At 37.7% G+C, this 72,089-nt stretch overlaps 6 protein-coding genes and 1 pseudogene across 7 annotated transcripts; all 7 read right to left on the bottom strand.

Annotated features, from left to right (window-relative positions):
* Positions 1 to 4,721: 4,721 nt before the first annotated feature.
* Positions 4,722 to 5,693, bottom strand: LOC308350014 (olfactory receptor 52Z1P-like; the record flags this gene model as incomplete). The annotated part of the gene is made up of 1 exon (XM_080815016.1): positions 4,722 to 5,693. One exon carries the CDS (start codon positions 5,691 to 5,693, stop codon positions 4,722 to 4,724), a length of 972 nt encoding a protein of 323 aa, XP_080671142.1.
* An 11,242-nt stretch (positions 5,694 to 16,935) lies between these two features.
* LOC308350861 (olfactory receptor 52A1-like) lies at positions 16,936 to 17,901 on the bottom strand (the record flags this gene model as incomplete). The annotated part of the gene is made up of 1 exon (XM_080816328.1): positions 16,936 to 17,901. One exon carries the CDS (start codon positions 17,899 to 17,901, stop codon positions 16,936 to 16,938), a length of 966 nt encoding a protein of 321 aa, XP_080672454.1.
* A 7,108-nt stretch (positions 17,902 to 25,009) lies between these two features.
* Positions 25,010 to 25,981, bottom strand: LOC308350013 (olfactory receptor 52Z1P-like; the record flags this gene model as incomplete). The annotated part of the gene is made up of 1 exon (XM_080815015.1): positions 25,010 to 25,981. The coding sequence occupies one exon, from the start codon at positions 25,979 to 25,981 to the stop codon at positions 25,010 to 25,012; it is 972 nt and encodes a 323-aa protein (XP_080671141.1).
* A 9,957-nt stretch (positions 25,982 to 35,938) lies between these two features.
* Positions 35,939 to 36,877, bottom strand: LOC308350110 (olfactory receptor 52A1-like; the record flags this gene model as incomplete). Its single annotated transcript, XM_080815114.1, has 1 exon — positions 35,939 to 36,877. The coding sequence occupies one exon, from the start codon at positions 36,875 to 36,877 to the stop codon at positions 35,939 to 35,941; it is 939 nt and encodes a 312-aa protein (XP_080671240.1).
* Positions 36,878 to 44,463: 7,586 nt separating this feature from the next.
* Positions 44,464 to 45,414, bottom strand: LOC308350159 (olfactory receptor 52Z1P-like; the record flags this gene model as incomplete). Its single annotated transcript, XM_080815162.1, has 1 exon — positions 44,464 to 45,414. The coding sequence occupies exon 1, from the start codon at positions 45,310 to 45,312 to the stop codon at positions 44,464 to 44,466; it is 849 nt and encodes a 282-aa protein (XP_080671288.1). The 5' UTR covers positions 45,313 to 45,414.
* Positions 45,415 to 55,756: 10,342 nt separating this feature from the next.
* LOC308350119 (olfactory receptor 52A1-like) lies at positions 55,757 to 56,695 on the bottom strand (the record flags this gene model as incomplete). The annotated part of the gene is made up of 1 exon (XM_080815123.1): positions 55,757 to 56,695. One exon carries the CDS (start codon positions 56,693 to 56,695, stop codon positions 55,757 to 55,759), a length of 939 nt encoding a protein of 312 aa, XP_080671249.1.
* A 7,054-nt stretch (positions 56,696 to 63,749) lies between these two features.
* On the bottom strand, positions 63,750 to 64,722 carry LOC308350016 (olfactory receptor 52Z1P-like; annotated as a pseudogene). Its single transcript has one exon. The product of its transcript is annotated as an olfactory receptor 52Z1P-like (transcript).
* Positions 64,723 to 72,089: the final 7,367 nt, after the last annotated feature.

Genomic DNA, 72,089 nt, shown 5'->3' with positions numbered 1-72,089 from the left:
ATAATAGTGATGGAGACTTTAAAAGAATTGAGAGAAAGTGAGGAGAGAGGAGAGAACTTTACTCCATCTAGAATTTGTTTTGGGGACATGGGTAACTAAGGGTTTCATCTAATTATTCACAAATGTAGAAACCATTTTTTTCAATACATGTATTGATAGATAATCTGGTGTTTCCTCAACCATTTTGAAGGAATATATGTTTTAGTTTAAATTTGTATATAAATATGGATCTATATCTAGACTCTGTATTCTGCCTTTGGTTCTAAATGTCTATTATGTCATATTCATGGTGTTACAATTATTGTTTTTATAATATGTAAGTTCATATCTATCTGGTCAAGTAATTTTTAAAAATTTTCTTACTAATGTCTGTGTTTCTTCTTTTAAATAAGCAGTACAACCCAGCATGTATAAAAATAGAGAAATGATACATATATAAATATTAAAACCATAAAATAAGCCAGACACAAAACATAAATATTATATTATTCCACTTATACAAGTAAGGAAATTTATAAAAATATAAAGTAGATCAGAGGTTACCAGGGGGAGGAAGAATTATTGGTTAAGAGGTGTAGTTTCCCATAGCAATCTGATCTGTCAATCAAAGAAAGACAAATAGCACATATTTTCACCCATATGTGGAATTTAGGAAACAAAACAGATGAATGTGTAGGTAGGGAAAGAAGAAGAAGAAGAAGAGGAGGAAGAAGAAGGAGGAGGAGGAGGAGGAAGAGGAAGAAGAGAAGGGGAGACAAACTATAAGAGACTCAATGATAGAGAACAAACTAAGGATTGATGGAAGGAGGTATGTGTGGGATGCGCTGGATGGGTGATGGGTATTGAGGAGGGCACTTGTAGTGATGAGCATGGGTATTATATGTAAGTGATGAATCACTGAATTCCACTTCTGAAACCAATTTGCAGTGTATGTTAACTAGCATTTAAGTAAAAATTGGGGGAAGAAAAAGAAATTTGAGGGTTCCTCTGTTTTAATAAAAATATATTTCTTCTCTCCAATCCCCCAAAAAGAAAAAGAGGTATAGAGTTTCTATTTTGGATGATGAAAAATTTTGGAATTGATGGTGATAGTTATATAACAATTGTAAATATTATTAATTTCACTGAATTGTATACTTAAAATTATTATTATAACAAATGTTATGGCACATATATTTCACCACAATAAAAAAAGAAAAAAAATCAGTGTATAAGCAATCAAATAGATTAACAGTTAATTGGGATTATGTTGAATTTGCAGATTATTTTAGGGTCAATATTATCACAATGAACAATATGCAATGAACATTTCCTACACTTATTTTAGGCACACTTGTTTACCAGTTCATTTTATTTAATTTTTTTTTTAGTTTTTAAAGATTTCATTTATTTATTTGAGAGAGAGAGAGAGTGGGCAAGAAAGAGAGCATGAGCAAGTGTGGGGCAAAGGGAGAGGGAGAAGCAGACTCCCCACTGAGCAGGGACCCTTGACACAGGGCTCCATCCCAGGACCCTGAGTTCATGTACTGACCTGGAGGCAGACACTTAACCAACTGAGCCACCCAGGCAACCCTTGTTTACCATTTTAATTAACATCATTTTCTATTTAATTTTTCCATTCATTATAGCTGCTATACAACAGTATTGACTTTCCCCCAGCTTTATTGAGGTATAACTGACAATCAAAAATCACTTATATTGGATGTGTGTAACTGATGACCCAATATAGGTGTACATTATGAAATATTCACCGAAACCAACCCAATTAACATATCCATCACTTCATACCAGTACCATTTTCCTAATTTTTTCACTTTTGCCATGAGAATACCCAAGACCTATCCTCTCAGCAAATTTCAAGTACACAATATGGTATAAAAATTTATGGATTTGTATGCTGCTTTTATGGAATTCCATTAACTTCCCTATGCTTTATAAAGTCTAAGAAAATAAGTAAATAAATAAACAAATAAAAATCAATTGATAAAATCTAGAATTTGTCTTTTTTCTTTCTCCAATTCTTATACTTCTTTAACTTGTATTAGCTAAAACCCCAATTATAATATGATATTCTGTAATAGTCTTTACATTGGGTATACTAGTCTATTTAGCCTCTTCATGCTTTGGGATACATTTTTTTGATGCCGTATTCTTTATGTCACAGAGTTTCACCATGGCTGAAACTACTTAGGGCAGAGCAAAAACCATAGGAAGGAAGATTTATTCTTCTGACTCTGTAGTCTCCAAATCTATGTCTGGAGAAAGGTATTGCTCAGCTACCCAAATGACATATTCTTTAATTCTCTAGGTCTCAGAGTCTGATATTAAATTACCCAGCCTCTTCCTATTATGAAAGACTGTTCTCACCTTAACAACCTTTTAGAGTCCTGTTTGTTTAATTGCATCTGCAAGAGTATGTCAGTTTTCTCTAAGCTCCTCCAGAGCTCTCCATCTCTACCTTGTGTGCTATTCCATCTTTCTTAGTCATTGTTACCCAGCTGATGATTTAGTGGTCAGGAGACAGTAGGATATGGAGCATCATCTTCAAAATTTCCAGGGCAATGGCTCAGGAAGCGTGCCTCCAGCAGGTAAGCACAGACAGAGGTCTCCTAACTCCTTCAGCATCTACACATCCCTGAGCCCTCAGCCTGAAAGTTTCTTAAAATTAAGGCTGTCGGGGCACCTGGGTGCCTCAGTGGGTTAAGCCTCTGCCTTCAGATCAGGTCATGATTTCAGAGTCCTGGGATTGAGCCCTGCATTGGCCCTCGGCTCGGCAGGGAGCCTGCTTCCCCCACTCCCCTCTGCCTGCCTGCTTGTGATCTATCTCTCTGTCAAAATAAATAAATAAAATCTTTGAAATAAAAAAAAAATTAAGGCTGTCAATTCAATCATTATTTATCTTATCGTATTTCATAATTCTGGGTGGGAAATTTGCATATTCTTAGTTTCCTACTGCTGAAATCACGCATTAAAAATTCTCCTTCTTTAAAGCTCACTTAAACCACTCATTTAAGTAAATATTTTGTGAGCATATTGTCATCTATTTACTCTCCACCTCCCCATCATTCCTTGGAGAATCTACACTTGAACCAGAATCCTATTGGCTGCAACTTTTTATCAACCTTTTCTGTGACTTCCATATCTAGGATAATGACCTGTTCCAACCATTTTCTACAAATTATTATTAGCAGGGTTAGGTTCAGTTTGGTGGATTGGATTCCTTAGTGTCTTTGTTCATAGAAATTACCATCATCATCAAAATAAAATCTATATTTATTAAATGCCAAGTACATCATCTGTCATATTTCATTTAATTATGAATCCAATAAAGAAGGTACTAAAATAATTCCATTTTACCACTCAAAAACCAATAGTTACATATCAGGGCAATTTTATAAAGTTAGTGTGGGGTTGGCAAACAAGGATTTCTAATAACAAAGTATTTTTTTTAATTCCTAAAATAGACTTCCTTGCTGAAATTCAAGTGAATATAACATATATTTCAATCCAGCTTAATTATTCAGGATTCCAAAGGTCAAGGAAACAGCCTTTCATTTCTCACATTGACACTATACATACATAAATGTGTGTATACACAAACATATACTATATATACATAATAGAAAAACAAAGAAAAAGACTAATGCAGAGAAGTTTGTAAATGTTCAAGAAAATGTTTCCAACTTCATTTTTTGTTTTCTTCAATTGTAAATAAGATCAGATTTCACATGTCTGACCAGATTTTCCCCCCAATATATTCTTCTGTGTGGGATCATGATAGGCCTTGAGGAATGAGAGATTGTAAAAATACTTACTTTTTTCAGATAAAAATATCTTCTTGAATGAAGAAATGAAGACAGTCTGGAGACAAATTATAGAAAATTACATTTGGTGTGATAAAAGCTTTTTTATGTAAGATTACCTGTAAACATCTTATTTAATCTTTTACTTCCTTTTAATTTTGGCCTGAGTATGGAATTTTTAATCTTTTATTTCCTACTTCAGTGAAGTCTTTATTGATACCAAGATGTTTTGTTCATGATTTGGGCCCCAAATCCCTGAAATATAGGGAAGAAAGTGTTAAGCTTTTAGGTGTCTTCATTGTCTCGGATGGGTTCATTTAATTTATTACTTGTTTTAATTCAATATTATCTGTTCATACAATAAAGCTATACTCTGTCTATTCCATTGAGTAGACTTTATATAAATGAATCATAAAATAACTCATTAAAGAATTCACATTTTAATTTAAGAAAAAAGTTGCAGATAAGTTTAGTTTAGTGGCTTTGTGTTACTGGCCCAAGTGTTTCTTGATTGCAGGAGTGTTTCATATTTCAGCAAAATTTCAACAGTCTCTACAAAAGCTAGGCAAATCATCATTTTCACTCCCCAGCTCTACCCAAGAAAGTTCCATTTAGGTTGAACCCTAAAATATATTCCTCTTTACTCGGAGTTCTCTTATGTTTGCTTAAGAAGAAGCTACAATGCAAGATAATAGCATGTCTAGGAGAATTCAGAATATCTTTTCTTTTTTTTTCAAAGTCTTTAAGTACGTTAGGGAAATGCATTGGTAACTTTGGCATTTACTGTCCTTTTTATGTGTGTTGAGGATTATTTATAGACTTTCTTTATTCCCATTAGTCATTCAAATTGTATGTATGTATGGGGTGAGTGTGTGTGTTTTATTGAGAAATATCCAGCATCAGGCGTTAATCTTCATTTTAACAACATGTGGTGATGCGGGAGTAAAGGAGAATTACTCGGTCTTGAATCTGTTTGGTCTTGACCCCATAAATGATGGGGTTTAGCATAGGGGGCACCACCACATAGAGGTTGGCTACTAGGATGTGGACATGATGAGGGATGGTTGCCCCCCCAAAACGATGGGCAAAAAATGAAAAGAATGCTGGGGCATAGAACATAAGGATGACACAGATGTGGGAAGCACATGTGTTGAGGGCCTTGAATCTGGCAGCCCAGGAAGGTATCTGAAACACTGTGCAAAGGATCCTGGTGTAAGACATAATGATGAACACAATGTCCAGTCCTGTAGACAGCAGGGCCACAGTCAGCCCATAGATGATGTTGACCCTGATATTGTCACATGCCAATCTGGCAATGCCCATGTGCTCACAGTAGGAATGGGGAATGATGTTTCTCCCACAATACCTAAGTCTGTGTACCAGGAAGGTGAATGGAAGGCAGATCATGAAGCTCCTGACCATAGCTGCTATGCCAATCTTCCCAATGACTGAAGAGGTTAAGATTGTGGTGTATCTCAGGGGGTGACAGATGGCCACATAGCGGTCAAATGCCATGGCCAGGAGAATAGCAGATTCTACCGCAAAGATGAAATGTATGAAGAACATCTGGGACACACAACAACCAAAGGATATATCCATGGACTGGAACCAGAAGATGGCCAGCATCTTTGGGGCTGTGGCTGTGGAGAGCAGCACATCTGCCGAGGCCAGCATGGAAAGGAAGATATACATGGGCTCATGGAGACTGCGCTCAGTCACAATCACGGAGATCAGGAACACGTTGCCTATGACAGCCAAAACGTACATGGAACAGATAGGGATGGAGATCCAGGTGTGAAAATCTTCCAGTCCTGGGATTCCAATCAGGACATACCACATATCCTGGGGACCGGTGTAGTTATAAGAGGAGGGAAGCATCTGTGGCAGCATATTCCAGACCTAGTACCTTTAATAAAAGCCACAGGGCTGAGTCATGATTGAGGAACACCCCATTAGGCGGAATGATGTCTGACCAGATTTTTTCCCCCAATAAATTCTTCTCTGTGGGAGTAGAGCAAGATGTATTAACTAGCCTACAATTGAAATGTGACTCTTTCAATGGAAGAATTAAAATATATCTTAAGAAAAATAACATTTAATAAGTGCTTACTATGTCTAATGGAACATTCCAAATAAAGTTCATTAAATCTTCACAACAGACTGTTGAAAAGACCTTTATAATAATCCTTGATATGGGTACTATTATTATTCTGATAGATAAAAAAAATCCCACAGACTTTCAGCTTCTTGACCTAAGTCCCATGGATTCAAAACCAGACAACATAAATTTTAAAGCTTTGATCTCAGCCACCATCCAATACTGCCTATAGAAATAACACTAGATACAAAAACATGTCATCAAAATTTTCACTAATGATATCTCTGAGTAAAATAGATACATGTGAAGTTGCTCTCACTTTTTCAGAGAGAAGGAGGGACTAAGGTTTTACCAAAATAAATTCCCAGCATTATAACCCATAGGCCCTCTTCTTCATTGATTGACCACTGAACTGATTCTAAGGCCTTAGCCAGGCATTGAGGATCTACAGGTAATTCACTGATTCTGGTCTCCAAATCAACATGTTTCTTAAAATTAAAGGATGAAGAGTAAAATCCTAAACTGCATACAAATATTAATGTTTCACATTATGAGATATATGGGAAGGAGGGTAATTTACTGATTATTCTTTTTTTGTCATTCCAAAAGTTGTGGATAAAAGCAGGAGAAATCTCGAGTGAAAAGCAGGCTTGGAGATGTAACATTGGAGTGGGATGTGTGTATGAGGGTTGTACACACATAAGCAGGCACATGTAATCAGGGATAGAGACATGGATGCAAACAAGTGGATGACAAGTGGCTTCCATCCTCCCCAATCCCCATTCTCAAGTAAAAGCTAGCTGACAGCATTTGCTGAAGAGGAATATGGACTTAAGGGATGTTTGCCTTTTATCCTTTGGTTTCACTGGAGTCAGATCATTGCACACTATCATTTTTCATATATACTTTTATTTTTCACTAAGTGGGCAATATTCTGGCACTTCATGTCATAGGATTGAAATGTGTGGACATTTCTTTTTTTCTTTTTTTATTGAAATATAATTTATATATAATATTCCATTAGGTTCACTCTATCACATACCATGATTGGACAAGTCTATATGCTTTGTTCTACTGTCCATAAGGTTACTTCTCATAGGTCACCATGCAATGCCATTGCAATACCACTACTATATTCCCTATGTTTGCCTTTTATTCCTGTGACTTATTAATTCCACAACTGGAAGCTTCTATCTCCCCCTACTCTTCACCCATTGTATCCATCTCTGTCCCCCTGCCCCTCTGGCAGCCACTAGTTTGTTCTCAGTAGTCCATTGGACCTTGTGTTTTGATAGAGTTTAGAATATATAATACATAAATGGTGACCCCATTAACCGTTTCCTTAAGGTGATATGGGATTCTTTGCAAATGCTGTAAGAAAATGTTGAGATGCTTAAGTGTCTCTATCTCCTTTGATTACATATACCAATTGTTTAACCATTTCATATAGAGCTAAAATTAATCCTTGAAAATTTCTTTCAAATAGGGTTGTGGGGTTTAGAGGGTGAGAGAAAAGATTAATGTGGGAGTTTGCCTAGCCCAGACCTATGCCAGAGCCATGTATGTGAGTCAAGTGCAGTTATGGGGACAGGATATGCAGTAAGCAGGCTTTCATAAGGACATCAGAGATGGGGGAGAGGAGAGTCTAAGTGTTGAAAGAAACAGAAATAGAGGTTGAAGAGAAACAAAACAAATTTTGCAGATGTTCTTCTGATCTTTTGGGACACCAATGATCTGGTTTATCTTATTTGGTTTTGTTTGGGCAAAGCATTATCACCTGCAGCTACCTAACTTATAGCTCTGGGGCGCCCTGAAACTTTTCTTCATAATATTCCTATTGGCCTATTCTGACTGAATCATAAATGCATGCATGGAGGCAGTGTGTGGCGAGTAGGGACAGTGTAACTCTGGGCTTATAGATTAGATTTAAATACTGGGTGAGACTAATTTTCACTGCATTATCATTAAAAATATCTTAATTCAAAGCTTAGTCTTCATATATAAAATACCTAAAATAAACATCAACTAAAAAGTGAGTAAATTCTGAGCGTAGCATTTAATGATGGTTGTTACACAAATCAGATACATTTTTATCCCAGCCACGGATGAAATTAGGGCACTTCCAAAATGGCCATCATTAAGATAAAAATCATTGTTTCTGTGAACTAAGTTCACGTTTTTGGACAACAGGCTTATGCTCCACTGGACAAGGATGGGACTGGTTTAGAGTAACCACATAGGCCAAGACATACCATCTCACACTAGACACACGACACCCACTGTAACTTTCACCTCTAATCCGTCATGTTAGTTTTATAAGGTGTAGGCAGTTCAGCACAGGGAATGTAATGGGCTTAGAAACAGAGTTTTGTTCTTGCTTGAGCGCTAGTGTAACATCATTGTTATCTGGGGAGCCTCAGCTTCTTACTCTGTGCTAAGCTCAGCGCCTGCTATATGGTGACTATCCAGTGAACTCTTTGGAAAAAAGGCATGCATGGGTTTGTGTATAGACACATATACATGGTTTTTAACTATTAGGCTTATTTATCTCCTGAGCCCAATCCTATTACTGGACCTTACTACAAATTTGGTACATGTATGCCCAACATTCAGAGCCACATATCAAAGATAAACAACCAGTACATAAGCATATTCAGAAAAAAATATATACTTGTGCTCTTTGCAGACAATCCATTTAGGAAGATAGCCCAAGAGTCACTACTACAATTGACCAGGCAGTCCAGTCACAGCCACACAGTACCTCAGGGATCAGGCATGAGAGAAACACAAGATGATCAAGTTCTAGGAATCCTGAGCAGCTTCTGTGGTTTCCTAAGATTTCTTCCCCTTCCCTTCCCTTCCCTTTCCTCTCCTTCCCTTTCCTTTCATTTCTTTTTTTCTGATTTTTTTTAAAATGTCCTAGCTAAGCAAAAATCAGCTTCTTACCTGTACTTTCTAGGATCCTGAAGATATTTAACTAGTAGAGTGGAAAAAAAAAAAAAAAAAAGGAAAAGCCAGACAATGTTTACAACACAGTGAGGAAATGGGGAGCTGAGTATTTATACCTCCTCTGGGCATCTCTCAGGCTCAAGATTGTCATACCCAGAGGATTGAACTCCACTCCCTCCTGGAAGGAGAGGGCCCAGGCTGGCCTCAGAGAGAACCGCCCCAACCCCATCCTTTCCATGTACCCCGTGTGCAGGTTGTCCTCTGCATAGCACACTCGCACACCCAGGTTAACACACACTTGCCATTAAATGTGCCCTTCTCCTTCGTGTGGCAGAGACTCCTGCTAGTGCTGTCACAGCCTGTTTCCACAGAGCCATCTGCAAATGGAGGTGGTCAAGGCCACATGTGGAAGCATTGTATGCTTTTTAGAAGGCTGTTAATACTGAATTCTGGCCTCTTATTTACCTGACATTTTAAGACTCCTTGGCTTTCTCTCTCTTCCATGGGTCACATGGTAGAATTAGCATCAGAAAGGTCAAGAAATGTCATTAGCTACTATAGAGATTTTTATTTGGATTTTTTAATTTAAATTCATTTTAGACAAATATAGTACATCAGTAGTTTCAGAGCTAATGTTCCTTAATGTCCGTCACCCAGTTTATTTGGATTTTTATGTAGCTTTTTATGTTCTCTGCCGGACTTTTCTTTTTTTTTTTTCTATTTCTTTTTCTTTTTAAACTATCTCGGTCTTTATGACTCTTCTCTAAATGCATTGGGATTATCTGGGTTTTTTGACCAAGTTATAATTATAAACTTAGTTCCAGTTTTGTTTTATTGTTTGGTTTTGCTCATTACTTTTCAGAGAATGCTTTCATACATGTATGTATAAAACCTTTTTGTCTTTTCTCTATCACTGATCTTTACACTACTCTTTTCTCTCTTGGTTATTAAGCTTTCTGAATTCCTATTCCAATATTTGGACATAATATTTCTGAGAAGCTGACTGTAATCATACCCTTTTCCATGGGTGCATGCCTCTGCTATCATTCAAAGGCAAGCCCATGTCTCCGCCCCTTGAACCTGGGATGACAGTTGTTTTGACCAATTAAGTGGCCAGAATGATGGTGGTGTTTTCAGGTTACTGACCCAAAGTTAGTAAGTCTGGGAACTTCAACCTTGTTTCTTGTTCAAAGCCTGTCACCTGTGTTAGGAGTAGGACCACGCTGGGGTTAAACCAATAACATGAAGAGGCTATCCCCATGGGGAGAGTATGACTATGTACATGAGCACAAAGGCACCAGGTATGGGAAAGCAATCTGTGGACCTTACAACTCAGTGGAGTTCCAAGCCAAATGCTGCCCCCGAGTGACCACAGCCTATTCCTCAAGGAAACGGAACCATACAGTCAAGCCCAGCCTGGATTGTTGACCCACAGAATTGTGCGAGAGGATAGATCATTGTTACTTGAGGTAATGTGTTTTGAGGTGGTTTGTTATACAGCAGAAAAGAATAAAAATGTAGTATATTTCTGAAATGATTTTGCATTTTTCTTTCTATCCTGACTTCAAACAGTTCTTAAATTGTATGATCTACTTCTTGTCTATTTCATTTCTGTCTTTATTTTCTTATTTTATGCCCATATCTACAAATTATTCCTAAAGATAGATAGGTGAGAGATAATCTACTTTCTCTATGACATATGTGTGTGTGATTGTGTTTATGTGTTTTTAGGTAGGGGAGATGAAAGGTTTATCAGCAGAAACATTTTTATTTTAATTATGTATCTTCTATAAATACTCTTCATTGGAAAAGTCTCATGGTTTCCTGGAATGTTAAACACAGGTCATTATAAAAGGGTCAGGAATTCTAGTAAAGTAAGGTGGTTTACAAGTTTATTGTCTACATTAACTGACATCCATTTCTTTAAAAAAAATTATATGTTTATTTATTTATTTCAGAAACAGTGGGAAGAGTACATGAGCAGGAGAGAGGCTAAAGAAGAAGGAAGGAGAATCTTCAAGAATTCTCCCTGCTGAGTACAGAGCCTAGCTCAGGGCTCCATCTCAACCCTGAGTTCAGGACCTCAGCCAAAATCAAGATTCACATGCTTAAAGGACTATACCACCCAGGCACTCCTGATACCCATTTCTGTCATTGTTTGTCCCGCCACAAAATCAACAATTTCCTAAGACTGTTTTCAAGCCTGTTTCCCTGGACCACAATTCTTCCTTTAATTTCCCCTCTTGAGGAATGTCTGACTCAAAGTTCTCACTCTTTTACACCAGGGGGTGGACTCTCTTTTTTGGCATGTGTCTTGGGGGGCTAGTATTTTCAGTGTTTCACTAACAGTAAGCTACTGCTCCCCAACCTTCTTTCCCTAGACAGTCTTTTTCTGATTGGGCTTCTGTTTGATTTTGCTTATTTCCCTACACATGAAAACATGGCTTGTTACATTTGTTCTTCTTCTTGCTCCTCATGAGTTGAGGGAAGGAAAGAAGTCTGTGGCCATATTTACATGAAAGTGACTACCATTATCATCAGGAGCCCAGTAGTTTCCCTCAACATTGTGAAGGGACTTTATGCTATCTTCCAGATTCCCACATTGCTGTGGTAATTAGCAGTGCCATTCTGTTTCTAGACATTCAGGTATTGGCTGTTTGTGACTGCCTTTTTTTTTTCTTAAAGATTATTTATGTATTTATTTATTTGAGAGAGAGAGAGAGAGAGAGAGAGAGAGAGAGACTGAGCAAACAGAGGGAGAGGGAGAAGCAGATTCCCCACTGAGCAGAGATCCAGAAGTAGGGCTTGATCCCAGGTCTCCAAGATCACAACCTGAGCCAAAGGTCGATCCTTAAAGGACTGAGCCACCAAGGTGCCCCTGTTTTTTACTGCCTTATTCATTTTCCTTTCAAAGCTACCTAGTGTGTTCTCTTGGCTCCCATGTTATATTAAAATTCAATGAGTGAGTGTCAGATTTTGTTAAACAACTGAACCAGTATTGGTGCGTTATTAGTAACCAAAGTCCACAGTTTACATTAGGGATCACTCTTACTGTCTTCGGTTCTATGCTTCTGACAAGTACATATTTCCTCCCCACTATCCAAAAGTAGAGCATTCTTATAAAACCTTTCCTGAGCCATAACGGCACCAAACAGGAAACATTCACCATGAATTTACATGGAAAATTTGTTGAGCATTCCTAGACCTCAAAATAACTGCTCTTAGAGTTTTCTGGTATTTAGGACATATCTTGCTAACAGTTGCTCAAAATCAATCAGGATAAATCACAGATGCTCACTGACACTACGTGAAACTACAGGGTTTTGATACAATGATGTGGAGTGTTCTTCCTGGGAGAGGAGCTTGGTGGGGTTGCTTTCGCTGCCTCTGTTAATGGCTCGATGCAAAACACACACTGAAAGCTAGTTTTGATTTTCACCTCTTTTCTAAAAGTGGAAATACTCTTCAGATTTGTTTCAGGTGCTGAAAATAGGTACTAATGCAGGTCTTTCATGAGAGCTAAATGGCATAATGTTAACTTTCAAAAACTAGGACTTACCCGTATATAATGTCATGTACCCACCATTACAGTATCACACAGAAGAATTTTGTGAGCTTAAAAATTCACTGTTCTCCCTCCATTCATGTCTCCCTCCCTCTTCGGAACGCTTGACTGTAATGATATTTATGCTATTTCTGTAGTTTTGTCTTTTTTGGAATGTTATGCTCTTGTAGTCATATAACTATTTAACCTTTCCAGGATGGCTTCTTTCATGTAGAAATATACATTGAAGGTTTTTCCATGTCTTTTCATAGCTTGATAGTTTTCCTTTTTTTTTTTAAATCAAGGAATAAATAACATTACATTTTATGGCAATACCAGAGTTTCTTTATCCATTCATCTTACATTCTTCCAATTATGGCAATTAGAAAGAAACCTGATATAAAGATTCATATTTATGTTTTGATGTGGACATATGCCTTCAACTCATTGGGTCAAATATCTGGGAGTGCAAGACCACATGGTAAGAGTATGTTTAGTACTATGAGAAACTCCAAGACTCTTCCAGAAAGGCTGTAATTTGCATTTTCACCAACAATGACTGTGAGCCCCTGTGACTCCTTGTCCTCACCAGCATTTGGTGTTGTCAGTGTTTTTAGGTTTTAGCCATTCTCATTGGTGTTAGTGGTACCTCAATGTTGTTTTACTTAGAAATCTTCATGGCAAATTATATTGAGCACCTTTTCGTGTGCTTAATGTTACTTGCATGTCTTTTTGGTGCAAATACCTTTTCAGATCTTTTGCCCAAGTTTTAACTGACTTCTTTATTTCTTTGTGGTTGAGTTTTAAAAATTCTTTGTATATTTGGTGAAATATTTCTGTTACAAATGTTTTCTGCCTGCCCATGGCTTACACTTCACTTTCTTAAATTACTATGCAATTATACTTTTTTTCTCTTTTCTTTGTGATTATGCTCAATTTGGACATTTTGTCGTTTTTTTCCTTGGAAAAATCTTGAATAATTTTCTAATAAATTCCTAATCCTAATACATCCCACTTATCATTTTAAATTCCCCGATTTTCTAGAACACCTACTAGTGATGTGTTGGTGTTCTTGGATGAACCCTATATTCCTTTTCCTCCAAGTCCCCATATTTAACACTTGTTCTTTTGTTCTGCTTTCTTAAATCTAGCTTCTGAGAGTTCTGTTGGTTTTTCTTTAATCTCTCATATTGTTGTTTAATTTGCAAATAAACCTTTGTGTTGTCTGTGTATTTCTTATTAATAGTATTCTGTTCTTCTATCAAGGATCTAGTATCATGGATTATTTCACTAGGAGTATTAACTAGGGGTTGATTTTTCTTTTTAAGTCATAGTCACTGAACTGAATAAACTCTGCTCCACCTGATTCTATTTTTTTCATTAATTTTGGTATGTGATTTTGTATTGGTGAATTTAATCTCACCTTTGGTATATATTTGGCTGTCCATTCATATGTCATGGTGAGGGACCACAAATTTAGTAGGGATATCCATGCACATGGTGGGATGTGACCTAGTCAGTGACATTATAAGTCCTGAAGTAGGAGGCTAGCCAAGTCAGTGAGTAAATACTCAAATAGCAGTACCTCTTAATATTTGCTTTGAGACATTTTTACAGAGAATCATCCTAAAATCACCTGATAATGAAATATCAGTATGGCTGGTGTTTTAGAAGATGAATGTTGACAAGTTTTCTATGGGCTTCAATATTCAATAGGTATTATTTTAGACAATCCCTCTCTCTTATATGACCCCTCATTCCCAGCATCCTTTGTACCCAGTGCTGCTTTCTCTGGATCATTATTGATTCTGTCACCACAGAGACCAATCATTTGGCTGGAACTGAAAATGGATACTTTCCAGATGCTTCAGTTCAGAAACCTTACACACACCTTCACCTTTTCCACCATTTTTAGTGCACCCCAGCTCTAATACCTGATAGGAAATTCCTGTGTTTTTCTGGAATTGCGATGCACAGACCATTTTCTCCTCATAGGTATCCTCTTCAGTGGGAACCTAGGTCTCAGAGTTATCTATCCTAGTTGCGTTTTGGGTATGGTTTAATGTTCCATATTTATTCAATTTGTCTACACATACACTGCCACTATTTCACAATATCTCTGTGTGTGCACCATGGTTTTAGTAACTTCAGAATGCAGCAGAAATGAAAACATTCTCCATCAAGGAAATTAATCGGTTTTAACACTTTTCCTATGTTTCAGACACTATAAGACACTTAAGGTAAAAGCCAGATATAATTACATGTCAAACACTGAATGAAAGATTAAGACTAAGCAGAAAGGCAGAAATGGGAAGTTATTCTCTCTTTAATGATACTAAAATAAGGAGCTAAGGTCTTGAGGATAAATACTTGAAGTGTTACACACATTTTAAATTGTCCTCTGAAAATTACAGAAGAGGCCAAGACGATCTAATTCAGCAGGATCCTTCTAGGAAATGCAGGACTGGAATACACACTGCTAGGCTCCTGCTGTTCTCTGGGGTATGTGGTTGCCTTCAGTGTGGCTGCCAGAATCTCCCTCTTCCTTACTGCTCTTGTTCTCTCATCTTCACCTGTGGAGAAGAACAGCTTGGTCAGCAATAAAAAATGTATATACTGCTATATTAAACCAGTAAGGTCTTCAGAAAGAGACCTAGAAAACTGGTGGATATGAAATGGACTTATAGTTACATGTAGAATTAAGATTTATTCATGGAAGTTTATGTCCATGATCATCTTTACATGTTTTTCTTTAAATTTTAATTAATTAATTAATTAATTAATTTGACACAGAGAGAGACAGAAAGAAAGGGAACACAAGCAGGGGGAGAAGGAGAGGGAGAAGCAGGCTTCCCGCTGAGCAAGGAGCCCCATGTAGGACTCGATCCCAGGACACTGGGATCATGACCTGAGCGGAAGGCAGCCACTTAACTACTGAGCCACCCAGGTACCCCCATCTTTACATGTTTAACAGAAGTGTTATTACCAATGAAATTTTGAATTCATACATGTTAATTTCCAATTCTATCCTCCTTATAGGAAGAGGCTATAAGAAGTCAGTTAGTTCTTCCAACTGCCCATGCTTCATTCACAACAGAGAAAACACTACTGTATAGTTTTTTTATTCTATACCTAATCTCTAACATCATCTACCTGGCATGATATGTTGTTACTTGCTAGTGATTCATTTGTCCTTCATTAAGAGTCAGACTCCCTACAGAGAAAGAAAAATGACAAATGATTCTACTCATTAAGAAACAAAACAAAAGAATAAAGGGGAAGGGTACCCTGGTGATTCAGTTGGTTAAGTCTTAGACTCTTGGTTTTAGCTCAAGTCATGATCTCAAAGTCCTGAGATGGAGAACCACATTGGGCTCTGTGCTCAGTGGACTCTGCTTGAGATTCTCTCCCTATCATTCCACTGCCCCTCTACCTGGCATCCTGCTCCCGTGCTCTCTCTCAAATAAATAAATAAATAAATAAAATCTTTATTTAAAAAAAAAAAGATGAAGAAGAACGTGGTGATGAAGAGTAAGGAGTATAGGTCTCCTGATGAATGCAGGGTGATGCATGGAGGTGTTGAATCACTACATTGCACACCTGAAACTAACACAAATATAACGGAAGTTATATTAAAAAAATAAAAGAGAATCAGGCTCTCTAATTAAAAGGACAAAACAAAGATAATAAAATGACTACAGACTGCTGCATTTAGTTGAATTTCACTGCCTCGCTCTTTGCTAAACTACATTCCATTGGTACTTCTACTGCTTCTCTGTCCTTCTCTCTCTCTCTCTCTCTCTTTCTCTTTCTCCCAAAAATATAAAACCATAATTTCTATAAATTCAAAAAATGTAAAGACTCTCTCAAATTTCCCATTATGTATCTGTTCTTTGCTATAGCATTTATAATACTGTAGTTCTTTTTATAGTGCTTGATGAATGAATGAGAAATTGGTGAGGGTACAGAAAAAGTAGTGATCTATAACATGGAACATTGGATTTCTCATGATTTTTTATGTCTTAATGTCCTAAATGGCACAAGAAATGTTGAAAATTAAAGACAATGTCTCATCATATATATAGTCAGGGTTTTTTTTTTTTTAATTTGTTTGCATAAAAATAAAAAAAAACTTCCTCTCATTTTTTAGAGATAATTAGGATGATCCAGAAACAATAGAATCGATAACTTGTTATCAGTGAGTACCTGGACAATCTAACCAATGAATCTTGGGTACATTTAAATTCATTGAGAGACAGATATTTGTTAACCCTTCTGGAGAAGGATACTTAAATGAGAAAGTTTAATCAGGCACTAAAAATTAAGAAAAAAGGAAATAACGCAGGTTCACTATTTGGCTCTTTCTACATTTCTCATTCTCATTAACCAACAGGTTCTAAATCCCATGACTTATAGGAGTCATGGGCTATGATGTGACAACCATTTAAAATGAAGGAAAATTTCACAAGAGAATTAAATAGAAAACGCAAGCATCAAAATTAGCATCCACTTTTGTTGTTTTATTTAGTTTTGAGAGATTGTTATGATCGCATAAAGGAGAAGGCTGTAGGTGAACACAAAATCTTTACTACATGAATGCGGATCTGCTTGGTCTTGGCACCATAGACAAGTGGATTGAGAAAAGGGGGGACCAGCAAGTAGAGACTAGAAAAGAGGATATGGATATAAGGGGGAATATGAGCACCGAACCTATGTGTGAAGAAGGAGAAGAAGGCAAGGAGGTAGAACTGGAGGAAGACACAGATGTGGGCGATGCAGGTATTGAATGCTTTCCACCGAGCCTCCTTCTGCGGCAAACAAAAAACTGTGAAAAAGATCTGTATGTAGGACAAAGTGATGAATATCATGTCAAATCCTGCAACAGCAAATGCCACAAACAAGCCATAGATTTTGTTGACCTGCACATTTTCTGCAGCCAGTTTCACAATGGCCATATGTTCACAGTAGGAATGGGAGATGATGGTTGTGTGGTAAAACTGAAACCGACATTTTATCAGTACTAATGATGGGGTTGCTAGAATGGCAGCCCTAAGTGTTACCACAGCCCCTATTTGGGTGACCAGCTGGTGGGTGAAGATGGCAGTATATCTTAGTGGATAGCAGATGGCCACATAACGGTCCAGAGCCATGGCCAGGAGGATGCCTGACTCGATGCACTGAAATGTGTGGATGAATCCCATTTGAAGCAAGCAAGAATCAAAATAAATCTCTGGTATATGTAGCCAGAAAATGCCAAGCATCTTGGGCACAATGCTTGTGCCAAGTACAATATCCGTGACTCCTAGCATGCCTAAGAAAAGATACATGGGTTCATGGAGGCTACGCTCTGAAATGATGATGACCAGAAGCACAGAATTTCCAATCAAAGCAAAGAGATACATAGCACAGAAAGGAATCCCGATCCAGCACTGCACAGACTCTAGGCCTGGGATCCCTATTAGGGTCAACACAGAAGGCATGAAGACTGTAATGTTGGAGTTGGGCATAATGTCTTTGGGTCTCCAGAACCAAATGAAAGAAGTATTTCAGTCAGTGGTACACTTCCTCTCTACTCCATTTTTATCGAAAATCATCATAGTGAGTCTCTCTGATTCTGGCCGAAGTCTAAGGTCATATCATCCATTTTACCTATGTTGTTGATGGAAAAAAGACTGGCCCTTTGATGCACATCACTGTTTTGAGGGAGGACATCCCCAAGCACTAGTCCACAAGAAGAGATTAGGTGTATGGCAGGTCAAATGCATTAGAACCACCTGATCATCTGAATAAGGAAATCAACTGCTGACCTTTCTACATGTCCTTCTGGACCTGTGGACAAAATAATGATGTTTGTTTATTTTGTATGCAAATTGTACATTAATCAGATTTTCATAAATCTCTCCTTATCCCAAATTGCAGGTAATCCTTAGGTAAACCCACCGTCTCTGAGTCAGGAACTGTTAGTCTGTACCAGCAAATAGTCGAACTCTATCCAGCATATTGTTACCAAAGGCTCGTATGAAAGAGAAGAGAGATAGAAACAACTCCACCCAAGAGCATAATATACTTAGGTATCTATATTTGTCTATACATTATATATCTATGTATGAATGGATGTCCTTTCAAAAGAATGTGAGGTAGAGCTTGAGAAAAGATTCAAATCCATGTAATTTTTACAATCTGGATCAAAGTTACATATTATTTTTTTAGAGATAACATTTTTTCAATTTATTTTTTAAATTCCAATATACTAGGCATAGTGATAACTTTTTTCAATTTTTTAAAAATTCCAGTATAATAGGCATAGTGTTGTATTAGTTTCAGTTGTCCAATATAGTGATTCAACAATTCCATACATTACTCAAGGTTCTTCAGAGTAAATATATCTTTTTTTTTCTATTATGTTATGTTATGTTAGTCACCATGCCGTACGTCATTAGTTTTTGATGTAGTGTTCCATGATTCATTGTTTGTGTATAACACCCAGTGCTCCATGCAATATGTGCCCTCCTTAATAACCATCACCAGGCTAACCCTTTGTCCCACTCCCTCATCTCTAAAAGCCTCAGTTTGTTTCTTAGAGTCCATGGTCTCCTATGGTTTTTCTCCTCCTCCAGTCCCCCACCCCACTTCATTTTTCCCATCCTTCTCCTAATGTTCCATGTTATTTTTTACATTACTAATAAAACTGTATTTTATTTTGTCTCGATTACTAACATGGAATTCACTAAAATGAGTTGTATACTTAAAACAGCAGAAATTCTGTAATACCCATTTCAGAATAACTAGAGGCAAGAAGTATCCAGGAGGCAAGGAAATCCCGAGCAACAATGTAGAGGCAAGGGAACTCATCCTTGCTTACTAAAGGACATAGGTAAATGGGTAATGTAGCAAGAATAGGCGTTAGTTTCTAGGGTTTAATGTTTTTTTAATTTATCGATAGCAAAATATGGGTACATTTAGGCCTATTTATTCTCAATAATACACACATCACGTGAATACTTTGATCATTTTGGAGCTCAAGCATCAAAAATAAATAGAAAGTAAAAGGGTGAAAAGATAGGTTCCTCAAAAGGAACTCCAACCTAGAAGCGGAAAGAAGACAGAGGGCAGACCTGGGGATACCAGAAATGATTCAGGAGAGGGCTGTGGAGCAACTAATGATAATTTGACCACAATTCACTGATGACTGAATTTTCAAAAGACTTAGTCCCTATATGAGAGTTCTTCTCTGATAAAAATCATTGCTGTGAAAAATTACATAATCATGATATTCTCAAGTTGTACAATAGAAAAATATTTGCTGTCCTTTAAAAAAAAAAACAAAACAGGGTTCACCTATGTCATTCTTTCCTCGACTCTCCAAAACTGCTGTTTTATGTCAGCAAGCTCATGATCACCTAACCATCTACTGAATAGGAATCCTTTAGTAACAATCCCATTGTCTGACGTATTCAGGAGAAAGAAGGTGCCAAGGGAGCATTACCTGATAGGTCCAGATGGTGGGAAGGCTGGTGGGAGAGGATATATATTTGTTGCTTGGGCCATATCCAATATATGATCATCTCCGTGATAATATTTACTGCAGTTCTCTGTCCCTGCAAAACAAATTTGATCCTATCCTCTAAGGCTTCCTGAGGTCATGTTGGTGGATTCATCCTCCAACAAAACTCACAGCAAGATCTGTATCATGTTGTGGCAGCAACATGAATTTATTGAGCTTGAATTGCAGAAGAAAGCTGTTGACGACTAACTAAAATATTCCCCAGAGAATGTGGAGAAGGAGGAGGTCTGAATATGACCTTAGAGATTACCTCACCACTAGGCCAGTCCAGGAGGCTCTCAGCAGCTTAGAATGATATCCTTTTGGGTCCATCCACAGTTAGTGTCTCTGAATTCATTTCTATAACCTGCAGAATCTCACTGCTCTTGTCTCTTCATTTCCCCACAGTGTAAATGTAGAGAAATTAATACACACAAATTGTATTTTTATGTCTTCAGTTCTTTTTCTGCCATCCTCATTTGGAAAAACTTCTAAAGAACACTTGGATGTGGGCATGTTCCTATGCCATGAATTCTATAAATATCCTTAGGACCCTTTGTTCACTAACGCACTACTGGAAAGAAAAGTCTGTATACATAATAGCTCCTTCTCACATATTTACTCTCATTCTCCTACAGTCTCATCCTCAGATTTTTTGTTCTATTGAAGCTATTTTTGTAAATTTAGTAATATTTTCCAAATGACCAGTTATGATATATATTTCCAAATCCTGCTATATTAATTTTAGAAATATTTGTTCCAGCACTGTTAAAAATGTGGATGGTATTTTGATAGGGGTAACATTGATTCTGTAGATTGCTTTAGATAGCATTTTAACAATATTTATTCTTCTAAATCATGAGCAAGGATTATTTTTCCATTTCTTTGTCTTCCTCAATTTCTTTCACAATTATTCTGTAGTTTTTAAAGTATAGATCCTTTACCCCTTTGGTTAGGTTTATTCCTAGGTATCTTATGGTTTGGGTGCAATTGTAAATGGGGTTAATTCCTTCATTTCTCCTTCTTCTGTCTCATTGTTAGTGTATAAAATGTTAGTGTATAAAATTGTTAGTGTATAAAATGAAACTGATTTCTGTGCATTGATTTCATATCTTGCCATATTGTTGAATTGTTGAATTCCTGTATGAGTTCTAGCAATTTTGGGGTGGAGTCTTTTGGGTTTTTCATATAACGTATCCTGTCATCTGAGAAGAGTGAGAGTTGGACTTCTTTACCAATTTGATTTTTTTTTTTAATTTCTTTCCATTGTCTGATTGCTGAGGCAAGGTTTCTAGAACTATGTTGAAGAATAGTGGTGAGAGTTGGCAACCCTGTCTTGTTCCTGGCTTTAGGGGAAAAGATCTCAGTTTTTGTCCATTGAGAATGATGTTTGCTGTGGGATTTTCATACACAGCTTTTATGATATTGGGGTATGTTCCCTTTATTGATATAGATGGAACTGGAGGATATTGTGATGAGCAAAATAACGCAGTTAGAGAAAGGCAAGTATCATATGGTTTCACTCTATGTGGAATATAAGAAACAGCAGAGACAATAATAGGGGAAAGGAGGGAAATCTGAATGGGAAGTCGTCAGAAAGGGAAAGAACCAGGAGACTCTTAATCATAGGAAATAAACTGAGGGTTGATAGAGGGGAGTAGGATGGGAGGCTGGAGTAGTCCAGTGCTGGACATTGAGGAAGGCACGTGATGTGATGAGCACTGCTTGTTATACACAACTGATAAATTATTGAATCCTACACCTGACTTATGATGTGTGACAGGTTGTCTAATTGAATCTAAATAAAATAAATACATAAATAAATACATAAATACATAAATTTTGCCATGCAGAACCCTGAACCAGTTACTGACCATCTGGTGATATTTCTCTCATTCCTCCCTTTTATACCCTTTTTCCTCTTTTCTACCAGTCTTCTCAAGAATGCAAATATTTTATGCCTCATAGATGTGGAGGAATCATGTCATCTGCTCTTGAGGCAAGTATAAAGAAGACATATATGCTTTTAAGTTTTTAGAAATATAGGGAGAAGAATTCAAAAGTCTTTTATCATTAGAACAAATGATGAATTCAAGAACTGCTTGTACACATGGTACCTTTCTCCTTGACATGATTTGTCTGGTTTCTAGACTTTCTCTTATGCTGCTATCATAAGAGATTGAGGCAATACAGATGCTGGCAAATCTAGAAAGAATCCTTTCAGTAGGATGGAGGAGGCATTCACAATGGATTTCAGGGAGAAGAAGAGATAGAGATAAAAGGGCAGAGGACCTTAGATGTTCTTTGTAGAATCTTGTTTGTGAAGGAGACAGATACAATGGTATTGATTCATGTTGAATAGAATTGATTCAGAGGTCAGATTGGCACATGTTATCTAATCATTAGCTCAGTCTTGAGTCACCAAGGAACAGTTTAAACTAGCTTATTATTTTTTCCTCTCCTTTTCTTCTCTTCTACTGATTTTATTTAAATTTTGTTGTCTTCCAATCTAGTATCCTGAGTCCCTTTCACCCTTAAACTATACATTATTACTGGGAATAGTATCTTCTCAAAATAACTGGGGTATCAATTTTATTATGCCAACTCCAATAACAATATTTTCAGCAAATATCCTGATTCTGCTCCTGATTTGGCATGTCATATTCCAAATTTCAGTCCATGTTGAACACACTTTGAAAGACTGTCCTGACCTTTCCTTGGCCTGTAGAATAGATAAGCAACTTTTTTCCACTTTATTGTGAAACCAGGAAATACTTTCACAAATAGATCAATACCTATATGTTTAACTTTTTTTTTTTCCCCAGAATTTTGTAGGGCTTTGGAGGATAGGTTAATAAATCATCTTTAAAAGATCATCCTTCAAATTTTTTCTCAAAAAAAATCATATGTACTCATTATGAAGCATACACCAATCTGGCAATCCACAATTTTAGTAGTAAATTGATTAAGTACTAATTGATTTAGTAGTAAAATCAATTACCTCAATTTCCTGTCCTTCTTTTATTTTAAGAAAGCTACAGTCATGAATTGACTCATATTACCATATCACTGATAAATTCTATGGAATATAGTGTTAAGAAATTAATGTCTACCTATGAGGTGAATTGATTCTCAAAAACAATATCCATTGGGGAGGGTGTGTGCTATAGTGAGTGCTGTGAAATGTGTAAGCCTGATGATTCACAGACCTGTAACCCTGGGGAAAATAATACATTATATGTTAATAAAAATAATTTTAAAAATGGTAAAAACAAACAAAAAAGCAGTATCAAGGTCATTCAATAGAGAAAGCATAGTCTTCTCTACAAATAATGCTGAAACAACTGGACATCCTGGCTAGGTTCAGTTTGTTGCATTAGATTCTTTATTGTCTCTGGTCGTGAAAATCACCATCATCAAAATAAAATTTTTAATTTAATGCCAAATGCATCTTATAGCATATGTCATTTAAAAAACAAGCCAGGGATGCCTGGGTGGCTCAGTTGGTTGAGCCGCTGCTTTGAGCTCAGGTCATGATCCCGGGGTCCTGGGATCGAGTCCCGCATCGGGTTCCTTGCTCTTCGGGGAGCCTGCTTCTCTCGCTGCCTCTGCCTGCCTCTCTGCCTGCTTGTGTGTACTCTCTCTCTCTCTCTGGCAAATAAATAAAATCTTAAAAATAAAAACAAACAAAAAACAAGCCAATACATAAGGTACTAAAGTAATTCCATTTACCAGTCAAGAACCAATAGTTACACAACAAGATAGCTTTATACAGTTAGTGTAGGACAAGCAAATAAGGATTTCTAGTATCACAGGGTTTATTTTTAACTCCTAAAATAGATTAACTTGCTGAAATCCAAGTGACTATATCATATATTTAAGCCAAGGTACTTATTCAGGATTCCAGGGATCTAGGAAACAGCCTTTCATTTCAATTTCACTACACACCCACACACACACACACACACACACACACACACATACATTACCTTATATGTACATTAATGTGTTTATACACACATACATGATATATACATAATAGAAAACAAGGTAAAGAGACTAACCCTGGAAAGTTTGCAAATGTTCGAAGTACAGCTTCCAAGTTCATTTTTTGCTTTCTTCAAATGTAAATAAGGTCAGATTTCACATTCTCATAGCATGTGCTAGCCTTTGAGGAAGGAGAGATTGTAAAAGTATTTTCTTGAAATTGAGAAATAAATCTGAAGACAAGCTTATGAAAACTATATTTGGTGTGACTACAGATTTTTTATGTAAGATTATGTGTTGGCATCCTACGTAATCTTTTCCTGTCTCTATCTATGGCCTGGGTATGGCATTTTTAATCTTTTTCTTCTTTCCTCAGTGAAGTCTCTGTTAAAGGGATGCTTCATTGATGATTTGGGCCAGAGGTTGCCAATATGTAAGGAAGAAAGGATTAACTTTGAAGGTGTCTGTGTTGTCTCAGATGGGTCAATATAATTTATTATTTGTTTCAATTCAGTATTATCTGTTCATGAAATAAACCTATACTCTGTGCCTATTTCATTGAGTAGACTTTCAGCGAATATGAAAATATCTCATCTTAGAACTCACATTTTAATTTAAGAAAAAAGTGAAGATAATTAGAGTTGATTAGCTTCATGCTACTAGCATGAGTGTTTCCTGGTTGCAGTGGGAGAGTTTCATACGTCAGCAAATTTCAACGGTCTCTACAAAAGCGAGGCAACTCCCCATTTTCACTTCCCAGCTCTACCCAAGAAAGCTCCGTTTGGGTTGAATCCTAAAATGTATTCCTCTTTACACAGGGTTCTCTTATGACTGCTTAAGAAGAAATTACAATGCAAAATAATAGCTTGTCTAGGAGAATTCAGAATATCATTATTTTTTCAAAGTCTTTAAGTGCTTTAGGGAAATGCATTGGTAACTTCGGCATTTACTGTCCTTTTTTATGTATATTGAGGATTATTTATGGACGTTCTTTATTCCCATTAGTCATTCAAATTGTATGTGTGTATGGGGTGAGTGTGTGTGTTTCATTGAGAAATATCCAGCATCAGGCATTAATCTTCATTTTAACAACATGTGGTGATGCGGGAGTAAAGGAGAATTACTCGGTCTTGAATCTGTTTGGTCTTGACCCCGTAAATGATGGGGTTTAGCATAGGGGGCACCACCACATAGAGGTTGGCTACTAGGATGTGGACATGATGAGGGATGGTTGCCCCCCCAAAACGATGGGCAAAAAATGAAAAGAATGCTGGGGCATAGAACATAAGGATGACACAGATGTGGGAAGCACATGTGTTGAGGGCCTTGAATCTGGCAGCCCAGGAAGGTATCTGAAACACTGTGCAAAGGATCCTGGTGTAAGACATAATGATGAACACAATGTCCAGTCCTGTAGACAGCAGGGCCACAGTCAGCCCATAGATGATGTTGACCCTGATATTGTCACATGCCAATCTGGCAATGCCCATGTGCTCACAGTAGGAATGGGGAATGATGTTTCTCCCACAATACCTAAGTCTGTGTACCAGGAAGGTGAATGGAAGGCAGATCATGAAGCTCCTGACCATAGCTGCTATGCCAATCTTCCCAATGACTGAAGAGGTTAAGATTGTGGTGTATCTCAGGGGGTGACAGATGGCCACATAGCGGTCAAATGCCATGGCCAGGAGAATAGCAGATTCTGCCACAAAGATGAAATGTATGAAGAACATCTGGGACACACAACAACCAAAGGATATATCCATGGACTGGAACCAGAAGATGGCCAGCATCTTTGGGGCTGTGGCTGTGGAGAGCAGCACATCTGCCGAGGCCAGCATGGAAAGGAAAATGTACATGGGCTCATGGAGACTGCGCTCAGTCACAATCACGAAGATCAAGAACACGTTGCCTACGACAGACAAAAAGTACATGGAACAGATAGGGATGGAGATCCAGGTGTGAAAATCTTCCAGTCCTGGGATTCCAATCAGGACATACCACATATCCTGGGGACCGGTGTGATTATAAGAGGAGGGAGGCATCTGTGGCAGCATATTCCGACCTAGTACCTTGATCAAGTCAGGATTGAGGAACACTCCATTAGGCTGAATGATGTCTGATTAGATTTTTCCCCAAATATATTTTTCTCTGTGAAAAGACAGTGAGATGTATTATCTAGCCTAAAATTATACTCTCTTTCCATGGAAAAATTAAAATATACCTGTTTAAAAAAGATATTATTTATTTATTCGATGGAAGACACGGTGAGAGAGGGAACACAAGCAGGGGGAGTGTGAGAGGGAGAAGTAGGCTTCCTGCTGAGCAGAGAGCCTGATGTGGAGCTGGATCCCAGGACCCTGGGATTATGACCTGAGCCAAAGGCAGATGCTTAACGACTGAGCCACCCAGGCACCCCTAAAATAGATCTTGAAAAAAATAGTTAGTATTTAATAAGTGCTTACTATATCTAATGGTACACTCCAAATACAGCTCATTAAAAACTTCAAAATAGACTATTGGAAAGACCTTTACAATAATTTTTGATATGGATACTACTATTATTCCTACAGATGAAAAAATCCCACAGACATTTAGCTTCTTGACCTAGGTCTCAGTGGATTCAGAATCAGACAGGCATAAATTTGAAAGCTCTGATCTCAGCCACCATCTAATACTGCCTATAGAAATAACACTAGGTATAAAAACATGTCATCAAAAGTTTCACTGATGTTATCCCTGAGTAAAATAGATATATGTGAAAATGATCTCATTACTTATGAGAGGAGGAAAGAATGAGGTTTTCCCAAAATAGATTCCAGGCATTATAACACATTAGCCCTCTTCTTCATTGATTGACCTCTGAACTGATGCTAAGGCCTAAGCCAGGCATTTAGGATCTACGGGTGAATTCACTGATTCTGGTCTGCAAATCAACATGTTTCTTAAAATTAAAGGATGAACAGTAAGAATCTAAACTACATACAATGTCAAATTGAGTTAGATTCTTAAATGGATATGCCCTGCATGTGATGAGGAAAAATATTCTCTCCCTTTTGGGTCACTGATTAAAAATTAAACAACACAGGTGTGCCTGGGTGACTCAGTGGGTCAAAGCCTCTGCCTTCAGCTCAGTCATAATCCCAGGGTCCTGGGATTGAGCCCTGCATCAGGCTCTCTGCTCAGCAGGGAGCCTACTTCCTAGTCTCTCTCTGCCTGCCTCTCTGCCTACTTGTGATCTCTGTCTGTCAAATAAATAAATAAAATCTTTATTAAAAAATTAAACAACATATTTATTATTTCAAAATACCTCCACAGCAGCAAATATTAAAGTTTCACATTTTGAGATAGAGGTCTCCAGTCCTTCAATAAATGGGAGGGAGGGTAATTTACTGGTTACCCTTTTTCTGTCATCCCAAAAGAATGTGGGTAAAAGCAGGAGAGATCTTGGGTGAAAAGCAGGCTCAGAGAAATAACATTGGAGTGGGATGTGTGTATGAGGGTTGTACACACATAAGCAGGCACATGTAAACAGGAATAGAGACATGGATGCAAACAAGTGGATGACAAGTGGCTTCCATCCTCCCCTAATCCCTATTCTCAAGTAAAAGCTAGCTGACAGCATTTGATGAAGAGGAACAAGGACCTAAGGGATGTTTGCCTTTTATCCTTTGGTCTCACTGGAGTCAGATAATTGCACACTATTATTTTACCGTGTATACTTTTATTTTTCATTAAGTGGTCAATATTCTGGCACTTCATGTCATAGGATTGAAATGTGTGAATGCCATTTCTTTTTTTTTAATTGAAGTATAATTTATATACAATATTCCATTAGTTTTACTCTACCACATACCATGATTGGACAAGTCTATATGCTTTATTCTACTGGCCATAAGGATATTTCTCATAGGTCACCATGCAATGCCTTTGCAAGACCACTACTATATTCCCTATGCTTGCCTTTTATTCCTGTGACTTATTAATTCCACAACTGGGAGCTTCTATCTCCCAGTACCCTTTACCCATTGTACCCATCTCTGCCCCCTGCCCCTCTGGCAGCCACTAGTTTGTTCTCAGTAGGGCATTAGACCTTGTGTTTTGATAGAGTTTAGAATATATAATACATAAATGGTGACCCCATTAGGCCTTTCCTTATTGATACGTGATTCTTCGAAAATACTATAAGAAAATGTTGAGATGCTTAAGTGTCTCTCCTTTGATTACATATATCAATAATTTAACCATTTCACATAAAGCTAAAATTAATCTTTGAAAATTTCTTTTAAATGGGATAGCAGGGTTCATAGTGTGAGAGAAAAAATTAACGTGGGAGTGTGCCTAGCCCAGACCTATGCCAGAGCCATGTATGTGAGTCAAGTGCAGCTATGGGAAGGGAATTGGAAGTGAGCGGGTTTCATAAGGACATCAGGAATAGGCGAGAAGAGAGTCTAAGAGTTGAAAGAAACAAAAAAAATATAGGTTGAAGAGAAACAAAACAAATTTTGCAGATGTTCTTCTGATCTTTTGGGACACCAGTGATCTGGTTTATCTTATTTGGTTTCGTTTGGGCAAAGCATTATCGCCTGCAGCTACGTAACTTATAGCTCTGGGGCTCCCTGAAGCATTTCTTCACAATATTCCTATTGGCCCATTCTGACTGAATCATGAATGCATGCATGGAGGCAGTGTGTGGCGAGTAGGGACAGTGTAACTCTGGGCCCATAGATTGGATTTAAATACTGGGCTGAGTCAAATTCTCAAAACATTACCACTAAAAATGTCCTAATTAAAAGATTAGTCTTCCAGGGGCGCCTGAGTGGCTCAGTGGGTTAAAGCCTCTGCCTTCAGCTCAGGTCATGATCCCAGGGTCCTGGGATCGAGCCCCGCATCAGGCTCTCTGCTCAGCAGGGAGCCTGCTTCCTCCTTTCTCTCTACCTGCCTCTCTACTTGTGATCTGTCAAATAAATAAATAAAATCTTAAAAAAAAAAAAAACAAAACAAAACAAAAAAAAAAGATTAGTCTTCCAATTTAAAATACGTAAAATAAATATTTATTTTTTAAAAAGACTGGTTTAGAATAACCACAAAGACCACTGTAATTTTCACCTCTAATCTGTCATGTTAGTTTTATAAGCTATAGGCAGTTCAGCACAGGGAACGTAATAGGCTTAGAAACAGAGTTTTATTCTTGCCCGAGCACTAGTGTAACATCATTGTTGTATAGGGACCCTCAACTTCTTACTCTGTGCTAAGCTCTGCGCCTGCTATATGGTGAATATCCAGTGAACTCTTTGGAAAAAAGGCATGCATGAGTTTGTGTATAACACATATACATGGTCTTTAACTATTAGGCTTGTTTATCTCCTGAGCCCAATTCTATTTCTGGAACTTACTACAAATTTGGTGCATGTATGCTCAATATTCAGAGCCACATATCAAAGATAAACAATCAGTGCATAAACATATTCAGAAAGAAAAAAATATATACTTGTGTACTCTGCAGACAATCCATTTAGGAAGAGAGCCCAAAGGGTCACTACAATTGACCAAGCAGTCCAGTCACAGCCACACAGTACCTCAGAGATCAGGGTTGAGAGAAACACAAGATGATCAAGATCTAGGAAGACTGAGCAGCTTCTGTGGTTCCTAAGATTTTCTTCCTTTTCGTTGCTTTCTTTTCCTTTCCTTTTTGTTTTTCTGATGTCTTTTTTCTTCATGTCCTTGCTGAGCAAAAATCATCTTCTTACCTATATTTTCTAGGATCCTGAAGATATATAACTAGTTGAGAGGAAAACAAAAAGACATATGATGTTCACAACATGGTGAGGAAATGCGGAGCTGGGTATTTATACCTCCTCTGGGCACCACTCAGGCTCAAGAGTGTCAGCCCCCAGAGGACTGAACTCCACTCATTCCTGGAAGGAGAGGGCCCAGGCTGTCCTCAGGGAAAAGCGCCCCCACCCCATCCTTCCCATGTACCGCATGTGCAAGTTGTCCTCTGCACAGCACTCTCGCACACCCAGGTTAGCACACACTTGCCATTAAATACACAGTTCTCCTTTGTGTGGCAGAGACTCCTGCTAGTGCCGTCACAGCCTATTCCCATGGAGCCATCTGCAAATGGAGATGGTCAAGGCCACATGTGGAAGCATTGTTTGTTTTTTAGAATGCTGCTAATACTGAATTCTGACATTTTAAGGCTCCTTGGCTTTCTCTCTCTTCCATGGGTCACCTGGTAGAATTAGCATCAGAAGGGTCAAGAAATGTCATTAGCTACTATAGAGATTTTTATTTGGATTTCTTAATTTAAATTCAATTTGGGCAAAATATACTACATCAATAGTTTCAGAGCTAGTGTTCCTTAATGTCCATAACCCAGCTTATTTGGATTTTTATGTAGATTTTTATGTTCTCTGTTGGACTTTTTTTCCTATTTCTTCTTTTTTTTTTTTTTAATTTCTCAGTCTTTATAACTCTTCTCTAAGTGCATTGGGATTATCTGTTTTTTTGTTTGTTTGTTTTTTACAAAGGTTATAATTATAACCTTAGTTTCAGTTTGGTTTTATTGCTTGGTTTTGCTCTTCTTACTTTTCAGAGAATGCTTTCCTACATGTATGTATAGAGCCTTTTTGTCTTTTCTCTATCACTGACCTTTACAATACTTTCTTCTCTCTTGCTTATTATTCTTTCTGAATTCCTATTCCAATATTTGGACTTAATATTTCTGAGAAGCTGACTGTAATCATACCCTTTTCCATGGGTGCATGCCTCTGCTATCATTCAAAGGCAAGCCCATGTCTCCTCCCCTTGAACCTGGGATGACAGTTGTTTTGACCAATTAAGTAGCCAGAATGATGGTGGTGTTTTCAGGTTACTGAGCCAAAGTTAGTAAGTCTGGGAACTTCAACCTTGTTTCTTGTTCAAAGCCTGTCACCTGTGTTAGGAGTAGGACCACACTGGGGTTAAACCAATAACATGAAGAGGCTATCCCCATGGGGAGAGTATGACTATGTACATGAGCACAAAGGCACCAGGTATGGGAAAGCAATCTGTGGACCTTGCAACTCAGTGGAGTTCCAAGCCAAATGCTGCCCCCGAGTGACCACAGCCTATTCCTCAAGGAAACGGGACCATACAGTCAAGCCCAGCCTGGATTGTTGACCCACAGAATTGTGCGAGAGGATAGATCATTGTTACTTGAGGTAATGTGTTTTGCGGTGGTTTGTTACACAGCAGAAAAGAATGAAAATGTAGTAAATATTTCTGAAATGATTTTGTATTTTGCTTTCTATCCTGACTTCAAGCAGTTCTTAAAACATAGGATTTATTTCTTGTCTATTTCTGTTCTGTCTTTACTTTCTTATTTTATGCCCATATCTACAAATTATTCCTAAAGATAGATTAGAGAGAGATAATCTACTTTCTCTATGACACGTGTGTGTGTGTGTGTGTGTGTGTGTGTGTGATTGTGTTTATGTGTTTTCAGGTAGGGGAGATGAAAAGTTTATCAGCAGAAACATTTTCATTTTAATTATATATCTTCTATAAATACTCTTCATTGGAAATGTCTCATGGTCTCCAGGAATGTCAAATACAGTCTGTACAAAAAGGTCAGGGATTCTAGTAGAGTAAGGGGGTTTACAAGCTTATTGTCTACATTAACTGAAATACATTTCTTTAAAAAAAAAATTATATGTTTATTTATTTATTTCAGAAACAGCAGGGGGAGTACATGAGCAGGAGAGGGGCTAAGGGAAAAGGAGGGAGAATCTTCAAGAATTCTCCCTGCTGAGTACAGAGCCTAGCTCAGGGCTCCATCTCAATCCTGAGATCAGTACCTCAGCCAAAATCAACATTCTTATGCATAATGGACCACACCACCCAGGCACCCCTGACACCCATTTCTGTCATTGTTTGTCCTGCCACAAAATCAACAATTTCTTAAGACTGTTTTCAAGCCAGTTTCCCTGGACCACAACTCTACCTTTAATTTCCCCTCTTGAGGAATGTCTGACTCAAAATGTATGTTCTCACTATCTTACACCATAGTGTGGACTCTCTTTTTTGCACGTGTATTGAGGGGCTGGTATTTCCACTGTCTCACTAATAGTAAGCTACTGCTCCCCAACCTTCTTTCCCTAGACGGTCTTTTTCTGGTTGGGCTTCTGTTTGATTTTGTTTATTTCCTTACATATGAAAACATGGCTTGTTATGTTTGTTCTTCTTCTTGCTCCTCATGAGTTGAGGGAAGGAAAGAAGTCTGTGGCCATATTTACATGAGAGTGACTACCATTATCATCAGGAGCCCAGTAGTTTCCCTCAACATTGTGAAGGGACTTTATGCTATCTTCCAGATTCCCACATTGCTGTGGTACTTAGCAGTGCCATTCTGTTTCTAGACATTCAGGTATTGGCTGTTTGTGACTGCCTTTTTTTTTTTTTTTTAAGATTATTTATTTATTTATTTATTTGAGAGAGAGGGAGTGCATACAGAGGGAGGGAGAAGCAGATTCCCCGCTGAGCAGAAATCAGAAGTAGGGCTTGATCCCAGGTCCTCAAGATCACAACCTGAGCCAAAGGTCAGCACTTAACTGACTGAGCCATCCAGGTGCCCCTGTTTTTTACTGCCTTATTCATTTTCCTTTCAAAGCTACTAGTAAGTTCTCTTGGCTCCCATGTTCTATTAAAATTCAATGAGTGCATGTTGGGTTTTGTTAAACAACTGAACCAGTATTGATGTGTTATTATTAACCGAAGTCCACAGTTTATGTTAGGGATCACTCTGTCTTCAGTTCTATGCTTCTGACAAGTACATGTTTTCTCCCCACTATGTAAAAGTAAAGCATTCTTATTAAACCTTTCCTGAATAATTATGGCACCAAACAAGCAATCAACATGAATTCACATGGAAAAATTTGTTGAGCATTCCCAGACCCCCAAAATAACTGCTCTTAGAGTTTGCTGATACTTTGGGACATATCTTATGAACAGGTGTTCAAAATCAATCGGGATAAAGCACAGATACTCACTGACACTGTGTGAAACTACGGGGTTTTGATACGGTGATGTGGAGTGTGCTTCCTGGGAGAGGAGCTTGGTGGGGCTGCTCTCACTGCCTCTGTTAATGGCTCAATGCAAAACACACACTGAAAGCTAGTTTTGATTTTCACCTCTTTTACAAAAGTGAAAATACTCTTCAGATTTCTTTCAGGTGCTGAAAACAGGTACTAATGTAGGTCTTTCATAAGAGCTAAATGGAATAACGTGAACTTTCGAAAACCAGGGGTTACCCGTATGTAATGTCATGTACCCACCATTAGAGTATCACACAGAACACCTTTGTTATCCTATAAACTCCCTGCGCTCCCCTCATTCATGTCTCCCTCCCTCTTTCTGAACCCCTGGTTACACTGACCTTTATACTATTTTTGTAGTCTTGCCTTTTCTGCAATGTCATGTCCTTGCAATCTTATAACTAATTAACCTTTTCAGGATGGATTGTTTCATGTAGAAATATACATTGAAGGTTTCTTCCATGTCTTTTCATAGATTGATAGTGGTGTTTTTTTTTTGTTTGTTTGTTTTGTTTTGTTTTAAATCAAGGGCATTTTGGATGCCTTCAGTGTGGCCACCAGAATCACTCTCTTCCTTAATGCTCTTATTCTCTCATCCTTGCTTGTGGAGAAGAACAGCTTGGTCAGCAATAAAAAAAAATACATACTGACATATTGAATCAGCAAGGTCTTCACAAAGGGACCTAGAAAACTGGTGGATATGACATGGACTTATAGTTATTTGTAGAATTAAGTTTTATTCACGGAAGTTCATGTCCATGATCATGTTGACATGTTGACAGGTGTTGATAGAAATGTTATTACTAATTAAATTTTGAGTTTATACACTATATGTATTAATTTCCAGTTCTGTCCTCCTTTATAGGAAGAGGCTATAAGGAGAGTCAATTAGTTCTTCTAACTGTTCCTGCTCCCTCTGCAACAGACACAGCCTTACTGTGAAGTTTTTGATTCTATATTTAATCTTTAATATCATCTACCTGGCATTATATGTTGTCACTTGCTAGCCATTCATTTGTCCTTCATTAAGAGTCTGACTCCTTACAGAGAAAGACAAATGCCATATGATTCTACTCATTAAGAAATAAAACAAAAGAACAAAGGGGATGGGCACCTGGGTGATTCAGTTGGTTAAACCTCAGACTCCTAGTTTTGGCTCAAGTCATGATCTCAAAGTCCTGAGATGGAGAACCACATTGGACTCTGTGCTCAGTGGAGTCTGCTTGCCTCCCCTGTCCCTCTGCGCATCACCCTGCTTCTGTGCTCTCTCTCTCCTTCTCTCTCATATAAATAAATAAATAAATAAATAATAAATAAATAAATAAATAAATAAATAAAATCTTTATTAAAAAAAAAAAAAGAAGAAGAAGAAACTGGTGATGGGGAGTAAGGAGTTCAGGTCCCCTAATGAGCACAGAGTGATGCATGGAAGTGTTGAATCACTGCATTGCACACCTGAAACTAACAGATATATAACAGAAGTTAAAATTAAAAAAAAAATTAAAAAAGAACCAGAATCTCTAAATAAAGGAAAAAAGAAGGAAAATAAAAATGACTTTACAGACTGCTGCTTTCAGTTGAATTTCAATGCTTTACTCTCTGCTAAACCACATTCCGTTGGTACCTCTACTGCTTCTCTGTCCTTCCCTCCCTCCCTCTTTCTCTTTCTCTTTCTCCAGAAATATGAAATCATGATGTCTATAAACTCAAAAAATGTAAACACTACCTCAAAATTCCCCTTATGTCTCTGATCTTTACTATAGAATGTAATTTTTTATTAAAAAAACTACCAAAAAATCATGCAGGTTTTTTTTATAGCATTTGATGAATGAATAAAGAAGTAAATGGTGAGAGTGCAGAAAAAGTAGTAATGTGTAGGAACACTGGATTTCTCATGATTTTTATGTCTTAATGTCCTAAATGGGACTAGAAATGTTGAAAATTAAAGACTATGTCTCATCATATATATATATAATATATAAATATATTCAGTCTTATTTTATTTTTTTTTCATTTGTTTCCATAAAAATAATAAAACAAAACCTTCCTCTCATTTTTTAAAGATAATTAGGATGATCCAGAAACAATAGAATCGACAACTTGTTATCTGTGAGTACCTGGACAATCTAACCAATGAGTCCTGGGTGCATTTATTTATTTATTTATTTATTTATTAAGATTTTTTATTTATTATTTATTCGACAGATGGAGATCACAAGTAGGTAGAGAAGCAGGCAGAGAGAGAGAGAGGAGGAAGCAGGCTCCCTGCTGAGCAGAGAGCCCAATGCGGGGCTTGATTCCAGGATCCTGGGATCACGACCTGATCCGAAGGCAGAGGCTTTAACCCACTGAGCCACCCAGGCGTCCCCTGGGTGCATTTAAATTCATTGAGAGACACATATTTGTTAATCCTTCTGGAGAAGAATACTTAAAGGAGCAAGTTTAATCAGGAACTAAAAATAAAGAAAAGGGGAAATGATAAATGTTCACTATTTTGCTCCTTCTACAATTCTCAATCTCATTACTCAGTAGAATCTAAATTCCATGACTGATAGGTGTCATGGGCTATGATGTGACAACCATTTAAAAGGCAGGAAAAGGGGCACCTGGGTGATTCAGTGGGTTAAGCCTCTGCCTTCAGCTCAGGCCATGATCTCAGGGTCCTGGAATTGAGCTCCGTATCCAGCTCCCTGATCATTAGGGAGCCTGATTTCCCCTCTCTCTGACCCCTGCTCTGCCTACTTGTGATATCTCTCTCCATGTCAAATAAACAAATAAAATCTTTAAAAAAAATAAAAGGCAGGAAAATTTCATTAAAGAATTAAACAGAAAACTCAAGCATCACAATTAACATGCATTTTTGTTATTTTATTTAATTTTGAGAAATTGTTACTATTGCATAAAGGAGAAGGCTGCAGGTGATAATCCCATTGGATTTTACGAATACAACATCTTTACTACATGAATGCGGATCTGCTTGGTCTTGGCACCATAGACAAGTGGATTGAGAAAAGGCGGGACCAGCAAATAGAGGCTAGAAAAGAGGATATGGATATAAGGGGGAACGTGAGCACCAAACCTATGTGTGAAGAAGGAGAAGAAGGCAAGGAAGTAGAGCTGGAGGAAGACACAGATGTGGGCGATGCAGGTATTGAATGCTTTCCACCGAGCCTCCTTCTGGGGCAAACGAAAAACTGTGATAAATATTTGTATGTAGGACAAAGTGATGAAGATCAAGTCAAATCCTGCAACAGCAAATGCCACAAACAAGCCATAGATTTTGTTGACCCGCACATTTTCTGCGGCTAGCTTCACAATGGCCATATGCTCACAGTAGGAATGGGAGATGATGGTTGTATGGTAAAACTGAAACCGACATTTTATCAGTACTAATGATGGGGCTACAAGAATGGCAGCTCTAAGTGTTACGACAGCCCCTATTTGGGTGACCAGCTGGTGGGTGAAGATGGCAGTATATCTCAGTGGATAGCAGATGGCCACATAACGGTCCAGAGCCATGGCCAGGAGGATGCCTGACTCGATGCACTCAAAAATGTGGATGAACCCCATTTGAAGCAAGCAAGAATCAAAATAAATCTCTGGCACATGAAACCAGAAAATGCCAAGCATCTTGGGCACAATGCTTGTGCCAAGTACAATATCTGTGACTCCTAGCATGCCTAAGAAAAGATACATGGGTTCATGAAGGCTACGCTCTGAAATGATGATGACCAGAAGCACAGAATTTCCAATCAAAGCAAAGAGATACATAGCACAGAAAGGAATCCCGATCCAGCACTGCACAGACTCTAGGCCTGGGATCCCTATTAGGGTCAACACAGAAGGCATGAAGACTGTAATGTTGGAGATGGACATAATATCTTTGGGTCTCCAAACCAAACTCCAGAAAGGAGTATCTCAGTCAGTAGTACTCTTCTTCTCTACTCTTTTTTTTTTTAAATCCAAAGTCGTCATAGTGAGTTTCTCTGATTCTGGCCAAAGTCTAAGGTCATATCATCCATTTGCACATCACTATTTTGAGGGAGGACATCCCCAAGCACTAGTCCACAAGGAGAGATTAGGTGTATGGCAGGTCAAATGCATTAGAACCACCAGATCATCTGAGTAAGGGAATCAACTGCTGGACCTGTGGACACAATATGTCCTTCTAGACCTGTGGACAAAATAATAATGCTTGTTTATTTTGTTTGCAAATTGTACATTAATCAGATTTTCATAAATCTCTCCCTATCCCAAATTGCAGCTAATCATTAGGACTCTATTTTTTCCCCCACTGTCTGAGTCAGGAACTGTTAGTCTGTACCAGCAAATAGTCAAACTCTACCCAGTATATTGTTATAAAGGGCTCGTATGAAAGAGAAGAGAGATAGAAACAACTCCACCCAAGTGCATAATATACTTAGGTATCTATATCTGTCTATACATTATATATCTACATATGAATGGATGTCCTTTCAAAAGGATGTGAGGTAGAGCTTGAGAAAAGATTCAAATCCATGTAGTTTTTACAATCTGGATCAAAGTTCCATGTTATTTTTTTAGAGATAACATTTTGCAATTTATTTATTTTTTTAAAACATTTTATTTATTTATTTATTTGACGGACAGAGTTCACAAGTAGGCAGAGAGGCAGGCAGAGAGAGGGGGGGAAGCAAGCTCTCTGCTAAGCAGAGAACCTGATGCAGATTCTATTCCAGGATCCTGAGATCATGACCTGAGCTGAAGGCAGAGGCTTAACCCACTGAGCTACCCAGGCACCCCTTCAATTTATTTTTAATTCCAATCTAATAGTCACAGTATTATATTAGTTTCAGTTGTCCAATATAGTGATTCAACAATTCCATACATTACTCAATGTTCATCAAAGTAAGTGCACTCATTTTTTTTATTATTATGTTATGTTATGTTGGTCACCATACAGTACATCATTAGTTTTCGATGTAGTATTCCATGATTCATTGTTTGTGTATAACACCCAGTGCTCCATGTAATACATGCCCTCTTTAATACCCATCACTGGGCTAACCCATCCCCAACTCCTCCCCTCTAAAACCCTCAGTTTGTTTCTTGGAGTCCATAGTCATACCCTCCTATGGTTTGTCTCCCCCTCCAATTTCCCTCCTTTCATTTTCCCCATCCTTCTCCTAATGTCCTCCATGCTATGTTTTACATTACTAGTAAAACTATATTTTATTTTGTCTCTATTATTAACATGGAATTCATTAAAATGAGTTGTGTAATTAAAATAGCAAAAATTCTGTAACACCCATTTCAGAATAACTAGAAGCAAGAAATATCTAGGAGGCAAGAAAATCCTGAGCAAAAATGTAGAAGCAAGAGGACTCATTCTTGCATACTAAAGAACATAAGTAAATGGGTAACTTAGCCAGAATAGAGGTTAGTTTCTAGGGTTTAAAGTGTTTTCATTTACCAATATCAAAAGATGGGTACATTTAGGCTTATTGGTTCTCAATAATACTCATATAACTTAATGCTTTGATCATTGTGGAGCTCAAGCTTAAAAAGAATAGAAAATAAAGGGGTGAAAGATAGGTTCCTTAGAAGGGAGTCTAATCTGGAAGAAGAAAGGGAACACAGAGGGCAGACTTTGGGACATCTGAAATGATTTAGGAAAAGGCTGTAGAGCCATTAATGATAATTTGATCAGCACAATTCACAGATGACTGAATTTTCAAAAGACTTGGGCTCTTAGTCCCCATATCAGAGTTCTTCTATGATAAAGATCGTTGTTTGAAAAATTGCATATCTAGAGTCATGACATTCTCAAGTCATACAATAGAAAAATATTTGTTGTCCTTCAAAAAAAAAAAAAACCAGGGTTCAGTTACATCATTCTTTCCTAGACTCTCCAATACAGTTGCTATATGTCAGCAAGTTCATGATCACCTAACCATATACTGAATAGAAATCCTTCAGTAACAACCCCAGTGTCTGATTTATTCAAGAGACAGGAGCTACTATGGGAGCATTACCTGACATATATGGATGGTGGGAAGGCAAGGGAGAGTGTGTAAGTGAGTACAGGGCAGGTGGAAAGGAGTGGTAATCACTGGAGTAGCTGGTAGTGAAGCATTATGAGGGAAATCTGGGGATAGTGAGACTTCCTCACCCTTTGTTGTTGGGAACCAATTCTGCTCTTACCCAACACCTGAAGACCACCATCAGTCTTCATAGCCCTATCCCTCATTGCTTACCTCTCATCCATCTTTCTGCCTCCCAAGATTCTGGTCTCATTCCCTGGTATCATGTGCTGGGCAGTGCCTCTTCTGTCTACACCCTAAGTAACAGCCCGTGTGAAAGTCATGAACTCTGATCCATTTGCTGCTTGGGCCATATCCAATATATGGACAACTCTGCAATAGCCTTTCCTGCTTTTTTTCTGTCCCTACAAAACAAACTTGACCCTACCCTGTAAGTCTTTCTGAGATCATGTTGGTGGATTCATCTTCCAACAAAACTCACAGAAAGGTCTGTATCATGCTGAGGCAGCCACATAAATTTATTGAACTTGAATTGTAGAAGAAAGCTGCTGACTACCAATTAAAATATTCCCCAGTGAATGTGGAGGAGGAAGTCTGAATATGACCTGAGGGATTTCCTCACCACTAAGCCAGTCCAGAAGGCTCCCAGCAGCTCAGAATGATACCTTTTTGGGTCCATCCACAGCAATGTCTCTGAAATCATTTCTATAACTTGCAGAATCTCACTAATCTTCTATTTTCTCTTCCCCTACAGGGTAAATGTAGAGAAACTAATACACACAAGTTGTATTTTTATGAGTTCAGTTCCTTTTCTGCCATCCTCATTTGGAAAAACTTCTAAAGAACACTTAGATGTGGGCATGTTCCTATGCCATGAATTCTATAAACGTCCTTAGGACCCTTTGTTCACCAAGGCACTTCTGGAAAGAAAAGTCTGTATCCACAATAGCTCTCTATAACACATTTACTCTCCTTCTCTTACAGTCTTTTTTTTTTTTTAAGTTTTTTTTTTAAAGATTTTATTTATTTATTTGACAGACAGAGCTCACAAGTAGGCAGAGAGGCAGACAGAGAGAGAGGAGGAAGCAGGCTCCCCTTGGAGCAGAGAGCCTGATGTGGGGCTCGATCCCAGGACCCTGGGATCATGACCCGAGCTGAAGGCAGAGGCTTTAACCCACTGAGCCACCCAGGCGCCCTTCTCTTACAGACTTAATCCTCAGATTTTTATTCTAGTAAAGCTATTTTTGTAAATTTAATATTCTCACAATGACCAATTATGATGTACATTTCCAAATCCTACCATACTAATTTTAGAATTATTTGTTCCAGCACTGTTAAAAATATGGATAGTATTTTGATAGGGATAACATTGATTGTGTAGATTGCTTTGGGTAGTATAGACATTTTAACAATATGTATTCTTCCAATCCATGAGCATGGAATGTTTTTCCATTTCTTTGTCTTCCTCAGTTCTTTCATAATTGTTCTGTAGTTTTTAGAGTGTAGATCCTTTACCCCTTTGGTTAGGTTTATTCCTAGGTATCTTATGGTTTGAGGTGCAGTTGTAAATGGGATTGATACCTTCATTTCTCTTTCTTCTGTCTCATTGTTAATGTATGAAATGAAACTGATTTCTGTGTATTGATTTTATATCCTGTCACATCGTTGAATTCCTGTATGAGTTCTAGCAATTTTGGGGTGGAATCTTTTGCATTTTCCACATAAAGTATCCTGTCATCTGAGAAAAATGAGCATTTGACTTCTTTATCAATTTGAATTTTTTTAAATCTCTTTTTGTTGTCTGATTGCTGAGACAAGGTTTCTAGAACTATGTTGAACAACAGGGGTGAGAGTTGGCGCCCCATCCTGTTCTTGGCTTTAGGGGAAAAGGTCTCAGTTTTTGCCCACTGAGAATGATGTTTGCTGTGGGACTTCCATAGATGGTTTTTATGATATTGGAGTGTGTTCCTTCTATCGAGGTAGATGGAACTGGAGAGTATATGATGAGCAAAATAACACAATCAATGAAAGACAAGTATCACATGGTTTCACTCTATGTGGAATATAAGAAACAGCAGAGACGATCATAGGGGAAAGGAGAGAAAATGGAATGGGAAGTCATCAGAAAGGGAAAAAAAAACAGGGGAGACTCTTAATCATAGGAAATAAACTGAGGGTTGATAGAGGGGAGTAGGGTTAGAGGATGGGGTAACTTGGTGATGGGAATTGAGGAGGGCATGTGATGTGATGAGCACTTCTTGTTATACACAACTGATTAATTATTGAATACCACACCTGACTAATGATGTACTATAAGTAGGCTAATTGAATTTAGTAATTCATTAAGTAAAATTAACTAATTAGTTATAAGTTAATTAATTAGTTAATTCTACCATGCAGAATCCTGAGCCAGTTGTTGACCATCTGGTGAAATTTCTCTCCATTCCTCCTTTTTATACCTTTCTTCCTCTTTTCTTCCACTCTTCCCTCGGAATGCAGGTACTTTATGCCTCATAGATGTGGAGAAATCATGTCATCTGCTCTTAATGCAAGGAAAAAAAGATAAAATGATTAAAAGATAAAAGATAAATATGCTTTCAAATTTTTAGGAATATAGGAAGAAGAATTCATATGTCTTTTATCATTAGAACAAATGAATTCTAAGAAATACTTATGCACATGGTACCTTTCTCCTTGACACAATTCACCTGGTTTCTAGACTTTCTCTGCTGACTTAAGAGGGACCTGAGGTAATGGAGATGCTGGCAAATTTAGGATGAATCCTTTCAGTAGAATGGAGGAGGCATTCACAATAGATTTTGGGGAGAAGAGATAGAGATGAAAAGAGGACCTTAGATGCTCTTTCTAGAATTTCATCTGTGAAGGAGACAGATACAATGGTATAGATTCACGTTGAATAGAATTGATTCAGAGGTCAGACTGGTACAAGTTAGCCAATCATTAGCCAAGTTTTGAGTCACCAAGGAATAGTTTAAACTAGTTTATCATTTTGTTTCCCTCCTCTTCTTCTACTGATTTTATTTAAATTTTGATTTAAATTTTTTAAAGATTAAAATTTTATTCTTTAAATAAATAAACTTTATTAAAAATAAAGATTTTATTTAAATTTTGATGTATTTAAATTTTGATAGAAGATTGTCCTCCAATCTTCTATCCTGAGTCCCTTAAACTATACATTATTGCTGGTAATAGTATCTTCTCAAAATAACTGGGGTATCAATTTTATTATGCCAACTCTTATAAAAATATTTTCAGCACATATCCTGATTCTGTTCCTGATTTGGCATGTCATACTCCAAGCTTCTGTTCATGTTGAACTTGCTTTGAATGATGGTTCTGACCTTTCTTTTGCCTAGAGAATGGATAAAAAACTGTTTTCCACTTTATTGTAATATCATGAAATACTTTCACAAATACATCAATAACTATATGTTTTCCTTTTTTTCCTGAATTTTTGGAGTTTGGGGGTAAGTTAATGAATCATCTTTAAAGGATCATCATTCAAATTTTTTCTCAGAAAAATTGATATGTATTCATTATGAAGCATACACCAATCTGGCAATCCCTGTTTTTAATAGAAAATTGATTTAGTAGTAATTGATTTAGTAGTAAAACCAATTACCTCAATTACCTGTCCATCTTTTATTTTAAGAAAGCTACAGTCGTAAAGGGACTCATAATGCCAAGTCACTGATAAATCATATGGAATAGAGTTAAGAAATTAATGTCTACCTATGAGGTCAATTGATTCTCAAAAACAATATCAAGGATGTTCAATAGAGAAAACATAGTCTTCTCTACAAATAATGCTGAAACAACTGAACATCCTGGCTAGGTTCAGTTAGGTGCACTGGGTTCTTTAGTGTATCTGTTCCTAAAAATTACCATCATTAAAATAAAATGTATATTTTAATGCCAAATACGTCCTATAGCATATTTCATTTAACTATTAACCCAATAAATAAAGTACTAAAATAATTCCATTTACCAGTCAAAAACCAATAGTTACACAACAAGATAGTTTTATACAGTTATTGTGGGACAAGCAAACAAGAATTTCTAGTATCATAGGTTTTTTTTTTAACTCCTAAAATAGATTAACTTATTGAAATCCAAGAGACTATATCATATATTTTAATCCAAGGTAATTATTCAGGATTCCAAGGATCTAGGAAATAGCCTTTCATTTCAATTTCACTATATATACACGTATATAGTGAATATATATAATAAATATATATAAAAATATACATATATATAAACAAGGAAATATATATATGTATATATACACATATATACATACATATAAAAAGGAAACATATATATGTATATATACATACACATATGCATATATATACACACATACATACATATATTTATATATAAAACAAAGAAAACAAGGAAAAAAAACTAACCCTGGAAAGTTTGCAAATGTTCAAAGTATAGCTTCTGAGTTCATGTTTTGCTTTCTTCAAGTGCAAATAAAGTCAGATTTCATATTCTCATACCATGTGCTAGGCCTTGAGGAAGGAGAAATTTTAAAAGTATTTTCTTAAATGAAGAAATTAATCTGAAGACAAACTTATGAAAATTATATTTGGTGTGATTACAGACTTTCTATGTAAGATTACGTATCAGGATCCTACATAATGTTTTACTGCCTTTATCTGTGGCCTGGATATGGCATATTTAATCTTTTACTCCCTCTCTGAGTGAAGTCTCTGTTCAAGATATGGTTCATTGATGATTTTGGCCAAAAGTTGTCAATATGTAGGGAAGAAAGGATTAACTCTTAAGGTGTCTACATTGTCTCAGATGTGTCAATATAATGTATTATTTGTTTCAATTCACTATTATCCGTTCATACAATAAACCTATACTCTGTGCCTATTTCATTGAGTAGACATTTTATCAGTGAATGAGAAAATCTCATTTTAGAACTCACATTTTAATTTAAGAAAAAGGTGAAGATAATTAGTTTATTAGCTTCATGCTACTGGCACAGTGTTACCTGATTGCAGTGGGAGTGTTTCATATTTCAGCAAAATTTCAACGGTCTCTACAAAAGCGAGGCAACTCCCCATTTTCACTTCCCAGCTCTACCCAAAAAAGTTCCATTTGGGTTGAATCCTTAAATGTATTCCTCTTTACATAGGGTTCTCTTATGATTGCTTTTAAGAAGAAGTTACGATAATAGCGTGTCTAGGAGAATTCGGAATATCATTATTTTTTCAAAGTCTTTAAGTGCTTTAGGGAAACGCATTGGTAACTTTGGCATTTACTGTCCTTTTTTATGTGTGTTGAGGATTATTTATGGACTGTCTTTATTCCCATTAGTCATTCAAATTGTATGTGTGTATGTGGGTGAGTGTGTGTGTTTCATTGAGAACTATCCAGCATCAGGCATTAATCTTCATTTTAACAACATGTGGTGATGCGGGAGTAAAGGAGAATTACTCGGTCTTGAATCTGTTTGGTCTTGACCCCATAAATGATGGGGTTTAGCATAGGGGGCACCACCACATAGAGGTTGGCTACTAGGATGTGGACATGATGAGGGATGGTTGCCCCCCCAAAACGATGGGCAAAAAATGAAAAGAATGCTGGGGCATAGAACATAAGGATGACACAGATGTGGGAAGCACATGTGTTGAGGGCCTTGAATCTGGCAGCCCAGGAAGGTATCTGAAACACTGTGCAAAGGATCCTGGTGTAAGACATAATGATGAACACAATGTCCAGTCCTGTAGACAGCAGGGCCACAGTCAGCCCATAGATGATGTTGACCCTGATATTGTCACATGCCAATCTGGCAATGCCCATGTGCTCACAGTAGGAATGGGGAATGATGTTTCTCCCACAATACCTAAGTCTGTGTACCAGGAAGGTGAATGGAAGGCAGATCATGAAGCTCCTGACCATAGCTGCTATGCCAATCTTCCCAGTGACTGAAGAGGTTAAGATTATGGTGTATCTCAGGGGGTGACAGATGGCCACATAGCGGTCAAATGCCATGGCCAGGAGAATAGCAGATTCTGCCACAAAGATGAAATGTATGAAGAACATCTGGGACACACAACAACCAAAGGATATATCCATGGACTGGAACCAGAAGATGGCCAGCATCTTGGGAGCTGTGGCTGTGGAGAGCAGCACATCTGCCGAGGCCAGCATGGAAAGGAAAATATACATGGGCTCATGGAGACTGTGCTCAGTCACAATCACAAAGATCAAGAACACGTTGCCTACGACAGACAAAAAGTACATGGAACAGATAGGGATGGAGATCCAGGTGTGAAAATCTTCCAGTCCTGGAATTCCAATCAGGACATACCACACATCCTGGGGACCACTGCGATTATAAGAGGACGGAGCTAGGGATGCCTGGGTGGCTCAGTGGGTTAAGCCTCTGCCTTCGGCTCAGGTCATGATCCCAGGGTCCCAGGATAGAGCCCCACACCAGGCTCTCTGCTCAGCAGGGAGCCTGCTTCCTCCTCTCTCTCTGCCTGCCTCTCTGCTTACTTGTGATCTCTGTCTGTCAAATAAATAAATAAAAATCTAAAAAAAAAAAAAAAGGAGGACGGAGCTATCTGTGGCAGCATATTCTGACCTACCTTGATGGAAAACCATAGTGCTGAGTCATGATTGAGGAATACCCCATTAGGCTGAATGATGTCTGATCAAATTTTTTTTTGCCCAATTATATTCTTCTCTGTGGAAAGACAGCAAGATGTATTATTCAGCCTACAATTGAAATCTGACTCTTCCCATGGAAGAATTAAAATATATCTTGAAAAAATAGTTAGCATTGCTAAGTGCTTACTATGTCTAATGGTACTTTCCAAATACAGCTCATTGAATCTTCACAATAGACTGTTGAAAAGACCTTTATAATAATCGTTGACATAGATACTATTATTATTCCTATAGACGAAAAAGGTCCCACAGATTTTCAGTTTCTTGACCTTGGTCCCACTGGATTCAGAGTCAGAGAGCATAAATTCAAAAGCTCTGATCTCAGCCACCATCCAATACTGCCTATAGAAATTACACAATACAAAAACAGGTCATCAAAATTTTCACTGGTGATATCCCTGAGTAAAATAGACACATGTGAAGTTGATCTCATTCCTTATGAGAGAAGGAGGGAATGAGGTTTTACCAAAACAGATTCCAGGCAGTATATACACATAGGTCCTCTTCTGCATTCACTGACCACTAAAGCGATGCTGAGGCCTATGCTAGGGATTGAGGATCTACAGGTGAATTCACTGATTCTGGTCTGTGAATCAACATGCTTCTTAAAATTATACAATGGACATTAAAAACCTAAACTATATGCAGTGTCAAATTCAGTTAGATTCTTAAATGGATATGGCCTGCATGTGGTGAGGAAAAATATTCTCTCCCTTTCAGGTCACTGACTAAAAATTGAGTAAATTCTGAACATAGTATTTAATGGTGGTTGTTACACAAATCAGATACATTTTTATCTCAGCCATGGATGAAATTAGGGCACTTCCAAAATGGCCATCATTAAGATCAAAATCATTGTTACTGTGAACTAAGTTCACGTTTTTGGACAACAGGCTTATGCTCCACTGGACAAGGATGGGACTGGTTTAGAGTAACCACATAGGCCAAGACTAACTGTCTCACACGAGACACATGACACCCACTGTAATTTTCACCTCTAATTTGTCATGTTAGTTTTATAAGGTGTAAGCAGTTCAGCATGGGGAACATAATGGGCTTAGAAAGGGAGTTTTATTCTTGCCCGAACACTAGTGTAACATCATTGTTGTATAGGGAGCATAAGCTTCTTACTCTGTGCTAAGCTCAGTGCCTGCTGTATGGTGAATATCCAGTGAACTCTGCAAAAAAGGCATGCATGGGTTTGTGTATAGACACATATACAAGGTCTTTAACTATTAGGCTTGTTTATCTCCTGAGCCCTATCCTGTTACTGGGCCTTACTACAAATTTGGTACATGTATGCACAACATTCAGGGCCACATATCAAAGATAGACAACCAGTGCATAAACATATTCAGAAAGAAAAATATATACTTGTGCTTTTTTCAGACAATCTATTTAGAAAGAGAGCCCAAAGAGTCACTACAATTGACCAGGAAGTCCAGTCACAGCCACACACAGTACCTCCGAAGTCAGGCTTAAGAGAAACGCAAGATGATTAAGTTCTAGGAATACTGAGCAGCTTCTGTGGTTTCCTAAGATTTTCTCCTTTCCTTTCCTTCCTTTCCTTTCTTTTTTTTTTTTTTTTCTGATGTCTTTTTCTACATGTCCTTGCTGAGAAAAAATCATCTTCTTACCTATATTTTCTAGGATCCTGAAGATATTTAACTAGTTGAGAGAAAAGAAAGAAAAGTCATACGATGTTCACAACATGGTGAGGAAATGGGGAGCTGGGTATTTATAGCTCCTCTGGGCATCTCTTGGGCTCAGAGTGTTAGCCCCCAGAGGACTGAACTCCACTCGCTCCTGGAAGGAGAGGACCCAGGCTGGCCTCAGGGAGAAACACCCCTCCCCATCCTTTCCATGTACTGTGTGTGCAGGTTGTCCTCTGCACAGCACTCTTGCACACCCAGGTTAACACACACTTGCCATTAAACATGCAGTTCTCCTTGTGTGGCAGAGACTCCTGCTAGTGCCGTCACAGCCTGTTCCCATGGAGCCATCTGCAAATGGAGATGGTCAAGGCCACATGTGGAAGCATTGTTTGCTTTTTAGAAGGCTTTTAATACTGAATTCTGGCATCTTATTACCTGACATTTTAAGACTCCTTGGCTTTCTCTCTCTTCCATGGGTCACCTGGTAGAATTAGCATCAGAAGGGTTAAGAAATGTCATTAGCTACTATAGAGATTTTATTTGGATTTCTTTTCTTTTTTTTTTTTTTTAAGATTTTTATTTATTTATTTGACAGACAGAGATCACAAGTAGGCAGAGAGGCAGGGAGAGAGAGAGGAAGGGAAGCAAGCTTCCTGCCGAGCAGAGAGCCCAATGCGAGGCTCAATCCCAGAACCCTGAGATCATGACCTGAGCTGAAGGCAGAGGCTTTAACCCACATGAGCCACCCAGCTGCCCCTTTATTTGGAGTTCTTAATTTAAATTCAATTTAGGCAAATACGGTACATCAGTAGTTTCAGATGTTCAGATGTTCAGTAGTTCCTTAATATCCATCACCTAGTTCATTTCGATTTTTATGTGGATTTTTACTTTTTATGTGAATTTTTATGTTGTGTGCTGGACTTCTTTTTTTTTCTTTTTTTTTTTTTTAACTTTCTCAGTCTTTATAACTCTTCTCTAAACGCATTGAGATATTCTGGTTCTTTTGACAAACATTATAATTATAACCTTAGTTTTAGTTTGGTTTTATTGTTTGGTTTTGCTCTTATTACTTTTGAGAGAATGCTTTCCTACATGTATAAAACCTTTTTGTCTTTTCTCTATCACTGATCTTTACACTACTCTTTTCTCTCTTGGTTATTAAGCTTTCTGAATTCCTATTCCAATATTTGGACTTAATATTTCTGAGAAGCTGACTGTAATCATACCCTTTTCCATGGGTGCATGCCTCTGCTATCATTCAAAGGCAAGCCCATGTCTCCTCCCCTTGAACCTGGGATGACAGTTGTTTTGACCAATTAAGTAGCCAGAATGATGGTGGTGTTTTCAGGTTACTGAGCCAAAGTTAGTAAGTCTGGGAACTTCAACCTTGTTTCTTGTTCAAAGCCTGTCACCTGTGTTAGGAGTAGGACCACACTGGGGTTAAACCAATAACATGAAGAGGCTATCCCCATGGGGAGAGTATGACTATGTACATGAGCACAAAGGCACCAGGTATGGGAAAGCAATCTGTGGACCTTGCAACTCAGTGGAGTTCCAAGCCAAATGCTGCCCCCGAGTGACCACAGCCTATTCCTCAAGGAAACGGGACCATACAGTCAAGCCCAGCCTGGATTGTTGACCCACAGAATTGTGCGAGAGGATAGATCATTGTTACTTGAGGTAATGTGTTTTGCGGTGGTTTGTTACACAGCAGAAAAGAATGAAAATGTAGTAAATATTTCTGAAATGATTTTGTATTTTGCTTTCTATCCTGACTTCAAGCAGTTCTTAAAACATAGGATTAGGGGCGCCTGGGTGACTCAGTCGGTTAAAGCCTCTGCCTTTGGCTCAGGTCATGATCCTGGGGTCCTGGGATCGAGCCCCGCATCTGGCACTCTGCTCTGCAGGGAGCCTGCTTCCTCCTCTTTCTCTGCCTGCCTCTCTGCCTACTTGTGATCTCTGTCTGTCAAATAAATAAATAAAATCTTAAAAAAAAACATAGGATTTATTTCTTGTCTATTTCTGTTCTTTCTTTATTTTCTTATTTTATGCTCATATCTACAAATTATTCCTAAAGATAGATTAGAGAGATAATCTACTTTCTCTCTGACACATGCACGTGTGATTGTGTTTATGTATTTACAAATAGGGGAGATGGAAGGTTTATCAGCAGAAACATTTTTATTTTAATTATATATCTTCTATAGAAACTCTTCATTATAAATGTCTCATGGTCACCTGGAATGTTAAACACAGTTCATTATAAAAGGGTCAGAGATTATAGGTGGTTTACAAGATTACTGTCTACATTAACTGACATACATATCTTTAAAAAAATTATATGTTTATTTATCTATTTGAGAAGGAGCAGGGGGAGTACACGAGCAGGAGAGGGGCTAGGGAAGAAGGAGGGAAAATCTTCAAGCATTCTCCCTGTTGAGTACAGAGCCTAGCTCGGGGCTCCAACTCAAACCCTGAGATTAGAACCTCAGCCAAAATCAAGATTCAGATGCTTAAAGGACCACGCCACCCAGCATCCCTGACACCCATTTCTGTCATTGTTTGTCCTGCCACAAAATCAACAATTTCTAAAGACTGTTTTTGAGCCTGTTCCCCTGAACCACCAACTCTTCCCTATAATGGAATATCTGACTCAAAATGTATGTTCTCATTCTTTTCCACCAGGGGGTGGACTCTCTTTTTTCGCATGTGTGTTGGGTGGCTAGTATTTTCAGTGTGTCAGTAACAGTAAGCTACAGCTCCCCAACCTTCTTCCCCTAGACGGTCTTTTTCTAGTGGGGCTTCTGGAGCTGTTTTATTTTGCTCATTTCCCTACACATGAAAACATGGCTTGTTATGTTTGTTCTTCTTCTTGCTCCTCATGAGTTGAGGGAAGGAAAGAAGTCTGTGGCCATATTTACATGAAAGTGACTACCGTTATCATCAGGAGCCCAGTAGTTTCCCTCAACATTGTGAAGGGACTTTATGCTATCTTCCAGATTCCCACATTGCTGTGGTAATTAGCAGTGCCATTCTGTTTCTAGACATTCAGGTATTGGCTGTTTGTGACTGCCTTTTTTTTTTTTTAAAGTTTATTTATTTATTTATTTACTTGAGAGAGAGGGAGTGAGAGAGAGAGAGAGAGTGCAAACAGAGGGAGAGGGAGAAGCAGATTCCCCACTGAGCAGAGATCCAGAAGTAGGGCTTGATCCCAGGTCTCCAAGATCACAACCTGAGCCAAAGGTCGATCCTTAAAGGACTGAGCCACCAAGGTGCCCCTGTTTTTTACTGCCTTATTCATTTTCCTTTCAAAGCTACCTAGCGTGTTCTCTTGGCTCCCATGTTATATTAAAGTTCAATGAGTGAGTGTCAGATTTTGTTAAACAACTGAACCAGTATTGGTGCATTATTAGTAACCAAAGTCCACAGTTTACATTAGGGATCACTTTTACTATCTTCAGTTCTATGCTTCTGACAAGTACATATTTCCTCCCCACTATCCAAAAGTAGAGCATTCTTATAAAACCTTTCCTGAGCCATAATGGCACCAAACAAAGAAGCAATCAACATGAATTCACATGGAAAATTTGTTGAGCATTCCTAGACCTCAAAATAACTGCTCTTAGAGTTTTCTGGTATTTAGGACATATCTTGCTAACAGATGCTCAAAATCAATCAGGATAAATCACAGATGCTCACTAACACTGTGAGAAACTACGGGGTTTTGATATAATGATGTGGAGTGTTCTTCCTGGGAGAGGAGATTGGTGGGGTTGCTCTCGCTGCCTCTGTTAATGGCTCGATGCAAAACACACACTGAAAGCTAGTTTTGATTTTCACCTCTTTTCTAAAAGTGGAAATACTCTTTAGATTTGTTTCAGGTGCTGAAAACAGGTACTAATGTAGGTCTTTCATAAGAGCTAAATGGAATAACGTGAACTTTAGGAAAAAATTATCAAAAAAGATAAAAAGATAAAAAGATTATCAGTACATAATGTCATGTACCCACCATTACAGTATCACACAAAACACTTTTGTTAGCCTAAAAGTTCACTGTGCTCCCTCCATTCATGTCTCCCTCCCTCTTCCTGAACCCCTGGTTACACTGATCTTTATATCATTTTTGTATTCTTGCCTTTTCTGGAATGTCATGTCCTTGCAAACTTATAACTAATTAACTTTTTCAGGATGGCTTCTTTCATGTAGAAATATACATTGAAGTTTCTTCCATGTCTTTTCATAGCTTGATAGCTCTCCTTTTTTTTAAAATCAAGGAATAACATTACATTTTACGGAGATACCAGAGTTTGTTTATGCATTCATCTTAAGTGCTTCTAATTATGGCAATTAGAAAGAAACGTGATATAAAAATTATATGTTTGTTTTGATGTGAACAGATGTATTCAACTTATTGGGTCAGATATCTGGGAATTCAAGACCATATGGTAAGAGTATGTTTAGTCCTGTGAGAAACTCCAATACTCTTCCAGAAAGACTGTAATTTCCATTTTCACCAGCAATGAATACGACTCTCTGTGAGTTCTTGTCCTCACCAGCATTTGGTGTTGTCAGTGTTTTTAGGTTTTAGCCATTCTCATTGGTGTTAGTGGTATCTCAATGTTGTTTTACTTAGAAATCTTCATGGCAAATTATATTGAGCACCTTTTCATGTTCTTATTGTTATTTGCATGACTTTTTGGTGGAAATATCTTTCAGATCTTTTGCCCAAGTTTTAACTGACTTCTTTATTTCTTTGTGGTTGAGTTTTAAAAATTCTTTGTATATTTGGTGAAGTATGTATATTGCAAATATTTTCTGCCTGCCCATGACTTACACTTCACTTTCTTAAATTGCTATGCAATTATACTTTTTTTCTCTTTTCTTTGTGATTATGTTCAAATTGGACTTTTTGTCGTTTTTTTCCTTGGAAAAATCTTGAATAATATTCTAATAAACTCCTAATGCTAATACGTCCCACCTATACTTTTAACTTCCCTGATTTTCCAGAATACCCACTAGTGATGTGTTGGTGTTCTTGGATGAACCCTATATTCCTTTTCCTCCAAGTCCCCATATTTAACACTTGTTCCTTTGTTCTGCTTTCTTAAATCTAGCTTCTGAGTGTTCTGTTGGTTTTCCTTTAATCTCTCATATTGTTTAATTTGCAAATAAACTTTTGTGTTGTCTATGTATTTCTTATTAATAGTATTCTGTTCTTCTATCAAGGATCTAGTATCATGGATTATTTTATTAGGAGTATTAACTAGGGCTTTATTTTTCTTTTTAAGTTGTCACTGAACTGAATAAGCTCTGCTCCACAAAATTCTATTTTTTTAAATTAATTTTGGTGTATGATTTTGTATTGGTGAATTTAATCTCACTCTTGGTGTATATTTGGCTGTCCATTCGTATGTCATGGTGAGGGACCATGAATGTGCAGGGATATCCATGCACATGATGGGATGTGACCTAGTCAGTGACATTGTAAGTCCTAAAGTAGGAGGCTAGCCAAGTCAGTGAGTAAATACTCAAACAGCAGTAACTTTTAGTCTTTGCTTTGAGAAAGTTTTAGAAGAATCATCTTAAAATCACCTGACAATGAAATATCAGTCTGGCTGGTGTTTTAGAAGATGAATGTTGACAATTTTTTTATGGGCTTCAATATTCAATAGGTATTATTTTAGACAATCCCTCTCTCTTATATGACCCCTCATTCCCAGCATCCTTTGTACCCAGTGCTGCTTTCTCTGGATCATTATTGATTCTGTCACCACAGAGACCAATCATATGGCTGGAACTGAAATGGATACTTTCCAGATGCTTCAGTTCAGAAACCTTACACACACCTTCACCTTTTCTGCCGTATTCAGTGCACCCTGTCTCCAATACCTGATACAAAATCCCTATGTTTTCCTGGAATTGTGATGCACAGACCATTTTCTCCTCATGGGTATCCTCTTCAGTGGGCACCTAGGTCTCAGAGTTATCTATCTTAGTTGCATTTTGGGTATAGTCTAATGTTCCATATTTACTCAATTTATCTACACATACACTGCCACTATTTCACAATGTCTCTGTGTGTGCACCATGGTTTTAGTAAACTTTAGAACGTAGCAGAAATGAAAATGTTCTCCATCAAGGAAATTTATCTGTTTTAATACTTTTCCTATGTTTCAGACACTGTAAGACACTTAAGGTAAAAGCCAGATATAATTACATGTCAAACACTGAATGAAAGATTAAGACTATGCAGAAAGGCAGAAATGGGAAGTAAATCTCTCTTTAATGATACTAAAATAAGGAGCTGAAGTCTTGAGGATAAATACTTGAAGTGTTACACATATTTTAAATCGTCCTTTGAAAATACAGAATAGGCCAAGACGATCTAATTCAGCAGGGTCCTTCTAGGAAGTGCAGGACTAGAATACACACTGCTAGACTCCTACTATTCTCCGGGGTATTTGGATGCCTTCAGTGTGGCTGCCAGAATCACCCTCTTCCTTACTGCTTTTGTTCTCTCATCCTCACTTGTGGAGAAGAACAGCTTGCTCAGCAATAAAAAATATATATACTGCTAAACCAGTAAGGTCTTCAGAAAGAGACCTAGAAAACTGGTGGATATGAAATGGACTTATAGTTACATGAAGAATTAAGATTTATACATGAAAGTTTATGTTCATTATCATCTTTACATGTTTGACAGAGGTGTTATTACGAATGAAATTTTGAATTCATACACTATACATGTTAATTTCCAGTTTTGTCCTCCTCTATAGGAAGAGGCTATTAAAAGAAGTCCGTTAGTTCTTCCAATTGTTTCTGCTTCATCCACAGCAGAGAAAACACTACTGTATAGTTTTTTTGATTCTATACCTAATCTCTAACATCATCTACCTAGTTAGTTAGTTGCTAGCCATTCATTTGTCCTTCATTAAGAGTCAGACTCCCTACAGAGAAAGACAAATGCCATATGATTTTACTCATTAAGAAACAAAACAAAAAAAACAAAGAGGATGGGCACCTGGGTGATTCAGTTGGTTAAGCCTCAGACTCTTAGTTTTGGCTCAAGTCATGATCTCAAAGTCCTGAGATGGAGAACCACATTGTACTCTGTGCTCAGTGGAGTCTGCTTGAGATTCTCTTCCTGTCCCTACCCTGTCCCTCTGCCCATCACCCTGCTTCTGTGCTCTCTCTCTCCTTCTCTCTCATATAAATAAATAAATAAATAAATAAATAAATAAATAAAATCTTTATTTAAAAAAAAAAAAAAAAAAAGAACAACCTGGTGATGGGGAGTAAGGAGTGCAGATCTCCTGAACAGTACAGAGTGATGTATGGAAGTGTTGAATTACTACATTGCACACCTGAAACTAACTTACATATAACTGAAATTAAAATAAAAAATTAAAAAGTAATCAGAATCCCTAAATAAAGAAAAAAACAAAGATAATAAAAATTACTCTACTGCTGCTTTCAGTTGAATTTCAGTGCTCTACTCTCTTTGTTAAACCACATTCCATTGGTACCTCTACTGCTTCTCGGTCCTTCCCTCTCTCTCTCTTATTCTTTCCCCAAAATATAAAACCATAATGTCTATAAACTCAAAAGATGTAAACACTGTCTCAAATTTCCCATTATGTCTCTGTTCTTTACTATAGCATTTATAATATTGTAGGTTTTTTTTTTTAATAATACTTGAAGAATGAATAAGGAAGTAAGTGGTGAGGGTGCAGAAAAAGTGGTGATGGGTAACATGGAACACTGGATTTCTCATGATTTTTTGTCTTAATGCCCTAAAAGGCACCAGAAATGTTGAAAATTGAAGACTATGTCTCATCATATATATATTCACGGGTTTTTGTTTGTTTGTTTTCATTTGTTTGCATAAAAATAAAAAAAAAAACTTCCTCTCATTTTTTTAAGATAATTAGGATGATACAGAAAAAACAGAATTGACAACTTGTTATCAGTGAGTACCTGGACAATCTAACCAATGAGTCTTGGGTACATTTAAATTCATTGAGAGACAATATTTCTTAATCCTTCTGGAGAAGGATACTTAAAGGAGAACGTTTAATCAGGAACTAAAATTGAAGAAAAAAAGAAAATAATATATGTTCACTATTTGGCTCTTTCTACATTTCTCACTCTAATTACACAGTACTATCTAAATCCCATGACTAATTGGTGTCATGGGCTATGGTGGGGCAACCATTTAAAATGCAAGAAAATTTCATAAGAGAATTAAATAGAAAATGCAAGGATCACAATTAGCATCCATTTTTGTTGTTTTATTTAGTTTTGAGAGATTGTTACTATTGCATAAAAGAGAAGGCTGTAGGTGATAATCACAGTGGATTTTATGAACACAACATCTTTACTACATGAATGCGGATCTGCTTGGTCTTGGCACCATAGACAAGTGGATTGAGAAAAGGCGGGACCAGCAAATAGAGGCTAGAAAAGAGGATATGGATATAAGGGGGAACATGAGCACCAAACCTATGTGTGAAGAAGGAGAAGAAGGCAAGGAGGTAGAACTGGAGGAAGACACAGATGTGGGCGATGCAGGTATTGAATGCTTTCCACCGAGCCTCCTTCTGGGGCAAACGAAAAACTGTGAAAAAGATCTGTATGTAGGACAAAGTGATGAATATCATGTCAAATCCTGCAACAGCAAACGCCACAAACAAGCCATAGATTTTGTTGACCCGCACATTTTCTGCAGCCAGCTTCACAATGGCCATATGTTCACAGTAGGAGTGGGAGATGATGGTTGTATGGTAAAACTGAAACCGACATTTTATCAGGACTAAAGATGGGGCTACCAGAATGGCAGCTCTAAGTGTTACGACAGCCCCTATTTGGGTGACCAGCTGGTGGGTGAAGATGGCAGTATATCTCAGTGGATAGCAGATGGCCACATAACGGTCCAGAGCCATGGCCAGGAGGATGCCTGACTCGATGCACTGAAATGTGTGGATGAATCCCATTTGAAGCAAGCAAGAATCAAAATAAATCTCTGGTATATGTAGCCAGAAAATGCCAAGCATCTTGGGCACAATGCTTGTGCCAAGTACAATATCCGTGACTCCTAGCATGCCTAAGAAAAGATACATGGGTTCATGGAGGCTACGCTCTGAAATGATGATGACCAGAAGCACAGAATTTCCAATCAAAGCAAAGAGATACATGGCACAGAAAGGAATCCCGATCCAGCACTGCACAGACTCTAGGCCTGGGATCCCTATTAGGGTCAACACAGAAGGCATGAAGACTGTAATGTTGTAGATGAACATAATGTCTTTGGGTCTCCAGAACCAAATGAAAGAAGTATTTCAGTCAGTGGTACTCTTCCTCTCTACTCCATTTTTATCGAAAATCATCATAGCGAGTCTCTCTGATTCTGGCCGACGTCTAAGGTCATATCATCCATTTTACCTATGTTGTTGATGGAAAAAAGACTGGCCCTTTGATGCACATCACTGTTTTGAGGGAGGACATCCCCAAGCACTAGTCCACAAGAAGAGATTAGGTGTATGGCAGGTCAAATGCATTAGAACCACCTGATCATCTGAATAAGGAAATCAACTGCTGACCTTTCTACATGTCCTTCTGGACCTGTGGACAAAATAATGATGTTTGTTTATTTTGTATGCAAATTGTACATTAATCAGATTTTCATAAATCTCTCCTTATCCCAAATTGCAGGTAATCCTTAGGTAAACCCACCGTCTCTGAGTCAGGAACTGTTAGTCTGTACCAGCAAATAGTCGAACTCTATCCAGCATATTGTTACCAAAGGCTCGTATGAAAGAGAAGAGAGATAGAAACAACTCCACCCAAGAGCATAATATACTTAGGTATCTATATTTGTCTATACATTATATATCTATGTATGAATGGATGTCCTTTCAAAAGAATGTGAGGTAGAGCTTGAGAAAAGATTCAAATCCATGTAATTTTTACAATCTGGATCAAAGTTACATATTATTTTTTTAGAGATAACATTTTTTCAATTTATTTTTTAAATTCCAATATACTAGGCATAGTGATAACTTTTTTCAATTTTTTAAAAATTCCAGTATAATAGGCATAGTGTTGTATTAGTTTCAGTTGTCCAATATAGTGATTCAACAATTCCATACATTACTCAAGGTTCTTCAGAGTAAATATATCTTTTTTTTTCTATTATGTTATGTTATGTTAGTCACCATGCCGTACGTCATTAGTTTTTGATGTAGTGTTCCATGATTCATTGTTTGTGTATAACACCCAGTGCTCCATGCAATATGTGCCCTCCTTAATAACCATCACCAGGCTAACCCTTTGTCCCACTCCCTCATCTCTAAAAGCCTCAGTTTGTTTCTTAGAGTCCATGGTCTCCTATGGTTTTTCTCCTCCTCCAGTCCCCCACCCCACTTCATTTTTCCCATCCTTCTCCTAATGTTCCATGTTATTTTTTACATTACTAATAAAACTGTATTTTATTTTGTCTCGATTACTAACATGGAATTCACTAAAATGAGTTGTATACTTAAAACAGCAGAAATTCTGTAATACCCATTTCAGAATAACTAGAGGCAAGAAGTATCCAGGAGGCAAGGAAATCCCGAGCAACAATGTAGAGGCAAGGGAACTCATTCTTGCTTACTAAAGGACATAGGTAAATGGGTAATGTAGCAAGAATAGGCGTTAGTTTCTAGGGTTTAATGTTTTTTATCGATAGCAAAAGATGGGTACATTTAGGCCTATTTATTCTCAATAATACACACATCACGTGAATACTTTGATCATTTTGGAGCTCAAGCATCAAAAATAAATAGAAAGTAAAAGGGTGAAAAGATAGGTTCCTCAAAAGGAACTCCAACCTAGAAGCGGAAAGAATTCAGAGGGCAGACCTGGGGATACCAGAAATGATTCAGGAGAGGGCTGTGGAGCAACTAATGATAATTTGACCACAATTCACTGATGACTGAATTTTCAAAAGACTTAGTCCCTATATGAGAGTTCTTCTCTGATAAAAATCATTGCTGTGAAAAATTACATAATCATGATATTCTCAAGTTGTACAATAGAAAAATATTTGCTGTCCTTTAAAAAAAAAAACAAAACAGGGTTCACCTATGTCATTCTTTCCTCGACTCTCCAAAACTGCTGTTTTATGTCAGCAAGCTCATGATCACCTAACCATCTACTGAATAGGAATCCTTTAGTAACAATCCCATTGTCTGACTTATTCAGGAGAAAGAAGGTGCCAAGGGAGCATTACCTGATAGGTCCAGATGGTGGGAAGGCTGGTGGGAGAGGATATATATTTGTTGCTTGGGCCATATCCAATATATGATCATCTCTGTGATAATATTTCCTGCAGTTCTCTGTCCCTGCAAAACAAATTTGATCCTATCCTCTAAGGCTTCCTGAGGTCATGTTGGTGGATTCATCCTCCAACAAAAATCACAGAAAAGTCTGTATCATGCTGAGGCAGCAGCATGAATTTATTGAGCTTGAATTTTAGAAGAAGGCTGTTGACTACCAATTAAAATATTCCCCAGTGAATGTGGAGAAGGAGGAGGTCTGAATATGACCTGAGGGATTTCCTCACCACTTGGCCAGTCCAGGAGGCTCTCAGCAGCTCAGAATGATATCCTTTTGGGTCCATCCACAGTTAGTGTCTCTGAATTCATTTCTATAACCTGCAGAATCTCACTGCTCTTCTCTCTTCATTTCCCCCACAGGGTAAATGTAGAGAAATTAATACACACAAGTTGTATTTTTATGTGTTCAGGTTTTTTTCTGCCATCCTCATTTGGAAGAACTTCTAAAGAACACTTAGATGTGGGCATGTTCCTATGCCATGAATTCTATAAATGTCCTTAGGACCTTTGTTCACCAAGGCACTTCTGGAAAGAAAAGTCTGTATCCACAATAGCTCTCTATAACACATTTACTCTCATTCTCCTACAGTCTCATCCTCAGATTTTTTATTTTATTGAAACTATTTTTGTAAATTTAGTAATATTCTCAGAATGACCAGTTATGATGTACATTTCCAAATCCTTCTATACTAATTTTAGAATTATTTGTTCTAGCACTGTTAAAAATATGGATAGTATTTTGATAGGGGTAACATTGATTCTGTAGATTGCTTTAGATACCATAGACATATTAACGATATTTTTTCTTCTAATCCATGAGCAAGGAATGTTTTCCACTTCTTTGTCTTCCTCAATTTCTTTCACAATTGTTCTGTAGTTTTTGGAGTATAGATCTTTTGTCCCTTTGGTTAAATTTATTCCTAGGTATCTTATGGTTTGGGTGCAGTTGTAAATGGGATTGACACCTTCATTTCTCTTTCTTCTGTCTCATTATTGCTGTATAAAATGAAACTGATTTCTGTGCCTTGATTTCATATCCTTCCATGTTGTTGAATTCCTGTATGAGTTCTAGCAATTTTGGGGTGGAGTCTTTTGGGTTTTTCACATAAAGTATCCTGTCATCTGAGAAGAGTGAATGTTATACTTCTTTACCAATTTGAATTTTTTTTTAAATTTATTTCCATTGTCTGATTCCTGGGGCAAGGTTTCTAAAACTAAGTTGAACAGGGGCACCTGGGTGGCTCAGTGGGTTAAGCCTCTGCCTTCGGCTCAGGTCATGATCTCCAGGTCCTGGGATCGAGCCCTGCATTGGGCTCTCTGCTCAGCGGGGAGCCTGCTTCCTCCTCTCTCTCTCTCTGCCTGCCTCTCTGCCTACTTGTGATCTCTGTCTGTCAAATAAATAAATAAAATCTAAAAAAACCAAAAAAAAAAATAAAACTAAGTTGAACAATAGTGGTGAGAGTTGACAACCCTGTCCTGTTCCTGGCTTTAGGGGAAAAGATCTCAGTTTTTGTCCATTGAGAATGATGTTTGCTGTGGGATTTTCATATACAGCTTTTATGATATTGGGATATGTTCCCTCTATCGATGTAGATGGAACTGGAGGGTATTATGATGAGCAAAATAATGCAATCAGAGAAAGACAAGTATCATATGGTTTCACTCTATGTAGAATATAAAAAACAGCAGAGACGATCATAGGGGAAAGGAGGGAAATCTGAATGGGAAGTCATCAGAAAGGGAAAAAGCCAGGAGAGAATCTTAATCATAGGAAATAAACTGAGGGTTGATAGAGGGGAGTAGGGTGGGAGGATGGAGTAGTCCAGTGCTGGGCGTTGAGAAGGACACGTGATGTGATGAGCACTGCTTGTTATACACAACTGATGAATTATTGAATACTACATCTTACTAATGACGTATGATAAGTTGGCTAATTGAATCTAAATTAATCAAATAAATAAATAAGTTAATAAATAAATTTTACCATGCAGAATCCTGAGCCAGTTGTTGACCATCTGGTGATATTTCTCTCATTCCTCCCTTTTATACCTTTTTCCCTCTTTTCTACCAGTCTTCTCTCAGAATGCAGATATTTTATGCCACATAGATGTGGAGGAATCATGTCATCTGCTCTTGATGCAAGTAAAAAGAAGACATACATGCTTTCAATTTCTTAGAGATATAGGGAGAAGAATTCATAAGTCTTTTAACATTAGAACAAATGATGAAATCAAGAAATACTTATGCACATGGTACCTTTCTCCTTGACATGACTTGCCTGGTTTCTAGACTTTCTCTTATGCTGCTAACTTAAGAGACATTGAGGTAATACAGATGCTGGCAAATTTAGAAAGAATCCTTTCAGTAGGATGGAGGAGGCATTCACAATGGATTTCAGGGAGAAGAAGAGAGAGAGATAAAAAGGAAGAGGACCTTAGATGTTCTTTCTAGAATCTTGTTTGTGAAGGAGACAGATACAATGGTACTGATTCATGTTGAACAGAATTGATTCAGAGGTCAGATTGGCACATGTTATCTAATCATTAGCTCAGTCTTGAGTCACCAAGGAATAGTTTAAACTAGCTTATCATTTTTGTTTTTTTTTTCCCCTCCTCTTCTCTCTTCTACTGATTTTATTTAAATTTTGTTGTCTTCCAATCTAGTATCCTGAGTCCCTTTCACCCTTAAACTATACATTATTTCTGGGAATAGTATCTTCTCAAAATAACTGGGATATCAATTTTATTATGCCAACTCTTATAAAAATATTTTCAGCACATATCCTGATTCTGTTCCTTATTTGGCATGTCATATTCCAAATTTCAGTCCATGTTGAACATACTTTGAAAGACGGTCCTGACTTTTCTTTTGCCTGTACAATGGATAAGCAGCTTTTTTCCACTTTATTGTGAAACCAGGAAATACTTTCACAAATAAATCAATACCTATATGTTTTCCTTTTTTTTCCCTGGAATTTTGTAGGGCTTTGGAGGATAGGTTAATAAATCATCTTTAAAGGATCATCATTCAAAATTTTTCTCAAAAAAATCATATGTATCATTATGAAACATACACCAATCTGGCAATCCACAATTTTAGTAGTAAGTTGATTTAGTAGTAATTGATTTAGTAGTAAAATCAATTACCTCATTTTCCTGTCCATCTTTTATTTTAAGAAAGTTACAGTCATGAAGAGACTCATATTGCCAAATCACTGATAAATCATATGGAATGCTGAGTTAAGAAATTAATGTCTACCTATGAGATCAATTGATTTTCAAAAACAATATCCATTAGGGAGGGTATGTGCTATGGTGAGTGCTGTGAAATGTGTAAGCCTGATGATTCACAGACCTGTATCCCTGGGTCAAATAATACATTATATATTAATAAAAATAATTTTAAAAATAGTAAAAGCAAACAAACAAACAAAAGCAATATCAAGGTCATTCAATAGAGAAAGCATAGTCTTCTCTACAAATAATGCTGAAACAACTGGACATCCTGGCCAGGTTCAGTTTGGTGTGTTGGATTCTTTATTGTCTCTGTTCATGAAAATTACCATCATCAAAATAAAATTTTTAATTTAATGCCAAATACATCTTATAGCATATTTCATTTAACTATCAAGCCAATACATAAGATAATAAAGTAATTCCATTTACTAGTCAAGAACCAATAGTTACACAACAAGATAGTTTTTTACAGTTTAACACTTTAACTTTAGAGTTTTTAACTCCTAAAATAGATTAACTTGCTGAAATCCAAGTGACTATATCATATATTTTAAGCCAAGGTACTTATTCAGGATTCCAAAGATCTAGGAAACAGCCTTTCATTTCAATTTCATTACACACACACACACACACACACACACACACACACATTACCTTATATGTACATTAATGTGTATATACACACATACATGATAGATACATAATAGAAAATAAGGAAGAAAGACTAAACCTGGAAAATTTGCAAATGTTCAAAGTATAGCTTCCAAGTTCATTTTTTGCTTTCTTCAAATGTAAATAAATTTCACATTCTCATAGCACATGCTAGGCTTTGAGGAAGGAGAGATTGTAAATGTAAAAGTATTTTCTTGAAATGAAGAAATTAATCTGAAGACAAGCTTATAAAAATTATATTTGGTGTGACTACAGACTTTTTATGTAAGACTATAGGTCAGCATCCTATGTAATCTTTCCTGTCTCTATCTATGGCCTGGGTATCGCATTTTTAATCTTTTAGTCCTTCCTTCAGTGAAGTCTCTGTTAAAGGGATGCTTCATTGATGATTTGGGCCAGAGCTTGCCAGTATGCAAGGAAGAAAGGATTAACTTTGAAGGTGTCTGTGTTGGCTCAGATGGATCAATATAATTTATTATTTGTTTCAATGCAGTATTATCGGTCATACAATAAACCTATACTCTGTGCCTATTCCATTGAGTAGACTTTATATCAATGAATATGAACATATCTTATCTTAGAACCCCCATTTTAATTTAAGGAAAAGGTGAAGATAATTAGAGTTTATTAGCCTCATACTACTGGCACAAGTATTTCCTGGTTGCAGTGGGAGAGTTGCAAATTTCCTCAAAATTTCAATGGTCTCTACAAAAGCGAGGCAACTCCCCATTTTCACTTCCCAGCTCTACCCAAGAAAGTTCCATTTGAGTTAAATCCTAAAATGTATTCCTCTTTACACAGGGTTCTCTTATGATTGCATAAGAAGAAGTTACAATGCAAAATAATAGCATGTCTAGGAGAATTCAGAATATCATTATTTTTTCAAAGTCTTTAAGTGCTTTAGGGAAATGCATTGGTAACTTTGGCATTTACTGTCCTTTTATGTGTGTTGAGGATTATTTATGGATTTCATTTATTCCTATTACCCACTCAAATTGTATGTGTGTATGTGGGTAAGTGTGTGTGTTTTATTGAGAAATATCCAACATTAGGCATTAATCCTCATCTTAACAACATGTGGTGGTGCGGGAGTAAAGGAAAATTACTTGGTCATGAATCTGTTTTTTCTTGACCCCGTAAATGATGGGGTTTAGCATAGGGGGCACCACCACATAGAGGTTGGCTACTAGGATGTGGACATGATGAGGGATGGTTGCCCCCCCAAAACGATGGGCAAAAAAATGAAAAGAATGCTGGGGCATAGAACATAAGGATGACACAGATGTGGGAAGCACATGTGTTGAGGGCCTTGAATCTGGCAGCCCAGGAAGGTATCTGAAACACTGTGCAAAGGATCCTGGTGTAAGACATAATGATGAACACAATGTCCAGTCCTGTAGACAGCAGGGCCACAGTCAGCCCATAGATGATGTTGACCCTGATATTGTCACATGCCAGTCTGGCAATGCCCATGTGCTCACAGTAGGAATGGGGAATGATGTTTCTCCCACAATACCTAAGTCTGTGTACCAGGAAGGTGAATGGAAGGCAGATCATGAAGCTCCTGACCATAGCTGCTATGCCAATCTTCCCAGTGACTGAAGAGGTTAAGATTATGGTGTATCTCAGGGGGTGACAGATGGCCACATAGCGGTCAAATGCCATGGCCAGGAGAATAGCAGATTCTGCCACAAAGATGAAATGTATGAAGAACATCTGGGACACACAACAACCAAAGGATATATCCATGGACTGGAACCAGAAGATGGCCAGCATCTTTGGGGCTGTGGCTGTGGAGAGCAGCACATCTGCCAAGGCCAGCATGGAAAGGAAAATATACATGGACTCATGCAGACTGTGCTCAGTCACAATCACAAAGATCAAGAACAGGTTGCCTAGGACAGCCAAAACGTATATGGAACAGATGGGGATGGATATCCAGGTGTGAAAATCTTCCAGTCCTGGGATTCCAATCAGGACATACCACATATCCTGGGGACTGGTGTGATTATAAGAGGAGGGAGGCATCTGTGACATCATATTCCAGACCTAGTACCTTGATCAAAAACCACAGGGCTGAGTCATGATTGAGGAACAGCCCATTAGGGTGATGTCTGATTAGAATTTTTTTGCCCAATGTATTCTTCTGGAATACAGTGGAAGGACAGTAAGTTGTATTATCTAGCCTACAAGAGTCAGAAAATCTGACTCTTTTCATGGAAGAATTAAAATATATCTTGAGGGGCCCCTGGGTGGCTCAGTGGGTTAAGCCTCTGCCTTCGGCTCAGGTCATGATCCCAGGGTCCTGGGATCAAGCCCCACATCGGACTTTCTGCTCAGCGGGGATCCTGCTTCCCCCTCTCTCTCTGCCTGCCTCTCTTCCTAATTGTGATCTCTGTCTGTCAAATAAATAAATAAAATCTTTTAAAATATATCTTGAAAAAAAATAGTTAGCATTTACTAAGGGCTTACTATGTCTAGTGGTACTTTCCAAATATAGCTCATTAAATCTTCACAACAGACTGTTGAAAAGACCTTTACAATAATCCTTGACATGGATACTATTGTTATTCTTATAGATAAAAGAAATCCTACAGTCTTTCAGCTTCCTGACGTAGGTCCCACTGGATTTAGAATCAGACAGCATGAATCTGAAAGCTTTGATCTCAGCCACCATCCAATACTGCCTATAGAAATAACCCTAGAGAGAAAGACATGTCATCAGAATTTTCACTGATGATATCGCTGAATAAAATAGATACATGTGAAGTTTTCCTCACTCCTTGTGAGAGAAAGAGGGAATGAGGTTTTACCAAAATGAATTCCTGGCAGTATATGCACATAGGTCCTCTTCTGCATTGATTGACCACTGAACTGATGCTAAGGCCTATGCTAGGAATTGAGGATCTACAGGTGAATTCACTGATTCTGGTCTATGAATCAACATGTTTCTTTCTTTCTTTTTTTTTTTTTTTAAGATTTTATTCATTTATTTGACAGAGAGAGATCACAAGTAAGCAGAGAGGCTGGCAGAGAGAGAAGGGGAAGCAGGCTCCCTGCTGAGCAGAGAGCCTGATTCGGGGCTTGATTCCAGGACCCTGGGTCATGACCTGAGCTGAAGGCAGAGGCTTAACCCACTGAGCCACTCAGGAGCTCCGAATCAACATGTTTCTTAAAATTATATGATGGACATTAGAAACCTAAACTACATAAAGTGTCAAATTCAGTTAGATTCTTAAATGGATATGGCCTGCATGTGGTGAGGAAAAATATTCTCTTCCTTTCGGGTCACTGACTGAAAATTAGACAACATATTTATTATTTCAAAAACATCCAGAGCAGCAAATAGTAATATGAGATAGAGGTCCACAGTCTTTCAGTAAATGGGAGGGAGGTTCATTTACTGGTTATTCTTTTCCTGTCGTTCCAAAGGAATGTAGATAAATGCAGGAGAGAAGTTGGGTGAAAAGCAGCCTAGGAGATGTAACATTGGAGTGGAATGTGTGTATGAGAGCTGTATGCACATAAGCAGGCACATATAATGAGGGTAGAGACATGGATGCAAACAAGTGGATGACAAGTGGCTTCAATCCTCCCCTAATACCCAATCTCAAGTAAAAACTAGCTGACTGCATTTGCTGAAGAGTAACATAGACTTAAGGGACGTTTGCCTTTTATCCCTTGTTTTCACTGGAGTCAGATCATTGCACACTATCAATTTACAATGTAAACTTTTATTTTTCATTAAGTGGTCAATATTCTGGCACTTCATGTCGTAGAATTGAAATGTGTGGATGTCATTTATTTATTTTCTTTTTCTTAATAGAAGTATAATTTATATACAATATTCCATTAGTTCCACACGTACCACACACCATGATTGGACAAGTATATGTTTTGTTCTACTGGCCATAAGGATACTTCTCATAGGTCACCACGCAATGCCATTACAATACCACTAGTATATATTCCCTATGCTTGCCTTTTTTTCCTATGACTTATTAATTTCACAATGGAAGCTACTATCTCCCACTGCCCTTCACCCATTGTATCCATCTCTGTCGCCCTGCCCTTCTGGCAGCCATTAGTTTGTTCTCAATAGTTAATTGAACCTTGTGTTTTGATAGAGTTTAGAATATATAATACATAAATGGTGACCCCATTAGGCCTTTCCTTAAGGTGATATGGGATTCTTTGAAAATACTGTAAGAAAATGTTGAGAAGCTTATGTGTCTCAATGTCCTTTGATTACATATATCAATAGTATAACCATTTCACATAGAGTTAAAATTAATCATTGAAAATTTCTTTTAAATGGGGTTGCAGGGTTGTGAGAGAAAAGATTAATGTGGGAGTGTGCCTAGCCCAGACCTATGCCAGAACCACGTATGTGAATCAAGTGCAGCTATGGGGAGATATGCAGTGAGTGAGGCTTCATAAGGACATTAGAGATGGGGGAAAGGAGAGTCTAATGTGGTTTCCTAAGATTTCCTGCCTTACCTTTCCTTTCCTTTCCTTTTTCCCTTTTTTTTTCCCTGATGTCTTTTTCTACATGTCCTTGCTGAGCAAAAATCATCTTCTTACCTATATTTTCTAGGATCCTGAGGATATTTAACTAGTTGAGAGGGGGGAAAAAAAAGACATGATGTTCACAACATGGTGAGGAAATGGGGAGCTTGGTATTTATAGCCCCTCTGGGCATCTCTTGGGCTCAAGAGTGTCAGACCCCAGAGGACTGAACTCCACTCACTCCTGGAAGGAGAGGGCCCAGGCTGGCCTCGGGAAGAACCGCCCCAACCCCATCCTTCCCATATACTGCATGGGCAGGTTGTCCTCTGCACAGCACTCTCACACACCCAGCTTAACACACACTTGCCATTAAATGTGCCCTTCTCCTTTGTGTGCAGAGACTCCTGCTACTGCTGTCACAGCCTGTTTCCACAGAGCCATCTGCAAATGGAGATGGTCAAGGCCACATGTGGAAGCATTGTATGCTTTTTAGAAAGCTGATAATACTGAATTCTGGCATCTTATTTACTTGACATTTTAAGGCTCCTTGGTTGTCTCTCTCTTCCATGGGTCACCTGGTAGAATTAGCATCAGAAAGGTCAAGAAATGTCATTAGCTACTATAGAGATTTTTATTTGGATTTTTTTAGACTTTTTATTTCTTTTCAGCATAACAGTATTCATTGTTTTTGCACCACACCCAGTGCTCCATGCAATCCGTGCCCTCCCTAATATCCACCACCTGGTTCCCCCAACCTCCCACCCCCTGCCCCTTCAAAACCCTCAGGTTGTTTTTCAGAGTCCATAGTCTCTCATTGTTCACCTCCCCTTCCAATTTCCCTCAACTCCCTTCTCCTCTCCATCTCCCCATGTCCTCCATGTTATTTGTTATGCTCCAAAAGTAAGTGAAACCATATGATAATTGACTCTCTCTGCTTGACTTATTTCACTCAGCATAATCTCTTCCAGTCCTGTCCACGTTACTACAAAAGTTGGGTATTCATCCTTTCTGATGGAGGCATAATACTCCGTAGTGTATATGGACCAAATCTTCCTTATCCATTCATCTGTTGAAGGGCATCTTGGTTTTTTCCACAGTTTGGCGACCGTGGCCATTGCTGCTATAAACATTGGGGTACAGATGGCCCTTCTTTTCACTACATCTGTATCTTTGGGGTAAATACCCAGTAGTGCAATTGCAGGGTCATAGGGAAGCTCTATTTTTAATTTCTTGAGAAATCTCCACACTGTTCTCCAAAGTGGCTGCACCAACTTGCATTCCCACCAACAGTGTAAGAGGGTTCCCCTTTTTCCACATCCTCTCCAACACACGTTGTTTCCTGTCTTGCTAATCTTGGCCATTCTAACTGGTGTAAGGTGATATCTCGATGTGGTTTTAATTTGAATCTCCCTGATGGCTAGTGATGATGAACATTTTTTCATGTGTCTGATAGCCATTTGTATGTCTTCATTGGAGAAGTGTCTGTTCATATCTTCTGCCCATTTTTTTATGTGATTGTCTGTTTTGTGTGCATTGAGTTTGAGGAGTTCATTATAGATCCTGGATATCAACCTTTTGTCTGTACTGTCATTTGTAAATATCTTCTCCCATTCCGTGGGTTGCTTCTTTGTTTTGTTGACTGTTTCCTTTGCTGTGCAGAAGCTTTTGATCTTGATGAAGTCCCAAAAGTTCATTTTCGCTTTTGTTTCCTTTGCCTTTGGAGACATATCTTGAAAGAAGTTGCTGTGGCTGATATCGAAGAGGTTACTGCCTATGTTCTCGTCTAGGATTCTGATGGATTCCTGTCTCACGTTGAGGTCGGGAACATTCCCGAACTTCATAAAATCTATCTATGAAAAACCCACAGCAAATATCATCTTCAATGAGAAAAAGCTTGCAGCCATTGAGATCAGGAACACGACAAGGATGCCCACTCTCACCACTCTTGTTGAACATAGTATTAGAAGTCCTAGCAACAGCAATCAGACAACAAAGAGAAATGAAAGGTATCCAAATTGGCAATGAAGAAGTCAAACTCTCTCTTTTCACAGATAACATGATTCTTTATATGGAAAACCCAAAAGACTCTACCCCCAAACTACTAGAACTCATACAGCAATTCAGTAACGTGGCAGGATACAAAGTCAATGTACAGAAATCAGTGGCTTTCTTATACACTAACAATGAAAATACAGAAAGGGAAATTAGAGAATCAATTCCATTTACTATAGCACCAAGAACCATAAGATACCTGGGAATAAACCTAACCAAAGAGGTAAAGGATCTGTACTTGAGGACCTACAGAACACTCCTAAAAGAAATTGAAGAAGACACAAAAAGATGGAAGACCATTCCATGCTTTTGGATTGGAAGAATAAACATTGTCAAAATGTCTATACTGCCTAGAGCAATCTATACTTTTAATGCCATTCCGATCAAAATTCCACCAGTATTTTTCAAAGAGCTGGAGCAAATAATCCTAAAATTTGTATGGAATCAGAAGAGACCCCGAATTGCTAAGGAAATGTTGAAAAACAAAAATAAAACTGGCGGCATCACATTACATGATTTCAAGCTTTACTACAAAGCTGTGATCACCAAGACAGCATGGTACTGGCATAAAAACAGACACATAGACCAGTGGAACAGAATAGAGAGCCCAGATATGGACCCTCAACTTTATGGTCAAATAATCTTTGACAAAACCGGAAAAAATATACAGTGGAAAAAAGACAGTCTCTTCAATAAATGGTGCTGGGAAAACTGGACAGCTATATGTAGAAGAATGAAACTCGACCATTCTCTTATACTGTACACAAAGATAAACTCGAAATGGATAAAAGACCTCAACGTGAGACAGGAATCCATCAGAATCCTAGAGGAGAACATAGGCAGTAACCTCTTATTTGTATTTTTTTTTATTTTTTTATTTTTTTATTTTAATAAACATATAATGTATTTTTATCCCCAGGGGTACAGGTCTGTGAATCACCAGGTTTACACATTTCACAGCAGTCATCATAGCACATACCCGCCCCAATGTCCATTTCCCCACCACCCTCTCCCGTTATTTGTATTTTTTAATTTAAATTCAATTTAGACAAATATAGTACATCAGTAGTTTCAGAGCTAGTGTTCCTAAATGTCCATCACCCAGTTTATTTGGCTTTTTATTTGGATTTTATTTTCTCTGCTTGACCTTTTATTTTTCTATTTCTTTTTCTTTTTAAACTTTCTCAGTCTTTATAACTATTCTCTAAATGCATTGGGATTACCTGGATTTTTGGCAAAGGTTATAATTACAATTTTAGTTTCAGTTTTCTTTTATTGTTGGTTTTGCTTTTTTTACTTTTCTGCATGTATAAAACTTTTTTTTGTCTTTTATCTATCACTGATCCTTATATTTTTTTATCTCTTGGTTTTCTTTTTCAATTCTTATTACAGTATTTTCATCATTCTCTTTTGGGCACTGTGGAAGGTAATCTGAGAAGCTAACTGTAATCACACCCTTTTCTGTGGGTGGATACCTCTACTATAATTCAAAGGGGATCCTATGTCTCCTCCCCTTGAACCTGGCATGATAGTTGTTTTGACCAAATAAAGTGGCTGGAATGATGGTGGTGTTTGCAATTTACTGAGCCAAGAGTAGTAAGTCTGGGAACTTTGACCTTGTTTTGTTCAAAGCCTGTCACCTGTGTTAGGAATAGGACCACACTGGGGTTAAACCAACAACATGAAGAAGCTATCCCCATGGGGAGAGTATAACTATGTGCATGAGCACAAAGGCACCAGGCATGGGAAAAGAAACTGTGGACCTTGCAACTCAGTGGAGTTCCAAGCCAAATGCTGCCCCTGAGTGACCACAGCCTTATCCTTGAGGAAACAAACATGCAGTCAAACTCAAACTGGATTGTTGACCCACAGAATTGTGAGAAAGGGTAAATCATTGTTATTTGAGGCAATGAGTTTTGGGGTGATTTGTTACACAGCAGAAAAGAATAAAAATGTAGTAAATATTTCTGAAATGATTTTGTATTTTTCTTCTTAACCTGACTTCAAACAGTTCTTAAATCACAGGATTTATTTCTTGTCTATTTCTGTTCTGTCTTTATTTTCTTATTTTATGCCCATATCTATGAATTATTCCCGAAGATAGATTGGAGAGAGATAATCTACTTTCTCCATGACACATGTGTGTGTGATCATGTGTATGTGTTTTCATGTAGGTGAGATGGAAGGCTTATTAGCAGAAACATTTTTATTTTAATTATCTATCTTCTATAGAAACTCTTCATTGAAATATCTCATGATTTCCTGGAATGTCAAACACAGTTCTTTATAAAAGGTTCAGGGGATTCTAGTAGGGTAAGGTGGTTTACAAGTTTATCGTCTACTTTAGCTGACATCCATTTCTTAAAAAAAAAAAAAAAAAGAATTTTTTTATTTGTTTGTTTATTTGAGAGAGAAGGAGAATATGAGCAGGAGAGGGGTAATGGAGAAGGACGGAGAATCTTCAAGCATTCTCCCTGTTGAGTACAGAGCCTAGCTCAGGGCTCCATCTCAACCCTGAGATCAGGACCTCAGCCAAAATCAAGATTCAGTTGCTTAAAGGACCATACCACACAGGCCCCCTGACACCCACTTATGTCATTGTTTGTCCTGCCACAAAATCAATAATTTCTTAAGACTGTTTTCAAGATTGTTTCCCTGGATTTTCAACCCTTCCTTTAATTTCCCCTCTTGAAGAATATCTGACTCAAAAATGTATGTTCTCACTATTTTACGTGGGGTGGAGTCTCTTTTTTGGCATGTGTGTTGGGGGCTGGTGTTTTCAGTGCTTCACTAACACTAAGCTACTGCTCCCCAACCTTCTTTCCCTAGACAGTCCTTTTCTCGTA

Source organism: Martes martes (assembly GCF_963455335.1).
Source record: "Martes martes genome assembly, chromosome: 10".
NCBI lineage: Eukaryota > Metazoa > Chordata > Mammalia > Carnivora > Mustelidae > Martes > Martes martes.
Note: the sequence above shows the minus strand (reverse complement) of the source record. Positions and strands in the feature narration are given on the sequence as shown.